The following is a 65017-nucleotide window of genomic DNA, read 5'->3' as shown; positions in this document are numbered from 1 at the left end:
GACCTCTCATACCCCTACTGCTAACCTGTGGATCTATGCCTCTGCTAGTATGTCTGCTGGGATGGCCAATTCTGGGATGCTTTGGCAAGCATCGTCTATTACCTGTACCAGGTGTTGATTCTACAACACCACTTCATCACGCTACAAGCTCAATTGTTCCATATTGATTTTCTTCTCACTGAGGACTTGCAGTGTGCAACTCTCCCTAGCTTGCAACTCTGCAGTTATCCCATTCTACAAAACATATCAGGTCTCTCATGGGAGTGCAGCCATATTGAGATCGAGACCTTTGAGTGCGCTAACTGTAGGCCTATCGGTCTCATTTGATGTCACTAGTGCCCCTTCTGGCAGCACTATGGTATTCATCATCTGCATGCGCAACATCTATTCTACTGTTGTTGAACTGACTACGAGACTGGTCGAAAGGGTACCAGCTTGAGGGGGGCATACCTGTAATTCCTGCAACTGCGGTCTGACGGCCCCCAACACAATCTGGTTCTCCTACTTGAAATTTTGGAGGGCCTCAGAGGTTACATCGCCCACTATCTCGCCGATGTCGTGCAGATCACCCTTGGTTAGGTGATCAGGTCAATTGACAATTTCGATGCCTTGACCTTCTTATGCAACCCTTCCTGCTCGGCTGGGTGCTGGCGCTTCAACTATGTTGATGTGGTTCATGGGTCCACACCTTCCTCTTCTTCCTCTGCTTCTTGCCCATGAGAAAGTAATGGTTGGCCCTCGTAGGCCTTCGCGGCTGCCTCTTGCATTGTTGCTACTGCTGTTGTGGCATGTTCCTACTCAAGTGTTGTCTGTACAGTGTCCTGCGTCGCCTGCACCTCTGCTGCCACTGCTTCCTTCCTTCGCTTTTCGGCCAACTTTGTGATACATAGCTTGGCCTCCTCTTTCTTTATTTGTTCCTCCAACATCTCTATCTCCACGATGTCAGGGGTGTGCCACTCTGGCAGCCATGCCTCCAATACGTTAAAAATAACGTCGTTTGTGGCTACAAAGGGTAGCTTTATCCACTGTTTGGTTGGGTCCTTGCGTGCTCTGATATAAATGGTGTGGATTTCTACTTTGAATTCTGAAAAACTCTGCAGGTTGTTGTAGATAGTGGGCGATAACCACGACTTGCAGTTGATCCCTATTCTGAGGTTCATCTCCATGAACACCCAGAATATTTTACTATCGCGGATCATCTTGGCATCCTTTGTGGCCCAAAGCAAAGCATACTTCACAGCCTCTGGCAGGTCCCTGTCAATTATGGGGAATTGGCTATCCTCTAGTAATTCCCTAATTCCCCTGCCACGAGCACTATGGATAGTAGAACCCATGCATAGTGGAACATTTTTCCCTGTTCCTGAGCTTTGCAGAAATTCTCTAAAAACTCCATGCAAAGGAACTCGGACCAGTTAAACTGGACCCCCTCTGCACACTGCTCACCAAGAGCGACCACCGACGCGGGTACTTCATCTGCGCGGCACTTGCACATAAACTTACCAGCCAGTATTTGGGTTTCCACTTTTACTGCTTTATCAGTGATGTTGGATATGGTGTAGCCCCTTTTCTTCTTCACCAGCTTGTATTTTTCCTTCATGGCCTCCATGATGACCATGTCACTTCTCTTCCCCTCCGAGATGTTCACAGGGTCCTTTGCTTTGCATGGAAGTTGAGAGATATGGTGAATCAAGTCTACCGTGATGGGGATGGGCTCCTCCAACCATAAACACCCATCATGCACCAGGCAGAGCAGCTGCCTGATGATGAAAATGGTTATTGGGGCGTGGTGGAAATGTGGCACCCAGATTAGGTTCAGTAACCCAGCCTTTTCCACTTTGCGCAACCACTTTCGCGGCTCTAGTTATGTAACCCCCACTGTGGTGTTCTGCTTGGGATCCATGAGGTGCCTGGTCTCAAGGTGAGGGAACTGCACGTGGTTGGCGAGGTCCTAATCTCTGAATTTTATGCTCAGCACCCGTCCCAAGTGCGTGCCCTCAAACATAATGTTGTCTGGGAGGAGCGGGGTTTGGAGCGAGCTCTTGGTCTCGTCCAAGTCCTTGGGCACTTTAGCCTTCTCTTTTCACAAGGGGACATAGGTGGGCAACTTTTTCGGGGGTGTGTAGGTTGAGTTTCCTCCTCCATGCCTTCATCCTCACCTTCTACGACGATTAGGTCCTCCAGGTCTTCTTCTTCTTCATCGGTCTCTATGGTGATGGCTTTCCCCTTCTCCTCCATTGATAGCTTGGTGCACAGTGGGTTCCATAGGGACACACGTACGAGAACAATCACTTGTTTGTCCTTCTTGGGTCTTGGCATGCGCAGTGATTTCAAGATTTCTGCCACAATCCTGGCACCTTCTGGAGCACCCCCCATAGTTAGGGCTTGCATGGCCTCCTCGGTGGTCATTTCTGTTATCTCCATAACATCCTTAGCTATTTCCATCGTATCTATCCAGAAATATAGCACTTGCGAACTCAAGGGCTCAATCAACACTCGACACCCAACAATCAGGGGTCTACTCAATAGCTCAATTTGCAAATGACCAAGTGTTGTTTGTTGGGTAGCCCTTTGTAATTTATAGCACTTTTTAAATTTGAATTTGACCATTCCCCAAAATTCAATTCATTAATTATCCCTTAGCGGCAGATTTTCCCAAATCTTTCCCATAAATCGCATCTTAAATGCATGTCGCCCACTCCATTTGGTCTCAAGTCGAGCATCCCATCATGAATAGTGACTTCAACGATCACTTTCTGGTCATCCCATGCAGTAGTGCAGCCCCCCGTGCATGGCGTTGGACCTTGTGACTCTTTGCTTCTGCACATAGCTTCAACATCGTGCAGCTCCCGAGTAGAATAGTTTATAGTCCAGTGCTCCCTTTCAACTATCTGGAGCGTTAAGACTATTCTTCCTTCAGCTAGTCAGGTGGTCGCACCACCCGTGAAAATTTTCATCCTGTCATCCATCATGTTTCTTGGAGAATACCCACCTTTTATTGTTATGGTCGGCATCGTGCACTTTACCATCTGCAACGTGCTACCCTGGTCAATACGCTTAGAAATGTGCAGTCCAATCCAAGGCATCATACTAATCAATTCATGGCGATAGGCCTTAAACCTGTCATCAAAATCGTACGCATCCTACCTTATCACCCTGGTGTTTTTTCTAGAAATATTCCTTTATCTCATCCTCCAACTTCTTGACTTCTGCGTCCACCAGAGTGCTTTTCTTCCTTAATCGTATCCTTTCTTCTTCAAGTTCTTGGAGTCTGAGATTTCCCTGTTGGATTTCTTCTTACAAGATTCTGCGAACCATCGTATCTAGTGGTGCTATCATGTACAGTATAAGTTCTCTAAGTACTATAGGGCTTACTATGGTTGCTTCATACTCTAGCCTTGGTGGTGCCTACACGATCAGGTTTTTTCACGTGATCCTATAATCATAGAGAACTGTTGGTACACACAAGTCCCAGTCAGTCTGCTTCACATTGTGGACCTTGTTCAATGATTCACATACTTTGTTAAAAGCTTTTGCGTGGATATTCTTTTGCACACTTGGTCTTTCCATACTTCATGGTCCCAACTAGATGGGTCGTTCATGCCATTGCCTTACCCACACCTGCTTACTGATCATGTCTCCTATCGCAAGGACAGTGTGCATTCACACAGGTTTTTCACCATATGCTTGTACCCACCTGGATAGGTGGGTGTGCGGGCTGGTTCATCCGTCATACTTGTCTTTCAATCACATCTGAGGCTTCCTAAACTACATAAGCATCATCCTTCTGCATTCGCGCCAGTCCTCAAAACTCCTTTGGTGCATACCCCACCATCTTACGGGCGTAGCTCGTAGTACACATTTTAGAGCATCAAAACATTGTTGTTTCGATACTTCTCTTTCAAATTTGTTCAGGAAGTCATCCACCTTGCTCAAACCGTCATACGTAGGTAGATCTCTTACCTCTATTTCCACGTAGCACAGTGACCTTGTCATCATGTTACAGTTGAGCATGGTTACCTCATGTAACCGGTTCTACCATCGTTCTATCTCCTCATAAAAATCTGATGTGCAAGATCTTTCGCGCTCCCAAGAGATTCGGCCATTTGTAGTTGGATTTACCCAATCTTGCTCCCACACAATTATCTTGTAGATGCAGTCTAGATCGTTGTCATTGTCATAGTCGTGCACTGGCTCTGTGTAGCATGATCCTTCTACAGGGTCTAAAGGTACCACTACGCGCAGAGACTTTTTCTTAAAGATCATCTTGTGCTTCCTTAGATTTATCAGTCCATTCATGTCAGTGCCTCAATCTATTCCCAGTAGCATGGGGTAGGGATTGTTGTCATCAACAATTTCTATCACTTCAAAATCTGCTAACGTGCTTGCTCCTTCGATGTCTACTGTGATTCCATGCAATCTCCCCATAGGTAGGATCTTTTGTTGGTTCACCATTCACAATTGGATAGGAGACCATTGCAGCATAGATCAGCCCATGTGCTCCCATTTCTGCTTTGGCAAGACGTTCGCATCTGATCCTAGGTCCAGAATCACTTGGTCCATCCATATTCCCCAATCTGTGTGGTCAATCTCATCTCCCTTCCTGTTCACGTTGTGTGCTTCCCAAGCTTCTAGACTATGCGTGGTTCTCCTGGCGCGGTCCCAGCACATCTAGTTATGAGTTCTTGCAACCCCTTTACATCCTTACTTCCGTGCAGTAGTTTCATGCATGTCTCCAAGAACGTAGTGAGCATTGATGTATCCATTTATGGCTCCAGTCTGTCTTTACTTCCTGAAGTGGAGGCATCAGCGAAGCTCCTCTTAGCTTCCATGAAGGTCTCCTTAGCGTGCTCCAAATAAAATTCTGATTCCTTCGTTGGAGCCTTGCGAGCCCAAGTTCTTTCTTCAGGTTGCTTGCCTTTGTCATCCCCCATCGTAATACCACTCTGAAGCATGATATTTACATTAGGGTCTTCCTCACACGGCTCAGACCTCATCATTTGTAGGTTCTGAGTCAGGAGAGGTTGGAGTGCTCCTTTATCACGCAACCTCATTATCAGTGTTGGATAGTCCTCTATCTCATGATCAAACAACATAAAATACAAGCATGATGGTCGCCTTGGATTTGTACAATCGCAGGCATAATGCCCTGGCCCTACGGAATTGTAACATATCAGCTGTTTGTGACCTCTTCCTAGTCCCACTCCACCTCGGCCTCATCCACAGGGAAAATTTTAAGAACCCCCCCTAAATTTACATGTATAATAAATGGGTGAATCTCCATGGTATATAGGAAAAATGGAAGGAGATTTTATCAATAATATGATATGTATATATAATTTTTTGGCGAATCTCTCACCAGGCATGGCAAATATTTTACTCAATTATAAAATCTTATGTTTATTGAATACACAAATGAAATCATTGCATTTCTTTAAAATATCTTTTGAAATCAAAATTACCTAAATTACATATCAATAACCTAGTGGGTGTAGGATAAAATTCACCCATGCCATTCACAGAAAGCATGAGAAAAAACCTAATACTATATATAAAACCAAGAAAAATTCAAATTCATCACTTCTAAGGACCTCATAACCACCCTGCCAATACACAAGTATGTTCCTGTTTGCAATTAGAAAAATTACCCAAATTAAAATCTGTTTACTCCAACATATGTTGGAAAGTTATAGAAGGATGACTAGTGCAATCAATCCATTCCTTTTAGCCCTAGATTTGTTTCAGTTTAAAACAGAAGTATACAAATATACTTGTCCAATGTCTATGCTTTAACCATTCACCTTAAGATGTTTTTACAATATAATTTCCTAAGTCTATTAATATCTTCATTATCATAAAAACCAACCTATATCCATCTTAACTCCACATCTACCACTCTTAGGAGGATGAAATCTATTTATCCCTCTGAGCACTTGGTAGACCCAGAATTAAGATGGATCTAAGATGATAGAATTTCCCCTTTAAATAGTCTATGCTCACATGAATACCATGGTATTACCATGGGTTATCATAAACCTAGAGCTTAGAAATTACTATTAGTAATTTATAAAAATTAATAAAATTAATAGTTGATTTTTATTTTATTTTTTATTTTAACCAAGCTAAAATGTTTAACATACATTAAATTACAACATCCATTTTTACTCTTCATCGGATCAAATATTTTTTCACTCTATGCTAGTTTGCATATCACGATATTTGATACCTCTCGGGGGTAGTAGATCCAGAGTAAAGATGGATCTATGCTGGTTTAATTCCCCCATTTAAATAGGCTACATTCCAGGTGAATACCATGGGTCAATACCATGTGCCATTTTGGTGAATACCATGGGTCAATACCATGTGCCATTTTTATTTTTATTAATACTAATATTAGGGTTAATAATGTTTTTTTGCATGGTATTGTCCCATAGTATTTTTCCCATAGGTTTCACCTAAATATAACGCATTTTTTAAGTGTTCGTAAATATAAGGTGACTTATGGAATAAATATAAAAAAAAAAATTAATTTTTTACCATACCTCTCATTTATTTATATTTTTATTAATTTACCATACCTCTTTTACAAATATGGTATTTGGCCCATAGGATTCACTTAAATAAAACCTCTTTCTTGAGCCTTCATAAATAGAAGGAGGGTTATGGACTAAATATAAAAAGAGGTTTTATTTATTTACCATGCATCTAGTATATTTATATTTTTATTTATTTACCATAGCTTTTGAGTAAGTATAAAAAGACGTTTTATTTATTTACCATACCTCCACTTTACTTATATTTTTATTTGTTTACACCCTTGCATGTATATAAGGTGACTTATGAATTAAATATAAAAAATGTTTTATTTATTTACCATACCTCTCATTTATTTATATTTTTATTAATTTACCATACCTCTTTTATAAATATGGTATTTGGGCCTTTGGCCCATAGGATTCACTTAAATAAAACATATTCTTGAAAATGGGCGAATGGAAGGTTGTAACTCCTAATTTCAAGGGTTAAATTTACCTTTTTTACCCTCTCCCTTAAAATAAGGTGGGATATTTGAGGTGATTGGTAAAAATGTACTATGATACAAAATATTCGCCCACTAAAAATTTAAAACCCCTTAATTTCGCCAAAGGGTGAACATTCGCCCCTAAAATGTTCTATGCTCATCCGCACCCCTGAAATCCAGTGCACACAATTCATGTGTTTTGATTGAGGGCCTGTGTTTCAGCCTAAACTCTGTAGGTAAGAGTTCGATCCATCATCAGTTCATAACTTCTACAGGTGCACTCATCATGTCCTACTGACCTGCAGAAATTACAGAACAAGTGTTGTGAATTTTGCATATATTTTTGTAATAGATGGCAGTTATCTATAGCATGCTTTCCTCCTATCTGACAAATCGCGCACCATAATGCAAGCACCACACTTGGTCCTACTTGTGCCTCTGGTCTTAGTGACATTGGCCCTCCTCCCGCAAGATAATTCACGAACATCGGACAGTGGTCCTTGTCATGCCCCTGGCCCTTGCGTTTTACGCACCATAAAAAATTGCGCACTTCTAGGTGAACCGTTCTATCTTGTTTCAAACTCTGCATCTCAAGGCACAAGTTTTTCAACTGCACGTGAATCTATTGAACTCCCAGGTTAGGATCTTGTATCGGAGTCTCGTGCAATCTCATCATGGCCTCCAAAGTCTCAGCCTAAGTGGTTAGCACTTGTTGCGATAGTGCTTTCCGTAGATGTTGTGTTAATGATGCTACAAACCATTCGTGGTGTTGCACATCTATTAATGTCATGTTCGCTTCGTGAATTGTGCACTTCAGTATTTGATCCAACTCCCACGGGGTTTCACCTGGTAGCATTGTGATTTCCTTGAATCCAATGATCGACTGTGCCTTTGTTTTTGGCCTACTAAATTATTTGTTTAGCGTAGCTGGGATATCCGTTATCCCTACATTCGGATTGTCATTGAAATGCTTAATGTACTAGGTCAATGCGTGATCCTGCAGAGTACTGACCAATGTCGCTTTCTTTATATTGTCATATGTGACACCCTGTGCTTCCCATACAACTTTTATCATGAACCAAAACTAGTCTAGATCTTCATTCCCTACTCCCTTGAACACTTGTAGCTTTATTCCAATGGCCATACTACTTTGGGGTGGTGGCAGAGGTGGTATGGGCAAAGTTGGGGCTGAAGACAGTGAAACTGGTGGTGGTGTGGGTGGGGGTGGTATGCGCGGAATTCTTTTCCTTAATAGATTGATCGCACTTCTTTGAAAAACCTTCGTGAGCTCTTTTTTGCCCCCTCGTGGAGGTGAAATCAAGGGGCTAGTTTCTAGTTCCGTGCTACCTTCGTTTTTGTATATTCTCCCACTCCGCGTAGCCTCAAACATCAATTTTTTCGCATATTTAACCCACTTTTCACACAGTAGCATTTTAATCCAAGTGTTCAAATATTTAAAGTACTTACCTCGTGGTCCCTTGAGGAAGCGTCATTCTACCTCACTATAGCTGACTAAATTATCTACCATGAATTTAGTGATGAATCCTCCTATGATTCAATCAAGCCGATGATCAGCAGTGCATGCAATATTATCTTCCGATGCTTCCAGTCTACACACCAATTCTAAAGTCCACACAATAGGTTTGTCGAGTTTACACCTTCCTTGGCTATCTGATAGCTTCGCGATCCACTCGTACAACTCAATAGGGAAGGATGCAAAGAATATTTCATGGATCTCCATATACAAGTAGTAATCTAACCACTCTTCCTTTGATAGTCGTGGATTCCTATTTTCCTATGCTGCGAACTCGTGAATCTTTTTGTCCAACCACTCTTCAATTCCTTTCTTTGTCGGATTCCAGTGATATGACATCAAACATCTCTATGCAGATCCCAGTCCTAGCAACAAAACCATTTGTTGGCTTGTTGGGGCCTGACCCAGGTTCGAAGTTAATTAGCCAAACAAATACCTGAACTACTGGCCCTTTCGGCAATATTCTGCAGAGCATGGACTAAGGTCTCACCTAAAGTAGTATGGGAGGGTGCTAGAACCAAGTTTCTTCACCCTTGAGATGTCTGAGAGGTTCGACTGGTCCTTTGTTTGTTCCTGCACACAGGTGGCTTCGCGCACCTTCCATTCCTCGCAGCCTGATACCCTGCCTTCGCGCAGCCCTAACAAACGGTTGTACCGTGCTTTGTGTTGTTACCCAAGATCTTATTTATCTTCCAGTATTAATTAAGCACCTTTACCTACTTAAATGTCTTATGTTATACTTAACAATATAAAACATTCATACAAGTTCAGGCAGTAAATAAACAATATACTTTCAAATTATATCCAATCATGCATTAAACCAGGAAAAGATACACAAAATTATTGCAAAACTTCTCTTTATTAATTCTTCCAACGGTAATAGACTCGACACGCCCTACGCACTCAGCTATAGGGGTCCGCGTACTCAGCTGCGGACTACTAGGCCTTTGTGCACTCAACTGCAGAGCCTTCTCCTACTCTACGACCCACAGACACACTTTACACTTTGACTCAATCACTTAGACTTCTCAAGCTTCTATTATCTTCATTTATTAGTTATATTTTACACTTAGAGCCTTGCTCTATTTATACAATCCCATGGTCCACTAACCATGGTTAGGTTTATATAGCTGAGATTACATTACAAAAACTAGGGTGGACAACCCTATGACTTTATTTTACTTTTGCGCCCTGCGCCCGCCAGCCCTAACCAACGGTTGTGCCATGCTTTATGCTGTTACCCAAGATCTTATTTATCTTCCAGTATTAATTAAGCACCTTTGCCTACTTAAATGTCTTAAGTTATACTTAACAATATAAAACATTCATACAAGTTCGTGCAATAAATAAACAGTATACTTTCAAATTATATCCAATCATGCATTAAACCAGGAAAAGATACAGAAAATTATTGAAAAACATCTCTTTATTAATTCTTCCAATGGTTACAGACTCGACCCACCCTGCGCACTCAACTACAGGGGTCTGCGTACTCAGCTGCAGACTACTAGGTCTTTGTGCACTCAACTGCAGAGCCTTCTCCTACTCTACGACCCACAGACACACTTTACACTTCGACTCAATCACATATACTTCTCATGCTTCTATTATCTTCATTTATTAGTTATATTTTACACTTAGAGCCTTTCTCTATTTATACAATCCCATGGTCCACTGACCATGGTTAGGTCTATCTAGCTAAAATTACATTACAAAAACTAGGGCGGACAACCCTATGACTTTATTATACTTTCGCGCCCCGCGCCCGCAATTCGCAGAGCTTTTACAACAAGATTAGGTCAAAACTTGGGTTTTAAGCCCCAAAACATGCCTTGGGGGGGTTCCATGCCCAACATTCTCTTTCCCTTTTTCCTTCTCCTAATCTCTTGACAAAATTATATAAGGTCCTTTTCCTAATAATTTCAACCTGATAAACTACTTTTGCAACAAGCATGAAAACAGGAGGATGTCGGGAGATAACAGGAGCCATGTTTGAGAGAAGAGTACAAGTACTCACCCTTCCACTTATATGTTGATTTAAAGCTACTACAATACTCTGTCGAATGTCTGATTCCATAGATGCCTAAAGAATATGAGGATTGTCAAGAATATGTCTAGTGATGGTTAATGCAGCACTATCAAACCCTTAAAATAGGAAACTAGTAGGCAAGCTCAGCAAAACCATCAATCCACCCATATCAAGGAAATGCAATGCTATGGCTTGCACCCTTGTAGGCCTTTCTCATAACTTTAGAAGATCTTGTACTGAAGTTTAGGGAAGATTATTCTAAATGAAGTTATAGACAATATCAATAGATTTGTTTTCCTACTCTCGATAGTTATGCACCCATTGGGAATATTCAACATGTGCTATATATGATTTTATTGATTAGATTCTAAGTTCTCAAGATTCTAACAATCATAATCTTTTTCCTTGGACTGCTTAGAATTTAGAATAGTAGAATAATTCTTTTTTTATTGGCTTCAACTATATCAAATTATCATCTAGTAGCATGGGTGTCAGATACTTCAAATCTAGAAGGCTCCTACTTTTTTATGCCTGCAGGAAAAAGCTAGACAAGATATCCAACAAAACACTAACAAGATCATTGTCAACAACAACTTCACAAGATATATTTCTTTCATGTAAAATTAGAGGAAAAACATGAGATGTCAAGGACAGTATGCTATTATCCTTTCCAAGATCCAAATTACAATGTTTCATATGCTCTACAAGAAATAAGAACATTGTGCTTTTGGAGGGGCTCTATCAGAGTGAGAAGACTGTGCTTGACGAGCATAGGCTTGTCATCCATGGACAAAGGAATCAGTTTTCAACCTTCATTGAAGCCATGCACGGTGACAAATATCTTAAATTAAATCTATGAGATCAAAAATTTGAGGTTTAACATTCCAAATAGATGACTACCTAGGATGATTCAAAAAAATATTCACATAATGCAACAGAGGTTGGCAATGATCATCATTGTCACTTGCACGCACATCTAAATTAGTTTTGACACTGTTAGAAAAAATTTCATCTTTTTTATCCACTGCTTTTGAATCCTTCTTAAGTAAAACTTACCATAGAATTTCTTGATGTATCATCCTAATATCTAGAAGCACATCCTTGCTATCATTTCCAATCTCTGCCATTAATGTTTTCAACCATATATCTCTCTAGTAGAATCGTCTAGAAAGGCAAAAAAATATTGTACCACAAACAAGAACCAAAATACGTGCTTCAATCCATTTTCTATAGCTTATAAATTTGTACCTGCAATAGGATCCAAAACATTTGATGTAGTCTATAGATTCTCTTTCAGACAAGCACAAAATACCTATGCAAAGGAAGTTTTATTTTGTTGTGTGAATTCCTTGCAAACTGCAATCATGTACATAACTACAACCATCCCTTCTGAAGAGAGCGGAATAATTGGAAGAGTCAAGAACCTCATAAGGGATTCTATGCCCTTTTATACATCTTAGGTAGTTTCCATAGGGCTTGTGGTCAAGTAATCCTATAATGTTATCTATATCCTTAAGTGCTATGATTTCCTTTAGATCCTTAATATTTTTTCCCTATTTCAAAATATTTTTGGAATGCTTCTTTTTCCTTTTTACTTTCCTTTGATTCTTTGGGTCCATGCTCTATGGTAGAGAACATAATGTTCATTTCAAACACCTTAAACACTAAGAAACACATGCCAAATTGTAATATCCTTGGTGAAAATTGCATGCAATTAATGTAAATAAAGGCAAAATAATAACCATGAAAGATGGGACATTTATTCCACGTTGAATGTTGTGAAAAATCCTAGTGATGGGGATCACTTGTGATTGATTATGGCTAAGGAAATTGGAAAATGCAATGGATAAAGCTTTGGAAAGGAAAAATGGCATTTTGGCACATTTATTTATGAAAATAATGGAAATTAGGAGAAAAGGGAGGTGAAAGGTCATAGGTTGCATGTGAGGAAGAAATTGAAGGAAAATATTGGAAAATGAAGAAAATAGAGGCTTCATTCATAAAAAAGGATTATAAGGATCAGTTGGTAACCTTTTGTAAGCTCAGTTTTGGAGCTCTCTCATTATTCTCTCTCTCTCTCTCTCTCTCTCTCTCTCTCTCTCTCTCTCTCTCTCTCTCTCTCATACTCTTGGAGACTTAGAGTTTTCTTGGAGCACTCTTGGCTGGTCTGGCATACTTGGATTCTTGGAGCAAGAAGGAAAAAGAAGAGCAAGAAAGTGTGAGAAGGCATTGGGATCAGCAGCTACATCAGATTTTCTTGTAGGTACAAAATTTCATGTATGTTTCCTTCAATATTTTTGGCATGCATGGAATATGCATGTGGATTTTTAGTTGTGATCTGTCATTGGCATGGAGGATGGTTGGGATTGACAGTGGATTGCCTAGCCTTGCCATTTCCTAGATAGCCATGGTGATTGTGGGTTTATTTTCATTGTTGTGTTTTTGGTTGGTTCTCATGTTTCCTTAGCTTGGGTTGAGTTACTAGTCCTGGAGCCTTGGTTGGACAAATTCTCTGGAGCCCTAGAACAACTTGGGTTGAGTTACTAGTCCTAGAACCTTGGTTGGAAAAATACTCTAGAGCCTTTGGTGGGTTGAGTTACTAGTCCTAGAGCCTTGGTTGAACAAATGCTCTGGAGCCCAATAAAATTTTTGGGTTAAGTTACTATTCCTGGATCCTTGGTTGGAAAAAAGCTCTAGAGCTCTCGAAGGCTTGGATAGAGACGATCTGATGATTTTTTTTTTATGTCCGACAGTGAGACGAAATCACTATTTGATGGGTTGAGGTGGATGGCCTCTGGAAGCCCTGGATGGTTTTTGATTGATGTGTTCTATGAGATCCCACATTCATGCTTGGAATATGGAATGTGGGTGAATGGATGAAGAGAGATTTGGCTCATCCATTCTACTATTGGGTGGAATGTGGAAGTCCCACCCCGGGTTTGGATTTTGAATCCTTAATGAAAGGTTATTTCTTGTTGTATTTCTATGACAATTTTAATGGATTATATTTGATGTATATGGTTGTGATTTCATGGATAATTATGTCCCTATTATGCTGGTTATGTATGTGTTTTATGATAGTAGCCATGTGTGGCTCTCATCATGTTTTTACTTGTAATTTAAGGATCAATGTATCTATGACCTAATGGATGCAGTGGTAGTTGACATGTTGAGGCATCAATGGTTCTTAATGATTCTTAGCTAAGTATGAGACCCCTATGTTCAGAATTGTTAATTATACCTTAGATTACACATTTGCAATATGTTTGACGAAATGTTTGTCATGGCTAGTAGGGGTCCAGTCAACGTCTTGAAGAAGTATTTGCTTTAGTATTGTCATTTCCATGTTATTTTTCTAAAATGAAGAGATAGTTCAATTCTGGGAAATGACCTGGGCTCTGGGCTTGAAAAAGTGGCTCAAATCTTGAAGTTGCTAGCATAGCACTAACAATTTTGGTCTCTAGTTGTTGGCAGGAAAGTCTGTGAGAGTGACTTTAGGTTGCTGGTCACACTCATGCCTATAGCATGTGAGCAACTGAGCCTTAAAGTGTCCAAAAGCTCAGTGGGACCCCAAGGCAAGTTGTCTAAAGTATTGGACTGGTTCCTTAGGGTCCTGTAGTTGATGATTAATGTACATATTGTGTGTTTCCATCCGTTCCACTTCCTTAACGTGACATAGGAGGTCTAATCATATCATAGTTCCCTCTCATCGCATGTTTACCCCGGTTGGTTGGTTGCTTGGGTAGATGTGGGAGGAGGGTGTTACAGAGTGGTATCAGAGCATGGTTCACCCCTCAGACTAGATGGGTTATGTGTTGGTCATGCATGCATGTCAGTTACATGTGTGTCTCTTAACCTTGCATTACATGTGCTTGTTGTATTTGCATGATGTTTTCATGGTTGTAGTGATGTCATCATGTGAAATTTGAGGTGTTATTGTGGAATGCATCGTTGTGAGTGTATGACTGGTTACATGTTGATTTATGTCACTTACATGTATCGTTGTAGTATGCTTGGTTACATTCTTGCATGTTTGGTTACATTCTTGTATGCTTGGTTGCATGTATCATTCTTACAGGTTTGATTTCAAGTATTGTTCATTCATGCTTGGTCATATGTGTTTATGAATATGTGTGAATGGTTATGCATCGCTTATGCATGTTCATGTTTGCATGTGGTCAAGTGTATAGTGATGTAATGATGGTGGTTTTCATGCATGAGGTCATAGTGTGCATTATTGTTGAGGTCATGCATTGATGACTGGACCCTAGTTAGAATGATAGCTGCATGGTTGTATGCTTATGTTTTATGTTTCTATATGTTTTTATGATTATGTTATACATGTATCATGTTAATTTTTTGATATTGTAGACAATTTATCCTCCCCGATCTATAATGAGGTACGTTGGTTTATTGTGATTTGGTTTAGCTGACATGATATACCTTGCAGGAAGAAATATCAAATGGCTAGAAAGATGGTTAGCTACAAAGACTCTCCCTATGAATCAGAAGAGCAGTATGGTGTTGGAAAGTCTTCAGAATTGGTAGTGACACTAATAAGTTTAAAGGAAGAAATAATGAGTTGTAAGGCAAATAATGAAAGAATCATACAGGCACAAGAAACGTTAGTATAGGTAAATGCAGTCATACTTCAGAGCTTGTTAGATTTGCAGCAACAGGGACCGCTTCAGATCATCGATGAGAAGGAGGATACAACTAATGGGGCATATGGTAGTAGATCACATGGTGTTCACTGATCAGATAGATATGACACAATCATATATGGAATGTTTTGGACACTCCAAATAGGATAAGGGATAGACATAGGTATGATTCTAGTTCTAATTTAGATAAGCACTATGATCATCATCGGTATCATCCTTATAGGAGGAGTGATAAAGGGTATTTTCCAGAAGAGTTTAAGAAAGAAAATCCATTTACTTTTTATGGAGAGGTAAACAAATCACAAGATGCATATGCATGGTTGCTAGGCATGAAGAATTTCTTCAGATTGCATGACTATTCAGATAACAGGAAAGCTAGAGTGGCTACATTTAGTCTCAAAGGAAAAGCAGACATTTGGTGCGAAGACGTGAAGAATGTCAGAGGTATAAATGAGGAATATTTGACTTGGAGTAAGTTTGAGCGATTATTCAAGAAGAATTATTTGTCAAAAAGATATTTTGATGACAGGGAAAAATAATTCTATGAGCTAAAGATTAGATCCATGACAAATGATGAGTACACTAGTAGATTCTTGGATTTTCTTAGGTATATGCCTTACCTCAAGGAGGAGAAGGCTAAGATTCATAGATTCATTAGTGGGTTACCGGTTGCATTCAAAGATAGGATTGAGTTCAACGAGCCTAGATTGTTGGAGGAGGCGATCTGAAAACTGAAGCATTGCTATGAATAATTAAAGCACGGAATTGAGACTAAGCCAGACTAGAGAGGAAGTTGAGTATATAGATGTGTTGATAAGGTACCTAGTTTTACAGCAATCCAAGGATGTATTTCCTAAGGACATTACAGGGTTGCCACCTCATAGGGAGGTAGAATTTTCTATTGACTTAGTGTTAGGGGCAGCTCTGGCATCAAAAGCACCTTACAAAATGAGCACACCTGAGTTGGTTGAGTTAAAGTTGCAGCTGAAGGAAATGTTGGACAAGGGATACATTAGAGTGAGTGTATCACCTTCGGGCACGCTAGTATTGTTCGTAAATAAGAAAGATGGAACACTCAAATTATGCATTGACTACAAGAAGTTGAAAAAAGTGACTATCAAAAACAGGTACCCTTTTCCGAGGATTGGTGAATTGTTCAATCAACTGAAGGGAGTAGCGGTGTCGTGAAGATTGATCTGAGATCCAGATACCATCAGGTATGCATTAAAGAGGAAGACATTTACAAGACTACATTCCAGACCAAGTATGGGCATTATGAGTTCGTTGTTGTTCCATTTGGCTTAACTAATGATCTGGCTACACTTATGTGTTTGATGAATAACGTGTTGCATCCATATTTGGATAAGTTTGTTATTGTGTTCATTGATGATATACTGGTATATTCTAAAAATGATGAAGAGCATGCCGAGCATTCAACAGCAGTGTTGAGGTTATTGAGAGGGCATCAATTGTATGCTACGCTGAATAAGTGTAGTTTCTTTTAGGCTGAGGTACACTACTTGGGGCATGTGGTCTCCAAGGAGGGCATTTCAGTTGATCCAGAGAAGATAAGGGCCATCGTGGAGTGGGTAGCTCATAAGAATGTGGATGAGGTGATATCTTTCATGGCTTTGGTAGGCTACTATATTAGGTTCATCAGGAATTCATGGATTTCTTATCCAATCACATCATTGCAAAGGAAAGGTAAGAAGTTCAAATGGACATAGGATTGTGAGACTAGCTTTGAACATGCACCGATACTACAAATTATTGATCCGGACAAAGTATTTGTAGTATGCACAGATGCTTGTAAGAGAGGACTTGGTTGAGTCCTTATGAAGGATGGATGGGTGGTACGTTATGAATCCCGGAAACTAAAAAAGCATGAGAAAAACTACCCGACACATCATCTTCAGTTTGCAGTGATCATACATGCATTGATGATGTGGAGACACTATCTTCTTGGCAAGAGGTTTGTACTTATGAGTGATCATATTGGCTTGAGGTATTTGTTTGACCAGCTGAATCAGAATTCCATGAGGCTAGATGGTTGGCCATGATCAGTGAGTTTGATTTTGAGATCAGGTACATCAAAGGTAAAGAGAACAGGGTGGTAGATGCTCTCAGCAGATGGGTATAGGTAAATCACTTAGTAGCTATGAGCTCCTATGGGACAGACTTACAGGATAGGATCTTGCAGGCAGGTGAGTAGGATGCCAGGTATATGGAGATTGTGCACAGGTTATAGTAGGATGCTGGTACAGGTATAGGTGCAGGTACAGGTGGAAGTATAGGTACAAGTACATGTACAGGTGCATAGGGTATGGATTATTGTCTTACAGCAAATGGGCTGGTCAGGTTCTGAGATAGGATATATGTACCATATAATAGTGAGATCAAGAAGGTGATATTGAGGGAGTTTCATGCAAAACCTTATTTAGGTAACTAAAGTTACCAAAAGACACAAACAACAATGAATATATTTTATTATTGGTCGAATTGGAAGAGAGATGTAGTAGAGTTCGTGGCTAGATGTTTTGATTGTCAGCGAGTGAAAGCCAAATGTAAGCATCCAGTTGGATTGTTACAGGCGATCATGATTCCAGAGTGGAAATGGGAAGTCATTTCCATGGACTTCATTATAGGTTTTCCAAAGACAGTGAAGTAGCATGATTCCATCATGGTCATTATGGATAGGTTAACAAATGTTGCACACTTCAATTCAGTGAAGTCTACATTCTTAGCTAGCGATGTAGTACAGGTATTCATCAAATATATGGTCAGACAGGGATGCGAAGTTCACTTCCAAGTTTTGAAAGTGGTTATTTGCAAGTTTGGGTGCAAAGTTGGCCTTCAGCATGGCTTATCATCCACAGACAGATGGAAATGCAAAGAGGGTCAACAGGATTTTGGAGGACATGTTGAGAATGTATGTGATGCATCAACATCGAATGTGGGAAGAGTATCTTCCACTAGTAGAGTTCACCTACAACAATGGTTATCATGAATCATTGAGGATGAGTCCTTTTGAGGAATTGTATGGGCAGAGTTGCAACACTCCCATCAGTTGGAGTGATCTAGTTAGAAAGGTGTTTATTGGACCAGATATGTTGGTAGACATGGAAGAAGAAATGCAAGTAATCAAAAAGAATCTAAAGATAGCATAGGATAGGAAGAAGAGTTATGCATATCAGAATAGGTTGTTCAAGAAGTTCCAGGTTGGGGAACAAGCGTACTTACACATCAAACCAAAGAAGAGCTCCTGTAGATTGGATCTTGTGTCAAGCTAGCACCATGATTTTGTGGACCCTTCAGTATCATTGAGAGGATAGGACCAATAGCCTATCGACTTGCACTACCTCCGATAGTGAAATTCCACGATATATCCCATGTATCTTTGCTTAAGAAGTATGTTAAGGATGTTGATCATGCGATTGACTGGTCTGTATTGAAGGTGGAACCAGGTGGAGAATTCTAGCTGGAGCCTTAGTGTATATTGCAAAAAAGGGTTCTCATGCTCCAAAACCAAGCAATCGAGCAAGTTAAGGTGCAGTAGAAGCACTTTGGGCCTGATGAAGCTATATGGGAGATGGCAGATCAGATGTAGGTTATGTATCCTCCCTTTTTTTCGGTTGAGGAAAAGTAGTTTTGTCTTGGTGTTTTGGTGTGATTTTGGTATATGTTTTGATGATGTTGGTTTATTTACATATGTATATGGATTTAAATACTGACACGAGTTGTGTTATAAAGCTCCACTATGCGATATGTTGTTATGATGTCATGTTATTATGCTATTATGTTGGTTACTTCTCATCAGGTTGATCATTATAAATATTGCATCGAGCTAAGTTATAAAGATCCATTGGAAGTATATTTTTCTTACAGCAGTTTTGTGTTTATAGGTGTTGTTGAACACTGAGGATGTTGTTTCCCCAAGGGGGAGGGATCTGTAATAGCCCTGGTGAAAATTCCATGTAATAAAAGTAAATAAAGGAAAAATAATAACCATGGATGATGGGACACTTATTCCAAGTTGAATGTTGGGCAAAATCCTAGTGATGGGGATCACTTGTGATTGTTTATGGCTAAGGAAATTGGCAAAGGAAATGGCTAAGGATTTAGAAAGGAAAAATGGCATTTTGGCACATTTATTTATGAAAATAACGGAAATTAGGAGAAAATGGAGGTGAAAGGTGACAGGCTGCATGTGAGGAGGAAATTGAAGGAAATAATGGAAAATGAAGAAAACAGAGGCCTCATTCATTAAAAGGCTTCTAAGGATCAATTGGTAGCCCTTTTTTAGTTCAGTTTTGGAGCTCTCTCATTATTCTCTCTCTATCTCATACACTTGGAGACTTAGAGTTTTATTGGAGAACTCTTGGAGGGTGTGGCGTACTTGGATTCTTAGAGAAAGAAGGCAAAGGAAGAGCGGGAAAGTACAAGAAGGCATCGAGATTAGTAGTTACATCATATTTTCTTATAGGTATTGAGTTGCATGAATGTTTCCTTCACTAGTTTTGTCATGCATGCCATATGCATGTGGATTTTTTGTTGTGATTTGTCATTGGCATGGAGGATGGTTGGGATTGATAGCGGATTGCCTCGCCTTTCCATTTCCTAGATAGCCATGGTGATTATGGGTTTATTTTCATTGTTGTGTTTTTGGTTGGTTCTCATATTTCCTTAGCTTGGGTTGAGTTACTTGTCTTGGAACCTTGGTTGAACAAATGATTTGAAGCCCTTGAACAACTTGGGTTGAGTTACTAGTCCTAGAGCCTTGGTTGGAAAAATGCCTTGGAACCCTTGGTGTGTTGAGTTACTAGTCCTAGAGTCTTGGTTGGAAAAACTCTCTCGAACCTGGTAAAAGTTGTGGGTTGAGTTACTAGTCCTATAGCCTTAGTTAAAAAAATTCTCTAGAGATCTTGAAGGCTTGGATATTGACCGATCTGATCATGGTTTTGTGATGTTTGACCGTGAGGTGGAATCACTATTTGATGGGTTGAGGTGGATGGCCTCTGGAAGCCCTAGATGATTTTTTATTTATGTGTTCTATGAGATCCCACATTCATGCTTGCAATATGGCATGGGGGTGAATGGACGAAGAGAGATTTGGCTCAGCCATTCTACTATCAGGTGGAATGTCGAAGTCGCATCCTAGGTTTAGATTTTTCATCATTAATGAAAGGTTATTTCTTCTTGTATTTCTATGAGAATTTTGATGGATTATATATGGTGTATATGGTTGTGATTTCATGGATAATTTTGTCTGTATATGTTGGTTATGTATGTGTTTTATGACAACAACCATGTGTGGCTCTCATCATGTTTTTACTTGTAATTGAGTGATCAATGTATTTATGACCTAATGGATGGAGTGGCAGTTGATGTATTGTGGCATCAATTGCTCTTAGTGATTCTTAGCTAAGTATGAGACACCTATGTTTAAAACTATTAATTACACCTGTAGATTACACATTTTCAATATGTTTGACGAAATGCATTTCATGGCTAGTAGGGGTCCATTCAAGGTCTTGAAGAAGTATTTTCTTTAGTACTATTGTTTTCATGTTATTTTACTGATCTGGAGAGAGGATTCAATTCTGGGTAGTGACATGGGCTCTGGGCCTGAAAAAGTGGCTCAAATCCCAGAGTCGTTGGCATAGCAATGATAGTTTGGTCTCTAGTCACTGGAAGGAAAGTGTGTGAGAGAAACTTTGGGTTGTTGGTCACACTCATGTTTATAACATGGGAGCGACTAAGCCTTAAATTGACCAAAATACCAGTGGGGACCCAAGGCAAGTTGTCTAAAGTATTGGATTGGTTCATGAGAATCCTATAGCTAATGATTAATGTCTATATGGTGTGTTTCTATCAATTCCACTTCCTTAACATGACTTAGGAAGTCAAATCATATCATTGTGGTCTCTCGTTGCATGTTTACCCCGGCCAGTCGATTTCTCTGATAGCTGTTGGAGGAGGGTGTTATACAAACACATAGGAAGCATTTCACCTGGAATGTCATGATTTAAAAATGAGAGGTGAAACTCCCTGTGACATTTTGGGCATCCTTCATATCATAAAGCGAGTTTTGGATATAAAAATAAACACTTGCACTCACCCAAACAACTAAAATTGTTATTAAACCTTTGATAGTGTTGCTTGAACATCGATTTGACTTTGATGACATAATAAAAAATAAAATTTATTTGACCAGTGCTGACTTCTAACCTACACTGTAGAAATTTTTTTCTTATATTCTTACTATCACCAAGGATGATTCTAAGGCTCACTTTATTTTAGACCTATTGTTCACTGAGTGACTCTATCTCCCATCCATGGCATTTGAGATGTTTCAGCCTTCTTCCACAGGGAATTTTGTGTTCAAATATATGTTTGAAATCACTCAAACTAGTAATGTGGTACAATCACTATTGAGTTTTTTCTAAGCTTAGTTGGCTTCCCAAATTTGATTTTTGGAAATAATATTTATTTTGCCTCTTACTTTTGGGTTTTTGACAAGAAATATCAAGACATTGTAGGCATATGCGTTCTCTTACATCATTTTACTTAGTTTGAAAGTATGAACATAATTATTTTGAAGCCTATATTCATAATCTGCATAAGGTACATGGATCAATGACATTAGGTCCACAGAAAGCTGCTATATTTTCATAATTTAAAACTAGTGTATGTTTGGTACAAGAGATTTTATTTATATCAAATTGTGCTTTATGCTAATCCCTAATTTCCTGCAGAGGAAGCCATAGACAAACAATGGGGAGAGTTGGGGAAATTGGAGAATTGATGACGAAATCGAGGACACTATCATGACCATATCATTTAGATTTTCAAGATATTCTACTTGATTTAAGCCTAGCAGATAGGTCATCCTGGCCTATCTTAGGAGTGGGATTTTGGTTTACAAATATAATTTCACTTTTCAAGGATGGAGAAACTTGCACGAACAAGAATGAAACAAGTGAATTTGTTTCATCTAATAATTTAAATCTCCATACATCAATAACATATGTTTGATGCATATTTTGGTTGGAATGGCTCCATTTGTGATGCAATTATGTTTAATTATTTGACCATCTCGTTATACAATATTTTCAACATCCCTATTAGCATGTTTTGAATATCACCTTATTCGTGGTTTGAAATTTTACCAATCTTCTTGAAAAATGAAAAGAACGATTTAAAAACCGATTGGATCATTCATCATCATTTACATTCTTCATAATTTGTATCTTCTTAGAAAAACTTTATATTCCCTGGTTATTAGTCATTGTACAACATTCAAAAATGTGAAAACAAATGTTTGAAACATGTTACGATTTATTGTTAAGTAGATTATTAGTAAAAATTCAAATAACTTTCACATTTATCACCTTTTGACACACCTAATTCCCCACTTTGCAACATTTTCATAAAGCTGCTAAGTTTTTTTCCACTCAGATTGTGATTGTTTCAGTTTTCTTCAAGTTTTTTTCTCTACATGACACACATTATCCAATGTACATCATTTAGACATGTAATAACTCAAATATATTACTTTAATGTTAAAAATCAAAATAACTTGCCATGTTTTCTTATTGGGATGTGCTTCCCTCACTCTTGATTTTATAATTTTATCCTCTAATCATTTATCAATAAAGGGTCTACATAATAAACTACACAAATCATGAAATATATTTTACAAGCATGTAAAGTATTTGAAGCTAAAAAAAAATTTGGATTAGGAAGCGCATATAATTCAGTAACATGCACCGACATGCCTAATATAGTTTTATGCGATGGTGAATTATCACTATATAATGTGCAATACTAAACTCATTTTTTTCGTAATTCCAAATTTTGTGTTTTATATAAAAACACACCATTGTGTGTTTACATAGATTATGCATTATGAACTACAAAATAATTTTAAAAGATAATAATTGAATATGTAATACATGGAGTAGTCAAATCTTCCCAAAAAGCACATATTTGTTGAAATAGAACAACAACTCCAAAACTTCAAGAGCTAATAAGGAAAATTTCACAACTTTGACCTAAAAACCAAAACAAAGGATCTGAAACTCTTCAAATACTCAACATAACTACATCAATCTTCAAATAAAAATGGAGTTAACTACACAAGCACTTTGATACCATAATGAGAAATCACATGTGGGCTACTCACAGGTGAACACCACGAAGGAATAACTCAAACTGACAAAAACTGAGACACCAATATTTATGTGGTAAAACCCTCAAAGAGGGAAACACCCACAAAGAAACATCAAATTTGTATCATTACTCATGAAATGAAATATGAACACACGAAGATATCCTTTGTTTTGTATTTGTTATCTAGATTATATTCCAAAACTAGGTCAAATCCTTACATTTATATATACTAGCTTGTGTAGCTAAGGTGGACCTAACCATTAGGCAAACCTTGGGTCCACTTGAGGCTATCTACAAATCTATGGTTGTGCCCATATGAAGTGGTATGTCTCCTAATAATGTAAAATACAAGTGAGCCTTGAGGGCCCCAACATAAGCAAAATACCAAGCATTGAAATTTGATTGTAATACGTGGAGTGGTTAGATCTTCCAAAAATACACAAGTTTGTTGAAATAGAACAACCACCCTAGTTCTTCGAGACTTAATAATTTGAGCTCCATAGGTCTAACCTCAAAACCAAAATAAGGGATCTGAAGCTCTTCAAATACCCAATATAACTAACTCAGTCTTTGAATGAGGAGGAGTGAATCTCATAAGAACTTTGATACCGTATTAGGAAATCACAAGTGGGTTACTCACAAGGATGGATACCACTTACGAATAACTCATGTTGACCATAAACTAAGACAATGAGATTTACATGGTAAAACCCTCAAAATGAGACATCCATGAAGCAATAGAAAAGTTGTACTACTACATAAGAAATGGAGGGCTATATCCATTACAATAATCTAATCTTAATTATGGAAGAGAAGTGACCATCCATGATCTTTAAATAGAGATCATGGACCAATTAGGTGATAAAACATATATCAATTGTCATAAATACCTAGAACATGAGCACCATCGGATCATCTATGCATGAGATAGAACAGTGACCAGTAGATAACCAAACCACACATGACTATAGTACATTAGACCAAGTTGGTCTTAAGAAACTCCTAAGGTCTAATATCCTAATATCCCCCCTTAAAAACAACTTGGTATTAGACAAAGAATTTATAAAATGACATGGGACAAGAGGGAGGCATTATGCTTGAACCCACTTGAGAGAGGGAAGGAGGCATAACAAATTTACAACTAATCCTAGATAGAGGAAAAGAACATTCTTTTTCTCCTTTAGGATTTATGAAAAAGAAAATAACCAATAAAGATTCAAAAAAAAATCCAAAATTTGCATAAGCCAAAAACTAATTCCAATCTCTGTGAAAATATTTTATGGTTAAGGTTGCTGGCCTAGAACACAATTTTGGCCACACCTTTAGTGTAGATATTCAAAAAAAAAATTGCACAATCCTTTCAAAATTCCCAAAAAAAATTGTCCAAGAAATTAGATCCTTCACGTGGATTAAAAGTCCACAAAACAAAATTGAATTGTGATGCGTTTTGATGGATAATCCTCTCTATAAATTCCTCTGCCCGAAAGAAAAAATAAGTCTAAAACCCTTGAAGAAATGTTGTACATTTTTTAAAGGAATTTTTCAATCTATAGGCTATTGACTGAGTGCATGATGTTGAACTTGGTCGAACCTTGAAATTCTTAGTGAGTCTTTCAGGAATAGACCAAACCCTACACAAACTCGCCTAGTAATGAAGAGTTTGAAATTTTGATGAGATTAACCATGTCCTCCCCTTGTTTTTCTTCTGACTTGAGTAACTTTCAAGTTACCAGGAGACTCGGTGAGTCTTGTTCCAGTGGTTACCTTGAAACTCTAGAAAATTAACCCCCGTCCAATCTTTACAAAGATCTAGTTCAATCTATACTCCTGATGGACTTCTATATTTCTTCTAAAACATTTTCTAGCCAAAGGTGCACAAGTAGGTTTGGAAGCCTTGATCACAGTGGGATGGAAGAGGGATAAAAGATGCTAGAAAAATATTAGGGAACCAAAGATGAAAAAATATCTTGTACTTCCCTAAATCCAAGGGCCTTCCTCAATAACTTTTAACATATTTGCAACAAATACAAATTTTAATGGAAAAAAATAAAATAAAATAAATAAAAAATAAATCTTAAAATGAGGTATTAAGTGAAAGAATTGTTTAACAAACCCATTTATTCTTTCTTGGTTAGAAGAAAAAGGCTTCATGATTTAGCAAACAAGCCTACAAATAGAACATTTCTCAGTTAGCAAGATAGTCTTCTAATGCTTTCTCTCTAGACACTTTGCATGAAGAAGCCAGAGTTTCTTGACACATATTTTGAGCCTCTCCAAGGTAGTCAACAATTATCCACCAATTACACCCTAAAATGGACCCCATCTCAATAGCATCAAGCTACACATTTGAATTCCCCTCCACTAGTTGTTGTTTATGGGAACTTTGTAATGCTTCCTTAAATCCTTTAAAGGATTACAAACACCAGCCAACAACCTTCAAACTTACCAAATTGGTTGTGTCAAGTTGCAGCCAAAAGCACAAACCACTGCTTTCAGCAATTTGAAATTTAATTCTCTCGTGTACACCTTACATCTAGTGGTATATTCTATCCTCTTTCCAATGATACATTGAGTGATCATTACTTTAGTAAACTTTATTCAATTCAGATATGTATACATCTTGAAAAATAGGATATAATGTAGGGGTTAATACAGTCAAATTTCCTCTCAATTCAACATGGTTTGATGGATTCTATTACATACTTAGCTTGACATTTGATACCTTTTTTCAATATGGATATGGAATTACAAGAAACAATTGAGTTAAAAAATTTGATTTGATGAATATCCATTTCTATCATGTTATGAGATGACTTGGTGAATGGGTATGCAGGAAATTGACCTAACTCGAATGTTCATTTGCAGAAAATGAACCCATTTGTGGCTGAGATATTTTCCCTCATGTCCAAAGATGAATCTCACCATGAAGGGTATTTTATGTTACTTTGTACTTGTGGTTTATCAGATCAAATTTGTAGTTGTTTTCTGCAAAAATGGCTCCCCTTTCACATCTCCCTACATCTGTTGGCCCTGTTGTTTACTAGATTGGATATATTTCCATTTGAAAATTAATTTGGATAAATTATTTATCTATAATATATTTTTTTTCCACTATAATTTCATTTTATGTTGTAATCTATCTATTGACTTTCTCAACTCAGTCTTTGACACATTGAGTTATAGGTTTTTGAACAAGGGTTTATCAAATTTCAATCTTGCACTGGACCTTGATTTCCTAGCTAAAGCATGCAACTATACTTTATTCAAGCCTAAGTTCATATTTTATGTAACTTACTTATCTGAGAAGATCAGTTACTAGAGATATATTACTATCTATAGGCACCTGAGAGAAAACCCTGAGTATCAAGTGCATCCTATATTCAAGTACTTTGAGAACTGGTGCCAGGATGAGAATAGGCACAGTGATTTTTTCTTAGCTTTATTGAAAGCACAACCATAATTTTTGAATGACTGGAAGGCCAATATTTGGTCAAGGTTTTTTTGTCTCTTGGTGAGTTAATCTTGAATTACATCTAATATATCCTAAAGATATAGGCAATATGATGTTTGTTATTTTCAGTCAATATTTATTGGATGCTTTACTCTTTCTTATTCCGTGTGAATGATTTCTTTTGTGTACACTTGCTTTCATTTTGCAAGTATATGTGACAATGTACCTAAATGATTGCTAGAGTACAACATTTTATGAAGGCATTGGACTGAACACAAAGGAGTTCGAAATGCATGTTATCACTAAGGTGTGTTAGAAGTTTCATATAGATTGCAATACTTAGAATCCATTTTGTGTCTAAAATTGATTTGTAGTGATTTTTGTGTGTGATGGATGTTAGCAATGTATTTTTATGACTGATGCAGACAAACTGACCTACATCAAGGATTTTTCCCATTGTCTTGGATGTTGAGAATCCAAAATTCAAAAAGAAACTTGACATGATGGTAGACATCAACCAGAAGATAATAGCAATTGGAGAAAGCCAAGCTCTTGGCTTTGTGAAGAATATCCAAAGAATTACTTTTATATTTGCTTTGGTGACAGAATTAATAACAGCTTATTTGATGTCACCTGTGTATTACGTTAATTTTGAGCCACAATTTGTGTACTAGATGAATTTCATACATGCAAAACTACATTGTTGCACTATATCGTCAAGAATGGAGCTCTGTGACACTATGCCTTTCTTTGTGTTGTTTTAATTTTGAGATGTCCTACCCTTTTCTAGAAAAGCATTCATATTATGTCATAAGATTGTCTTTACATATGCACATGCTATATGCAATGTTGGATTTTTTTGATCTAAAGTTCTCAGTAATAGAAAGTCTCTATGTCTTGTTAGTAAACAAAATATTTAAACTCAATAGGTGTTTTTATGCCATGATTTGTGCAAACATTAATCTCTCATAACTTGATAGAAGTGGTAGAGAAAATATTAATCTCTCCTACCTTGACTGAAGTGGTGGTCAATATCAACACATACAAGAACTTTGTAGTGAAATATTATCAAAACTAATAGTGGGATATGCAAGAGTGTACATTAAGAACCTTGAAAAACACGCCCACTAAAGCTTGCAACATTGTTTGTAGGAAAAGGAAATAATGTTTCTTTTTTCTAAACATATAAGTTAGTATATTAAATTTTAATGTATGTTTTCTTATTATTTTATATGGTTTCATACTTTAACACAAAAGGTCACCAAGACTTCACAATTTGTTATTATATAGTGAAAGATTTTCCAAGATCTTACAAGATTGTATAATTTAGTGAAAGATTCGCCATGATTTACAAGATAATATAATCTGGTGACAGATTCCCCAAAAAAATTATATATACATATCATATTATTGATAAAATTTCCTTCCATTTTTCCTATGTATCATGGGGATTTGCCCATTTATTATACATATAAATTTACGGGGGTTCTTAAAATGGGGTTTTTGAATGCCCATATATATATATATATATATATATATATATATATATATATATATATATATATATATATATATATATATATATATATATATATATATATATATATATATATATATATATATATATATATATATATATATATATATATATATATATATATATATATATATATATATATATATATATATATATATATATATATATATATATATCTATATCTATATCTATATCTATATATATATCTATATCTATATCTATATCTATATATATATATATATATATATATATATATATATATATATATATATATATATATAATGCATAAAAAACTAATTTTTTAATATGCATAACTTACCTGTCTTTGTGTAGATCATACTAATATATATGTTTTTTTTTAAATACAAATTTTAGACTAAGTTATGCTACATGAACACACACATACCTCTTAAGATGTGCGAAAAATTTCAAGGACAAGAATTTTGTTTAAAGGAAAATTGATAGATTATACAACACTAAACTTTTTTGCGAAAAATATCATTAGGACAACAACATAATTCTCCACAAATTTTATTTTTACTCCAAATCAAAATTCACAATGATTATAAGAATTTTAAAGGCTTCAATTCAATAAAAGAGTACAATTTGAAATTTCATCACCACATTTGGCCCAAAAGTGTAACCCCATATTCATGCATTCACCCTTGATTTCATCATAGTCAAATTTTCATTGCGCAACTCTAGGTTCCCTGCTACTCTAACTTCCCTCCTAGAATTAGAATAGAACACAAAGATTTTTTTATACATTATACGAAATGTGGAGGTGCCCATTCTTACATGGTCCATATTTATACCTTTTACTGAATATAGTTAATAGTTAAAAGGAGAATTCATTTGATATTAGATACTAAGGCTGCAATGCAAAAGCAAATTCAACATTTTCTTTGCACGAAGTGTGATGAGCCTCATAAATGGGTAATTATATGGGCTCATTTTACCTCCTAACCTAGTCAAATAAACCATTCTCTTAGCTTATTACATGATTTTCTGATTATATTTATGCTTATAGAGTGAGTTGATTTAGTTATGATGCCATGAGGTCTAATATGTGTTTAATGCAGATTATTGATGATTTTTGTGGTCAAAGTCAAGGATACAGTGGACAAATCGCAACAATAACTCAAAGTGGACAAAGGAGAGGACTTATAAGAGGGAATCCCCCTCATTTATTACTCCCCACTTTGAATTCCCCTTCATTCAGCTTGGAGTACAGGCAACCAAGTCATGCATTAGCTAGCAGCCGAGCAAGTGGAGGATAACTGTGTTGGAAATAATACTGAGAGGGGGGGTGAATCAGTATTATCAAGTCAAATATTCCCTTTTAAAATCCAGATAATATACACTACTTCAGTTAATTAAACCTGCGTATATACGCAACTACGTAGAAGGAAACCCACGTATACAATGCAAACTTATAATTTACTTTATCTTTCAGATGTTGATTGTTAATCTGTGTATTAGAATTAAATAACCAGTAACCAGAAACAGTAAAACAGAGCAGAAGACAATCACACACAAGAACACAAGATATAAGGTGGAAACCCAATGTGGGTGAAAACCACCTGTTGCATTTCGTCTCTATCTTCTTTTAATTAGAAACTTCTTTTTACAATGTACTGGTGCAGTCCTTTACCAGTACGCAGGCTGTAACCTGCAGAGAGCTACAACCCTCTCTCGTTCTCCAACTTCTCCTGGAAGGGAGCTACAACCCCCTTAGCTCTTGCACTAGCCAAGATACTATTACGCAGGTGTTGGCCTACAGAAGGCTACAACCTTCTCTTTCTTCCAGGGACCACGTTTCATAAATTTTCAAACTGGATCCATGAACATCAATCAATCATCAAGAATTTCTACATTAAACAATCTCCTTTTCACCAACTAGAACTAAATCAAGTAGATACTTTTCTGAGAGGTGTACCCAAAACACAGTAACAGTAATAGCATGCCAAATTCTGAACCCTGACCACTGCAGCAATAAAAAGAAGCAGCTAGAACATAAATTAAGAGATGTACGCTACTTCATTGTTCAGAAACCTATGTGTGTACGCTTCTGTGTCGAAGCCAACCTGTGTATACGCTCCTTTCCCTTACCAAAATGGCGTGTATACGCGCCTCCGCTTCACTAAACCTGCGTATAGATCTATAAAGGATAATTCACTCTTTCAAAAATTCAGACACTGATTAGCCCAGAGTATCAGGTTATAGATCAAGCATGCGCCACATATAACATATCAAAATCATACAAAGATACTATCATTCAAGCCTTAAGACTATGACCCATTAATAGAACTTATCTTTCTCTTTGCGCTAAGGTTCCTCCTTCATTCAGATCCAAATCTACACCATAACCCCAATCACCAATATTTTAGATCTAGCACATATTAGATATTCAATTAATTTAGATTATTCTTTGCCAAATGATCTCCTTCCTCTTTTATAGTCTTAGGCCTTTCACAATACCATGGTCCAAAACCATAATAAACAATACCAAGGACCCAATACTTGGGATCAACACTTCTGACGAGATACCATGGTCCAAAACCATAATAAACAATACCAAGGACCCAATACTTGGGATCAACACTTCTGACGAGATACCATGGTCCAAAACCATAGGTTCAAATACCAAGGACTAACTACCATGGACCAAAAGTAAATTCTCCAACATATACGCGCTTTTACTTGCGTGAAAGTGCGTGTATATGCATACGCGCCTTTGTAACGTATAACCCGCGTGTATACGCGACTTCATCTAGGTGAACCTGCATATATGTCTTTTTCTTCATTTTGAGAGCCTGTACTGAGATCCTGTCACCAAAGAGAGTTGCCATCAAGGACAACATCTGTTCCATAGCTCCAATTCTGTGCCATAATTCCAACAATCTCCCCCTTTGGACTTGATGGCAATCCCAAGATCCTCAAAGTCATTCTCCCCCTTTGTCATCAAGGGCAAAGGGTTGTGCTCCCCCTGAGTACATGCTGAAATTTTTGCCTGTTGTGCTGACCATGCTCCCCCTGACTGTAGGCAAGATCTGCAAAAGGATGTTCTTCAATAAGAACCATGACTTATACATCATAAAAGACCTTCCTATCACCAAAAGACTCAATACATACATCCATCACCCAACCAAGTGGGGATCATCCACCTGAAACCAACAACAGCTGTGAACTAGAACCAAAAGCTTCTAAGATAATGCCAACAATGCATTATTAGAAGATTATCTGCTCCCCCTGAACCTGTGCTGGATGGTCTCTGCCAGACCCATATCAGAATATCTTCAACCAACACCAGTCCCTACTGATATCCATCAAGCCTCAATATACGTGACTATCTCTGCCCAACCCAGCGTTTGTACACGGATCCTCCTCAGGCAACTCGCGTACACCCATTTTTCTCTAAAAAAAACAAGTTTTAACAGTAAGATGATGCATCAACTACTCCCAGATTCTGCCTGAGGTATTTAAAAGTTTCCCTGGGCAGTGGTTTGGTGAGAATATCAGCAACTTGTTCCTTAGAAGGAACATACTCCAATTTGACCTTTTGTTCCAACACTTGTTCCCAGAGAAAGTGATACTTGATCGGTATGTGCTTGGTCTTTGAATGCATGACTGGGTTCTTTGAAATTCTGATTGCACTTGTATTATCACATAAGATGGAGATAGGTGGTGTATAAGTGATTTGAAAATCCTGCAAGGTTTGCATCATCCAAAGGAGTTGAGTGCAGCAAGATGCAGTAGCCACATATTTCGCTTCAACTGTAGATAAAGCTATCGAACTCTGTTTCTTGCTGAACCAAGATACTAATCTGGAACCCATAAAGAATGCACCACCACTTGTGCTCTTCCTGTCATCCACGCTTCTGGCCCAATCTGCATCTGTATAAGCATGAAGTGTGAGATCTGTATCTCTAGGATACCATAAGCCATAGTTTTGAGTTCCTTGAAGGTACTTGAAGATTCTCTTGACTGCCTGAAGATGATTTTCCTTAGGATTACATCATTATTACTTTTAAAAAAAGTATGATGTAAGCATCATCATGTCTTCTCATTAATCCTACTTTATTAATATGTGTTATTAAATTGAAAATGGAAAGGAATGAAGGATCGAAATACCATAATATTTTTAATTTCAACCATCCAAGAATTTAAACCCTTAAATTAAGTTTCGTTTGATTTTAACCACTTGTATTAAAATCAATCAACTATCCATCTTCATTATTTTTCATGATGAATGAGACATAAAATTGGCATATGAATCTCTTTTGTTTGTGGGACAAAACCTCTAAATTGAGAATGGTATAGAATTCAAGGATTGGGTAACAATATATTAATTTGTGTTTGTTTGTTAGGTAATGTGAGACTTGAGATGACTTGTAATGCTAACCTATGGCTTGAGTAACCACAACCTTGAGGCATCTAAGTCGTCAAAATCACTTGGGGATCGCCCCTGGCCTAGGCCACTCCAGCCCTTAGGATGACTATATTTTTTCCCAATATATTTCGAACCAATTACCTTTTCACCAAGAAGTCCCTTAGCAGATCACCTTGCCACCATCTATTTTATGCCCCGTGGGCAGATGACAATATAATGTTATTTGGTGTGTTACTTTTTAATTTCAACTATCCAAAAGTTTTAATCTTGTTCAATCACATTTTGTTTAATCTTTAACTATTTCTATGAAAACCAACCATTTATCTATATTTATGACTTAGTCATTATTAATTAGACACCAAGTCCACATATAAAACAACCATTTCACACATTAATTTAATAACTAAAATTTATACAAATTATATATTCTATTTATTTTATATATTTTAATGTATGCAATTGAGTGTATCCCAGTGGTTGGGAGGGTTTAATGATAAATTCCTCACCCTAGGTTCAAGTCTCATTGTGATATGAAGCTTTAGTGGGAGTCACCTTTGTACTAGTATGTTGATTATGTAACTCTTCCTTGATCATTAATCTAACTAGGACAACCATCTTTAGCTACTATCCATGGATGCAATTTCCTTAAGTCTAAGGAAAATTAGTTGGTTCAAGTCTCATTGTGATATGATGCTCTAGTGGGAGACACCTTTCTACTAGTATGTTGATTATGTAACTCTTCCTTGATCATTAATCTAACTAGGGAAATCATCTCTAGCTACTATCCGCGAATGCAATTTCCTTATTTCTAAGGAAAACTAGCTTTTAGCCAAACAAAAATTGTTGTAAGGCATACTACATACCAATATATAATGTTACCTTACATTAAAGTTGAGTTCACACATATAATGGTACTTTACATTAAAGTTGAATTCACACTATATGTGAATTTATTTATATAAAATCAATAAAAAATAACCAAAAAATATAAAAGGAAAAAACCTAAAAATGGCATTAGTATCGCTGCAACCCTTTGTTATGTTTGAATTATCAGAGGAACCATTTGGCAAGTTTTTAGGAGGGCACAAAGTTCCTACATCTGATATCTCAGCTTTCTGATTCCATGATTCCATGGTAGAAACTGTTTGGGGTGAGCATAAACACTTCGTTCCTGATCCTTATCCTCCAATATTCAGTCACGCCTTGATTTTTAGCTGTAAACTTCGACAATGAACGTGTGTTACTTTTTCTATTGATTGCAGGTAAACCAAAAGTGTTCTCCCAAGAATGAAAAGGCTTGAAATTATCAGACAACTTCTCCATGTTTATCTTAGTCTTTCCAATCTTTATTGAAAATTTTGTTCATTTAACAATGCATTATGATCGGTCTATTAGGATTAATATAAATTTCAACATTGGTACTGAAACTTATTCTATATTAGGGCTATTTGATTTTGTTTATATTCTCTTCATTTCATAGTAATATGCATAATATGCATAATTTTTGGCATTGTTTTATTTGTTCTATATTTCTAAACCTTTCAAACTTGTTTGAAAATCCTAAACCTTTCTGAATCTCCCTCATCCATAACGTTTTCAAGCCTAGAAACCATGGCTGCAAATTTTGGAAGAGAGACCTTGGCCAAATTTTAGAGGATGAACATTCTATTGTACAACAATTTGGATCCCCTTTACATGAATATTTTTATGACTTGTTCCATCTTGTTTATATCCAAGATATGAATAACAAGGGTTAAAGAGGAACAATCAAAGTAGAACAGGTCATAAACATCAGAGGACAAAAAAATAAAAGTGGAACAATTGGTTTCTTATTCTCTGACATCTTCTAGAATGCCATTTGGAAATCAAGAATTTGAATGTTTCCAAACCTTGTCAATTAACCCATATCATACCATCTCATCTTTTAGATCAAGGGAGAATACTTGGGCGCTTAATCATTTTTGGCACATCTTACTTTGAGAGGCTAATAGGTAGTATACTTCTAAATGGCTTCCAATTGATCCATTCATTTAGTAGATAGAATTAAGAGTTATCTTTGTTTAGCTCTCCTTCGAAAAGAAAATTGTCGTGAATCTTCTTCACAATGCTAGTTTCGAGAATTATTTTTCTATTTTGTTTACATGAATATTTTTATGACTTGTTCCATCTTGTTTATATCCAAGATATGAATAACAAGGGTTAAAGAGGAACTATCAAAGTAGAACAAGTCATAAACATCAGAGGACAAAAAAATAAAAGTGGAACAATTGGTTTCTTATTCTCTGACATCTTCTAGAATGCCATTTGGAAATCAAGAATTTGAATGTTTCCAAACCTTGTCAATTGACCCATATCATACCATCTCATCTTTTAGATCAAGGGAGAATACTTGGGCGCTTAATCATTTTTGGCACATCTTACTTTGAGAGGCTAATTGGTAGTAGACTTCTAAATGGCTTCCAGTTGATCCATTCATTTAGTAGATAGAATTAAGAGTTATCTTTGTTTAGCTCTCCTTCGAAAAGAAAATTATCGTGAATCTTCTTCACAGTGCTAGTTTCGAGGAGGCTATCCACTCATAGTAGGACAATATCCTCTACATACATAGATTCAACGCCATTCTTGACATTAAAAGTGATATTAAGGCTCACGATTATTTTTCTATTTTGTTTAAATCTCTTCCCAGAGCTTGTGCCATAGTTTAGGATATTATGTAGACTTGGGACAAAGGACAAATTTCATTTAAGGCTACTTAGGCTTCAAAAGATAAAGGATTCCATTTACTAAATTGCAATCCAAAAGAAGGGAATAAATGCTCAAGCCTAACCAATCTATACCTGATTGATGGTGAAATTTGTTGGAGTAATAAACTTGAATAAATAAATGTTAGTAATAAACTCTTGTTTAAATGTTGTTTGGAACAGTCTTGTGCAGTCATACAGAAGTCTGTATATTCGTATATACAATAATATATGGATCCACACAACAGTGGTGTCCATTCACTGTATAGTTTGTATGGTAGGGTAGTATAGCAATAACTCTTGTTTTTTTCTTTTTTGTAGTTGTACCTCTCAAATAGCCTGTAAAAGCTCAAGTTCGAGGTGATTTTGGTAAATTTGTAGTGTTGTTTTTTGGGTAGCACGTGGATGTTTCCTTATAGCTTTTTTGAAGGAATGAAAAGATGATTTGAAGGAGTAATTACTGCATGTGTGAGAAGAAGCTTGGCTAGTTGCAAGGGATGCCATTTTTGTGTTTATTATCGCTTTCTTGCTTTTAACCTCATTGAGAGATTCAATAGCCAAGTTGGCTTGGTGTTTAATATCCTTGTCAACAACCTTGCAAATCCCAATTTTATGGTTTGGAATTTGGGAAAATATGGTATTTAAATCTGTGCATGTTGCCACTACAAGAAATATGGCAAAATTTATTTCTAAGCTTCTTTGTTCCTAGAAACTTTTTACAGTAAATCCAATAAAAGTGCTTTTCTCTTGGCATTTTCATTACTCAAGAAGGTTGCGGGAAGAAGCTGATGTTTGGGAGGAACAATGGAAAAAACAAATCTATGTTGTTAACATCCTTGAAAGTTGAACTTGAAAAAACAAAATTAGGGAAAAAAATCCTAAACAACAATCAAACCACCTCCCTCCCCCCGTTAGAAAAGAAAAAGAAAAAAAATAGAAAAACCCTAAAGACAATGACTACTTAGTAGTCAACTCTAAATACTTAACGAAAGAAAAGAAAAATGGAAAAAAGAGTGTAGAAGTACCTTTGAGGGTCAAAAAACTTTGTAACAATCCTTTGTAACTGGTATGAAGTCAGCTAAGTTAAAAACCATACCCTTTTGATGTCTAAGTTTACCCAAATGTATTGTTGGATGCCTAGTAAGTGTTGTTGGGGGACCTAGATGTAATAATGTGAGCTCCTTCGTCTGTTTCACACAAGAAAGTTGGCCAATAGAGGAGAAATCATAAAAGTATGTAGCAGAGGTAAAAATGACCAAAATTATGTTGGACGAGGGTTTTCATAGGCCTGTCAGATGAGGGTTAACTCAATCAAGATGAGGTGGAATTTTTCAAGCAAGTCATACATGAAATTTTGGGTCAAACTTATGTTGAGAAAGTTAAACGTAGTCAAATAAGTGATTTTGATACATACGACCTGGAGAAAACCATTTCACTTGCCACGCATTTCAAACTCAAAAACATTATGGTTTTAAGTAACGATCCTAGTAAACTTGGCATCTACTAATAACAATATTAAGTAAATCCATAAGTAAAAACATTGCATTCAATCATCTAATTCAAAACAACAGATACCTATGAAGTATTCTACATAAATATAGAGTCTATAAATTCAGGATGACAAGCACAGTCTCGAACAGAATATCACATCACTCTATTATTAAAGGAAATACAACAACAACTAATCAGTGTTATCGTAACTAGACTGGAATTGGTGTAATAGGCTGGTTTGACTGCTTTGATGCCTGAAACTATTCAGTAGGTGGCACAAAACTAGAAAAGGTTGGTTTGGTACCAAACTGGGTTTTTTTCACTAAACCTGAATGCAACCAAGGACCCTCTGAATGCAAATAAAAAAAATAATGTGTGAGGCAGTCAGATACTTTGTTTACTTAAATTTTTAATTGTTTTAGGATGTTTGAGGGTGGTTTCAATCTCATTGAATCTAATTTATTAAAACTTTCAATGACCTGACCAATGTCCACATACCTTACATTGTCCATAGGCTTATAAATCTCTTCACATCTATCTTCTACAAATTCATACACATCTCCTAAGGTGCCATTGATCCTTTTTGTTAGCGATGTTGAGGTCCCCACATTTAATGAGCTCACATCATTCGTTGAGCTCCCTGATTGATGTAAAGTTGATGAGCTTTCATCAATAGATAAGGAATTGCCAACATGACTTGAGAAAGAGGCAATAGAAATATAATTAGGTTCTTCAGTACACACTGTAAAGGCAATGGAGGAGGTACATGTTGGGCTAGAGGTAGTGGATGCAACACAGTGTTATCACTCAAGTTGTTCCCTGCCTCCTGAAGGGAATACGGCCGAGGTAACCACTAACCAATCTTTTAGCTGGAGGTCCTAGCCTACCTGCAACCAGAAAGGACTCTCTCTTTACAATTTAGCTTTGTTTTTGGAGTATTTTAGGCTAGTTATTATGCACAAGTTTTTGTTTTGAGTTTGTTGGAAGGTAATTTCAGGTGGAACAGGGATGCAAGTAGGAAATAGTTTCTTCCATTGGGTAGATAGAGTCAGAGTGAGTGAACTGGTGAACTGTTCATTTGGTAAAAGGAGTTTGCTACAGAGCAGGGTAGTCAATTTAGGAGTAATTTTGATATCTGAAATGGTGGAATGAAGTCAGTGAATGAAAGGTAATCAAGAATCTTTCATTATGCTGGCAGAGGGAAAGTGCATGAAGATTACTAAGGAGCAATGAAGAATTCCTAAGCAATATGCAGAGTGAAAGAACTAATTCAAATAGGAGCAATTAAGAATTCCTATTTATGACTAATTCTGAAGAAAACATATACAGTAGCTGAGATTGAACACAGAGTGCTTTTAGGAAAATTCTGTGATATTCTTCTTCTCTGCTACCAAGTTTATGGAACATACATGAAATTGCATATATAGAAGACATAAAAAACACAGAGAAGAGAGACTTATTGATCCATAAACGACGCAAAAATTATGTAGCATTTCCCAGAGCGTCAATTCCACATTCAGATGGTTCATCACAGTGAAATTCCAACAGCCTTTGTATTATATAGCCTCAATAACTTACAGCGCGGTTCAGAGATGAAACTGCCAACCCCCAATACATTCTATGGGAAGGTATTTATACAAAAATGAGATACAAAATATCTGATGGATGAGTCTTCATACAATAAGTTCCCTCACCAACTATTCAAGGAAGTAAATGAAAGAAATAAATGTTGTAGTAATTGTTGGTGTGCTAGCTGTCCACTTTGTCAGGGAAATTTGACTTTTTTGGACCAACAAAGTCAGTTGTGGCTGTGTCTTTAATATGCGGTTGCTGGGTTTTGCTGTCCTACTGTCTTTACTGTGTCACCACTTTGCTGTCCTTCTCTTCGGCATGTATACTTCGCATTTTTATAAAATTGTTGTAGTCATATTTTGACTTCTTTTGCTTGTTGTCTTCATGCTTTAATCGGTGGTCTGTGCACCCAGTTTCACTGACCTATAGTTGACCAAAATCTGAAGCTGATCAAAAGAGGGAAAAGGAATCAAATTACCTTGGCAAAACCTCCAACATTGCTTACCACCAATCTTTTGTAGGCAATTGATGCCTTTGTATCTTTATTAATGTCTCATCTGCCTCAGTTTATCTGTAAAAATTGGGCGGGACCTCAAACAAGTGATTAATCTCATTCTCAATGTAAAATAAGTTTTCCAGCTTGTCATAAAGGCTCTGTCCAGATGGAGGTCCTGTTTCTTCTGAGGTACTTGAAGATGCTGTAATCTGATTTGAAACATAATTATTTACCCTGGTGGCATATTGTTCACAGTCAGCAGTCTTCCAGTGCTGGTCAAGAGGCTGGGTAATCCTCTGCTCTGCAATGCTACAAGCTTTAGCTTGAAATCATCTACTTCTGCCTGCATTTCCTGACACTTTCTTTCTAGACTTTGCACAAAATTTCTTAGGGTCAGCACCTTCTTTGCTGTCAGAACAGTATTTGTCCTGTTACTGATGTATAATGCTGCTAACTCCTCTTTGGTATGAGTGTTCAGAAATGAATCATTTTACTGGCCTGCTCAGGCATATTTCCCAATGCTACTCTAGCCCTTTGAGTCTCAAATTGGGATAGGCCTATCAATTCTATCTGTTCATGTTGTTAATGCATGGTTTGGATCGATTTCCATTGGTCAGTGATTAATTGGCCAATTTTTGCTCACAAAATCCTCTTTATTTCAGCTAGAGTCTTGTCCAAAGTCAGCTCCTTCTCTAAGGCTTTTATTTTGTCATTCAAGGCCTTAATTTCCCTTGTTTTTTCAGCTACTATCATCTTGGACTTATCATAGCTTACTTCCAATTTGGCCAACTTTTCTTTGGCCTCTTTCACCTCTGTCACCTGACCTTCTAGCTCTTTGACAGCTTTCATCATTTCATCCATGCTCATGCTAGATTCAGGTGCTGTTGTTGTTGCTGCTGTAGCATTTGTAGTTGTTGTAGTTGCTGGGATAATAGGCGAGATCACCGCTGCTTGTGTAGGAGGAATAGTAGCAACAGTTGGAGTTGTTTGAGGTGGCTGGTAGGTCGACTCACCCTGCTTGCCTTGCAGTGCTCTCTCCAACTCTCCCTCCATCTGAATTATTCTCTGGTTCATTTGCATCAGCAGCTCCATTGTATCCTCAGCTTCTTTCTCTTGCACAAGTTCTGTTGTTTGTGGATGCATAGTTGAGGACAGCCTCAATTGTTTTTTCAATGCAGAAATATCATCCTCTTTCTTCCTTATGAGGGCTTGAATGGCTTTGGCATCCTTCTTAGGATCATGCCCTAGATCTACAATAATTTCCTCCAATGTTTTTATTCTGTTATCTTTAGCAGAGGAAGATATTCTTTCCAAATCCAATTGAGTGTTTGTGTTTTTCAATGATTCCTTCAGTTGATGAGCCAGTGTGGCCTTGTCTGCTAGGGTGGCATAGACCATCTCACCCGTTTGTTTGTGTAGCTCTATCTGATCCATCGGATGTATGTCCTTAGAGAGGACCTCTAAGCTTGTCTTGACATAGTCTGCAGTTGTCTGGGGCTGTGGGATCTTTGGCTTGAAATGACTTAGTATCATTTTCTCCTCTTTAAAATCATAGGCTGCCATCAATCTTTGCTATTTGGAGGGTGTTGCCTTAAGAAACTGATCATATAATTGTACTCTTAACAGTTCATTCTGAGCTTTGATCTCCATAAAAGTTGATTTGATGCTAGGTTGTTGTTTGGTTTGCTGCCTTGAGGAAGAGACCTCCATACCATGTTGCCTCTCTTACTCTTGCTTAAATGAGTTGGTAGCTATTTGCTGGCTTGTTTCTCTTCTCGGGCTTTTTATGACTTCTTCAACAATTTCTTCCTCAACTTGAGGATCAACTCTTTGTCTTTCGGCTTCTGGTTGTTGTGTTGAGCCACTAGCTTCTTACATCTTTCTTCATTGGCAGGAGTTTGCAATGCTGGAATTTGTGGTGGCTTAGTCTGCTGTGGAGGGGCTTGCCCTTGACTCTGCTCCTTTGAGGTAGCAGGCTGTTCTATTACTGTTTCTTGTTCTGCATCCATTGGCTCCTTGCCTTTTGTTGTACTTGTTGCTGGTGTAGACCATTGTTGGGAAGCTTGTGAAGCTACAGCTGTAGATGGGCCTTCTCCAATTTGTTGTGGCAGTTTGAAAGTTACCTGGTCAAAAGAATATAAGTCAAGAGTTTTTTCTAAATCTTTGACATTTTGCTCCATAATTTCTTCTTGGGTAAATTCCTCAACTAGTGTCCCTGCCACCCACTCATCTTAGTTGGCATATTGTTCAATTTGTGGGATTCTACAATGCTCATAGGCTGTCAGCCTATATTTTACCTTTCTGGCACTGATAAAGCCATCTGGGTCATAAGGAACCCACCAGAAACTCCTTTTCAACTTGAGCTTCTGCCCCAATATTTGATCAGCATCTTGCCAACCTTCTTTCTTGTTCATGAGAAAGGGGCCTAGTTGGTCTCTGAATTTCAGGCGAGCCTTCTTTTTGGCACTATGAAAATGAGTTAAGTCTGAGTTGATGAGTTGCCTATAATACTCCAAGGCAAAGAGTCTCATTGGGACATACCTTGGGAGCCTGTAGGGACAAAGCTCACAGCCATACATCCTAATGACAGTGTGATTCTGGTAGAGATACAAATCACCTATTTTATAGTTCTTGGACAGCTGCAATATCTTCTGCATATCATAAGATAATCTGGGAGGAGGAGTTCTTTTCAAGAGACAGGAGACTGGGTAAACAAATTGGTCAATGAACTCACAGTAGGAATGTGGAGAGTTTTGAACCTCATGAAAAACTGATGACCAATAACTCACAGCCTCAATAACTTACAGCATGATTCAGAGATGAAACTACCAACCCCCAATACATTCTATGGGAAGGTATTTATACAAAAATGAGATACAAAATATCTGATGGATGAGTCTTCATACAATAAGTTCCCTCACCAACTATTCAAGGAAGTAAATGAAAGAAATAAATGCTTTAGTAATTGTTGGTGTGCTAGCTGTCCACTTTGTCAGGGAAATTTGACTTTTTTGGACCAACAAAGTTGGTTGTGGCTGTGTCTTTAATATGCAGTTGCTGGGTTTTGCTGTCCTGCTGTCTTTACTGTGTCACCACTTTGTTGTCCTGCTCTTCGGCATGCATACTTGGCCTTTTTATAAAATTGTTGTAGTCATATTTTGACTTCTTTTTCTTACTGTCTTCATGATTTAATCGGTGGTCTGTGCACCTAGTTTCGCTAACCTGTAGTTGACCAAAATCTGAAGCTGATCAAAAGAGGGAAAAGGAATGAAATTACCTTGGCAAAACCTCCAGCATTGCTTGCCACCAATCTTCTGTAGGCAATTGATGCCTTTGTATCTTTATTAATGTCTCATTTGCCTCGGTGAATTTGTAAAAATTGGGCGGGACCTCAAACAAGTGATTGATCTCATGCTCAATGTAAATAAGTTTTCCAGCTTGTCATAAAGGCTCTGTCCAGATGGCGGTCCTGTTTCTTCTGAGGTACTTAAAGATGTTGTAATCTGATTTGAAACATAATTATTTACCCTAGTGGCATATTGTTCATGAGTCAGCAGTCTTCCAGCGCTGATCAATAGGCTGGGTAATCCTCTACTCTGCAATGTTGCAAGCTTTAGCTTGAAATCATCTACTTCTGCCTGCATTTCCTGACACTTTCTTTCTAGACTTTGCACAAAATTTCTTAGAGTCAGCACCTTCTTTGCTGTCAGAACAGTATCTGTCCTGTTACTGATGTCTAATGCTACTAACTCCTCTTTGGTATGAGTGTTCAGGAAATGAATCATTTTACTAGCCTGCTCAGGCATATTTCCCAATGCTACTCTAGCCCTTTGAGTCTCAAATTGGGCTAGGCCTATCAATTCTATCTGTTCATTCTGTTCATGAATGGTTTGGATTGATTTCCATTGGTCAGTGATTGATTGGCCAATTTTGGCCCACAAAATCTTCTTTATTTCAGCTAGAGTCTTGTCCAAAGTCAGCGCCTTCTCTAAGGCTTTCATTTTGTCATTCAAGGCCTTAATTTCCCTTGTTTTTTCAGCTACTATCATCTTGGACTTATCATAGCTTACTTCCAGTTTGGCCAACTTTTATTTAGCCTCTTTCACCTCTGTCACCTGACCTTCTAGCTCTTTGACAGCTTTCATCATTTCATCCATGCTCATGCTAGATTCAGGTGCTGTTGTTGTTGCTGCTGTAGCATCTGTAGTTGTTGTAGTTGTTGGGATAATAGGAGGGATCACCATTGCTTGTGTAGGAGGAATAGTAACAACAGTTGGAGTTGTTTGAGGTGGCTGGGAGGTCGACTCACCCTGCTTTCCTTTGCAGTGCTCTCTCCAACTCTCCCTCCATCTGAATTATTCTCTGGTTCATTTGCATCAGCAGATCCATTGTATCCTCAGCTTCTTTCTCTTGCACAAGTTCTTCTGTTTGTGGATGCATAGTTGAGGACAGCCTCAATTGTTTTTTCAGTGCAGCAATATCATCCTCTTTCTTCCTTATGAGGGCTTGAATGGCTTTGGCATCCTTCTTAGGATCATGCCCTAGATCTACAATAATTTCCTCCAATGTTTTTATTCTGTTATCTTTAGCAGAGGAAGATATTCTTTCCAAATCCAATTGAGTGTTTGTGTTTTTCAATTATTCCTTCAATTGATGAGCCAGTGTGGCCTTGTCTGCTAGGGTGGCATAGACCATCTCACCCGTTTTTTTGTGCAGCTCTATTTGATCCATCGGATGTATGTCCTTAGAGAGGACCTCTAAGCTTGTCTTGACATAGTCTGCAGCTGTCTGGGGCTGTGGGATCTTTGGCTTGAAATGACTTAGTATCATTTTCTCCTCTTTAAAATCATAGGATACCATCAATATTTGCTGTTTAGAGGGTGTTGCCTTAAGAAACTAATCATATAACTGTACTCTTAATAGTTCATTCTAAGCTTTGATCTCCATAAAATTTGATTTGATGCTAGGTTGTTGTTTGGTTTGCTGCCTTGAGGAAGAGACCTCCATACCATGCTGCCTCTCTTGCTCTTGCTAAAATGAGCTGGTAGCTGTTTGCTGGTTTGTTTCTCTTCTCGGGCTTTCTATGACTTCTTCAACAATTTCTTCCTCGACTTGATGATCAACTTGAGCTTCTGCCCCAATATTTGATCAGCATCTTGCCAACCTTCTTTCTTGTTCATGAGAAAGGGGCCTAGTTGGTCTCTGAATTTCAGGCGACCCTTATTTTTGGCACTATGAAAATGAGTTAAGTCTGAGTTGATGAGTTGCCTATAATACTCCAAGGCAAAGAGTCTCATTGGGACATACCTTGGGAGCCTGTAGGGACAAAGCTCACAGCCATACATCCTAATGATAGTGTGATTCTGGTAGAGATACAAATCACCTATTTTATAGTTCTTGGACAGCTGCAATATCTTCTGCATATCATAAGATAATCTGGGAGGAGGAGTTCTTTTCAAGAGACAGGAGACTGGGTAAACAAATTGGTCAATGAACTCACAGTAGGAATATGGAGAGTTTTGAACCTCATGAAAGACTGATGACCAAAAGATAACAGACCTTCTTTCACCCTTTGAATCCAACTTCTTGATGGGACATTGGAAGAAATCTGACTGATAATACATGAACAAATGATAGATATAGGATGAATATTTGAAGACTCCCTCCCTATCCAGCTTCACTAGTTGGTCATGCATTTTGTTGGAGATGAATTTAGCATAGTTGTACTTAACAGCAGGAGGTTGTCCTGGGCTATATGCAGACAATAGGACCAACACTGTTTCATCAATGTGCTCACTTGTTTTGAAACCTAGGACAGAGGATATCATATCTACAAGCAGCTTGCCCACTTCATTAAAATTGACATATAAGAAAGGAGGTGGCTCTGTAGGCTGGCGGTCTGCTCTCATGAATGTCTTGGCAATTCTGGCAATCTCAGAGCTGGAGAGTTTGGGGCCTTCATCCAGCAGGTATTTCATAGAAAAAGGGACCAAAAGCTGAGTCTGCTTGAAATTTAGCATTTGGTTAATGGAATCAGGAGTGATATGGAAGAGTATGCTCCCAGATGGAGACTTGATAGCTCTTTGAGTTGGGTCATAGTTCTCAGCACAAAGATGAATTATCTCAGGGAAAATGTTGACAGAAGGGAGGAAGTAAATGGGCAAATTTGATTCCCATATCCCATACATATCACAGTTGCTCAAATAACTATTTCTCAGCTGACAGAAGGTCTGCAAGTGATTTCTGTCCCCAACCAAATCCTGAATGAGGTAATCCTTATCAGCTAAAGGCATTGCTTCAAGCTCTTTGTTAGGTGTATTTAAAGGAGCAATGTTCAGGGCTGCTGGAGTGGCCATTTTGAAGTTTTTCTGTGTTTATACTTGGAACCAGGATTAGTGCAACAACAGACTGATGAAAATTGCTTCTGAGGATTTGTAAGGGAGCTGTAGAATGAGTTTAAATATGGCAGTGGCCTTCACTGTCCATAGTTATGACAAAACAAGCAAATTTACAGAGTTCAGACAGGCTTTTCTCTATTTAATGAATTCACTGGATTGATAGGCTATGTGGGCAAACTGCAGAGCGGATGGGGATGTTTTTTGAGCTAGATGGGTGAAATTTTGCAGAGGAATTTGGCAAAGGGAGTGAGTGCACGGGCAATATGTAGATTCTGCCAGCAAAACGAACTTAAAAATTATTTTTAACAGTGAATTTGCAAAGGAGCGCAAATTCGCAGGGTTTCTTTTGAACGGGGGATCGACCAGTGAATTTATAGGCGAATTTGAGGTGCAGGAGTGCTTTTCGGTGGGAATTTGCAGGTGTTTAAGCAACTGAAATGGAGAAATGGTGAGAAAAGGGCTAATAGGTGAAATGTGGGAAAATACCTGGTTTTTGTGGCGCCGAGGGCGGCTCAGGAGGTTCAATGGTGAACTGTGGAGTTGAATTTGCAGGCGGCACTAGCATAGTTGATAAAATTTGGCTTTGGATGGTAAATCGTTGTAAAACAGCATGCACGTCACTCCCAAATTAACCAATAGAAATGAACAAAAAGAGTCGTTTTCACGTATTTTTATAAAATTTGGGACTTTTGGCGCTTTTGGCGCTTTTTGGCGGTGACGTCATCATGACGTCATTTGGCGGGTAGCAGGTACAGTATGGTGACATGGATGTTTACTCAGATGATGACGTGGCAGAGGACACGTTGGTGGGGTGGTGACGTGAGGGGTTGATGTGGCAACGGCGGGCCAACGCGGATGCCATGTCGGAGGTGACGGGGAGCTGACGTCAGGGGTCGGAGGGCGGTTTGTGGTTTTCTCCCGCACCACCTTTGGCCCCGGGCGGTATTGGGGAGGGGGGCTCCGATCATACCGGGAGAACGACGCGTGGCGGGGGTATGGCAGTAAAACTGCCCATCCCCCGGACGCTAATCTCCGGCAGATCGAGGTTTCGAAAAAGACCGCCCACCGCTGGATTTGAAACACGGGACATCGGACGGCGGACGGGGCGTTGATGAGTGGCGAACGGTTTGGAGCGGGACCCGCCTTTTATTTAACATTATAACATGTGTGCCAAGGTTTAAGCTTTGGTTTATATGAGTTAATGTGGTATGCGCCGGAGGTAGTTTATTTGTTTAATCAAATATTTAAAACAAAAACCCAAAAATATGAGCGCGGAGGGTAAAATAGTAAGGTTTATGAGTGGGGGTGGGAATGGTTATTAACTTAACCAAATGCTAAGCTAATTCCAAGGGCTGGGATGCGGAAAGGCTAATATTAGTCCCAAATGGACTAAATATTTCCCAAGGCTGTATTATATGGCTATAGTGCCATGGGGTTGGATATTTTAATATTTTTTTGGGGGTTTTATATAATTTTTTGTAGAACTAGGGGTAGGGAAAATGATTTAGGGAGCTATATAATAGGGTTAAGTGTTAATATGACCTTGTGAATTGAGATTGTATGGATGAATGCCAAGTTTATAAAGTGAAACTTAGACACAGGGAAGATGAAAGGAGTATAGAGCAATGATTTTTACACAAGAAATGTGGCTTCTTTTCACTAAGTGGAGTCAAAATTTAACTCAGCATCTAGCATGAAATGAAGTGAAACAGGCCCCTTGGGCAGATCCCAAGCTCCTTGAGGGGATGTTAGTAAATGATTTATGGGGGAATGAAGGGGAATTAGACATGCTTCCATTGTTATGCAACCAAACAACTGGCATAGTACCAATGTCATTGATGAGATGAATCTTCTTTAACAAGACAAAAAATGATCATAACCTTGCTTCTGCAACCTCAAACTACCTACCCAGCCTAATACACCTAACATGTTTTCTTCATTTTGATTGGGTGCACTTGAACTAGCAAACCCTGATTCTCCTCTTTTCTTTTGACTGCCCTCCTATCTAAATCTACCCTTATCTCTTCCAAGGGCCCAGATTAAGCAGTTGGGCTCCTTTACTTTCTCTATCTGGCTACTAAATATGGAACCTTTGTAGCATGAAAAGATGAACATATTTGGCACTTCCACTGTCAATCATGAAAAATGAAACCTATTGGTATAGGAACCTAACACACTGGAAGCTACAACAATTCCTATTAAAGTTTGAGGTAACGAAGATTGTTATGAGGAAGCTTTGCATCGAATGTACACTCATGGTTTCTGGAGATGTTAGGAGTTTTGCAAAGATGTGTCCCAATAGTGAAAACAAAAGATGATTTACTCTTTGTGGGCTAGTTCATATTTTAAGCATATAAGCATTTTGAAGAAGATTTTTTAAGCATATAATATTTAAAGCATATAAGCATATAAGCATATAAGGTTTCATATTAATGAGACATACCTGAAATTTATCTTTTCATTTTTATTGTTTTATTTTAATTTCCCTTGTAACTTTGGATTTGATACTGAAATTTTCACCAACTCCTTAATACAATTGGGATGAGATGGTTATAAATAACTATTGACTCCAAAATTGATAAATGATACTTGTCAGATTTGGTTGGACTGGGTACAGGTTCAGTTTCAGACTTGGCTCAAGTCTAGATCCCAAACCCTTTTAGCCAGTTGAATCTCTAAAACTTTCTTTAAAAAAGCTCAGGGAAAAATCCTAAATAGCTTGATTTAAAGGCGAAGAAAGACTACTTTATATGTCCTATATGTTCTAGCCTACTTTAACCCCACTTTATTCTCTATCCTCTAAACTTGAAAAATGTTAATGTTATTTGGATTTATGTATATCTCCTCTTTGAATTGGTAATTTTTGTGTATTTTTCTGTGATTATTTGAGTTTCTAAGTATGTTTATAATGTTAAGAAAAATTTTATAACTTTCATATTTCCAAAACCTTCCCTTGATCTTCATATATTTATTTCAAATCCTGGTATATTTGGAGTCATTTTAGATTTCTAATACTACCCATTGGATGCCTATGGGGTAAACCATCAGTACCTAAGTTCCCAACCACCTAAATTTTGAGGGGACTAATAGAGTTGAACCTGTGATCTCCCCAACTTGGGGAGAGATCTTGTCTTTGGCTTGTAACCACTTGAGCTAACCTTTGGGGCTTAGCAAATCCTTATTTACTTGCACGCCCTTTTTTTTGCAACTTCTTGATGCCTATTTGTCATTTTAGAGTTCTAGTATTGCCCAGTGGATGCCTATTACTCTATAGTATATGTGCACTGGCTATAAGACATGTGGCATTGGGATGTTTTTTTTAATATAGATAGAAGTTTAATCAAATTCCATACTTTAGTGAACAATAACTTGAATCATATGAGGTCATTACATTTAATTTTTTACGTTTTTTCCAACTTAAAAATCCCAAGAGACCTCTCTGGAATGTTGACATTAATATTATCTTTTTTGAACCTAGTTGGTTTATATGGTGCTCACATTTTTACCTTAGCAGTTTAGAGACTATGTTTTGATTCATGTTTGTTCTTTATAGAACAACTTATAAAAGATTTTGTATTAGAAAATTCAAAACAATGATATTATGATTTGGGGAGTGGAGGTTAACATTTCAATCAATTTTAATGGAGATTACATTTCAATCAATTTTTTCAACAAACCCATATGTACTTACATGCCTTTTGTCTTTCAGCTTCATAATGAATTACAGAGGGATCAATGGCCAGTAGGAGCTAATAGAAGAGTTACGCGTTGTAATGGCATGGCTTTGAGTGTTGCAACAGGTTTACTGGTGCTTGTGTATTGGGAACTGGAGCTCAGATTCTAGCTCTTGTTGGTGGTCCATGTACAGAGGGTCTAGGGATGCTAAGATAATTTCATAGAATATTTTATCTAACCTATTGTGCAGCTTATATATGGCACCATACCTTGTGTTTTCTTGATTTTTGTGTAAACAAGTGTTTTAATCTTTTATCAAGCATGTCTACTTTGGCACTTTAGTAATGTATTCTTTTCAATATCTTGTGAACAACGTAGATGATTTCAAGAGTTTATTATATTCAGTGGATTTCTATCGGGATATATAATTTTTTTAAACTGACAAAATAACTACGAACATTGTCTTTATTGAATCTAACCATTGAAGCTTTTTTTCCCCAGGAAATTCTAGCAAATAAACCTAAGGAATGCTTCCCCACATCTGTGGATTGTATCCCTAGTAAATCTGACTAGATTGGTGTGACTAACCCAGAGGATTTGAAATGGGCATCTACTACCATGAAACTAGTCAAATTCCCAACAACATTAGCAACGATCATTTGAGCTAACCACATAGGCTAGCCAATGAAATTATTTATCAAAGAATTAGCAAATATAAAAGTGTACAAGGCAACTAAAATTTTGTTGGGAACATCTAAGATGTTGCAAGACATGGAAAATTTTGTAAGAAAAAATATCAAAGATATTAACAGGAACCATGAATCTGTGTTACAATGGATTGAGGTGGATATTTCAGTCTTAGACTTGATTATGAGAAGGAATAAGGGGATAGGCTAAACTGGCCACCATAAAGGAGTTGTCATAAACAACATATGTAATACTTTGGGTCTTGATTTAACATTGTGTGTGTGTGTCTGTGTGTCTGTGTGTGTTTGTCTTTGTGATCATTTGGTGTGTGCATGCTCCTTTTCGCTGTTTCCAAAAATTTGAAAGTGCCATTTTCAAAATCTGTATTGTTTCCAATTTTGTTGTATATAGACAAGTACAAATAATATATATATCTTGAATGTCAAAGAATACAATAACGTTTGTTCATATCAGTTTGATTGTTTTTCTGACTTTTTGTGGCCTATTGTTTTCTCTTTTGTGGCAATATATTTCTGAGACATGCAATTGGTTGCAGATTGTGTCCAAAGATCTATCTGAGCATGTTCGTTCCCTCAAAAACCTAGATAATGATGCATCTCCACATTATCACAAAGTTATCAAATTTTATGACATCCTTGCAAAAAAACTTGTCAGATGGGGTCATGCCCTAGATCTTTTTGCTTGTGCATTGACCAGGTTCATAGTGTCACATTTTGTAAGTTCCTTTACACTTCATTTCAATTCAAAATGAAGCTTGTTCATGATTATGATCTAGTTTTCTGTATGTGTTTTTTCCTCTATTTGATTGTAATTTTGAACATGCTTTTAAACATTGAAACCTTTTTTGTTTTTATAGTATTGAAATATACCATGGTTCATGAATTGAAGTTTCATGTGAATAAATGACATATTGTTACAATAATAGTTTTTTTTTAGAACATTTTAGCAAGGAGAATAACTCTAGATGGGCTTTGAAGGCCGAACTTTTTGGCTCAAAGTTAAATGCCCAGAAACCCCAATAAGCATGGGACTTTAGTAGGGTTTTATGCAAGCTAATGTAGGTAGGGGAACCCTGGTAATAGGCTCTGGAGGGTTCAAGAAATCAGTTCATGAAAGTTTGAGCTTCTAGCCCTATACGTTGTGGATTGTTTGGTAAAAACCCCCTCAAAGCTGATAAGAAAGATAAGGATCTATAGGTGAATTCACAGAATTCAGCTCATTATGACCATTTATTTTTAAATATCAAAAATCTGTATAAGGCATGCATAGCTACTTTTATATGACAGGTTTTGATTCATTACTTGTGGTTCAACCTTAAAAAACCAACAAGACCTGTAAAGTTACTTTCCTCAAAAAACTTACAAGGCCTGCACACCTATTTTGGTATGATAGTGTTTGATTTATTTATTTTTGGAAAAGTTTTGTAATATTTCGTCACTATTCAGTGGATTTAGATGGAATGTGATCCAATCATCTCCAAGAGCTAGATTCCAACTTTGCAACAACTTTAAGACATTTCATTCTAATAAATTGAACTAACCCCCCAAAAAATCCTAATAACCTAGTGATCTAAACCCCAAATTTTTTGCTTTATGTTTAGAAAAGAATGCTACCATGAGTGAAGATCATAAAACAAGTCCAAGAAAATAAGCATATTCTTGAGTAATAAATATGAAGTAGATGCTAAGGATTTTCTTATAGAAGTAATCTTCATGCAATAGAAACTCATCAAATAAAGTATACATCATATTTCATTGTGAATAACAGAGAATTGGTAAATAATAATTTACTCAAGTCGCAGATATATCTTACCGGGAGCAATATAACCATAGGAGACAGCAAGAATAGTCATTGACTTCGGATATGGAAGGTTGATCATCTTGGCTAGTCCAAAATCTCCCACATGAGCTTCAAAATTTTCATTAAGTATAATATTATTGGGCATTATATCTCGGTGAATATTTCATGGTATGTGATCATGATGTAAGTATGATAGCCCCTACGTTGATCCTAGGGAAATTTTGTAATGAGCATCCCAATCTAATATAAATGAACTTCTATGAAGCAGCTCACCTAAGCTTCTATTTGGTATATACTCATACAAAAGAAGCTTTGATCCATTGTCATAGCAGAAGCCATAGAGCTTCACGATATTAAAATGCCTTATTTCACCAATAGTGGATATCTCATAATTGAATCTCTTTCATTTCCTTCTAGTTGAGACACCATATTTTTGACAACAATAAGTTCTCTCAAATGCAGGGTGGCCTTATAAATTGTTCCACATGCTCCTCTTCTAATGATAGTTATCTCTGAGAAATTATCTGTGGCTTCTACTATGTCTTGAAAAGTGAAGCTATGTATTGGGAAAAAATAAACCATTGGCTTGATGGATTGTTGGTATTTAGCATCAAAAAATAGGTAATGACCACCATTATAATCAATGAAGACCCCCAAAACACTTTAGCAATTATGGCCACAATCTTTGATGTTTTGGGTCTCCACCTCCTGCCAAAAATGGGGAAAGGTGAATTTCCCTACACTTGAGGGTTGACATGCATTTGGCATTGGTCATCCACAAAGCCCTAATCTTTAATGAAACAACCAACATACATGTCGTGAAAAATTGTTATGTTAGGAAGAGGCCCAGTAAGTTTATTATATGAAACATTACACGCCATCAAACTCTGAATATTTGCAAATGAAGGAGGAAGTTGGCCAATAAATTGATAATTTGAGATAGATGGATTCTAACAAACTCAAGTTGCCCAGTTAAGCTGGTAATAATCCTGAAATCCTATTCCAACTCAGATTTAGAGTAATCTGCAAGCCTTTAAGTTGACCAAGTTCTGATGGGATAGGTCCTGAAAAGTTGTTCCCACCTAGTTGCAGTTTCGTGAAACAAGAAATCCTTCCAAGAATACCAAGCATTTTTCCTAACAGATTGTTATCATAATGCTTCATTGATTCTAAAAAATCGAGATTGCCCAGCTCATTTGGGACACTGCTAGTAAAAGCATTCATGCTCATGTCAAGTCGTGCAAGGTTTAACAAATTGGAAATTTGCAGAGGAATGCTTCCTATAAGCTTATTTGATGAGATATTTAAACTTATCATTTCCAAAATATTTCCAAGTTTATGGGGGTGGAAACCCAACAAATAATTATCAAAAAAGGGATGCTTCTCTAGACTTTCCAAGTTCCCTACTTCTGGTGGAATCAATCCACTGAAATTTTTCTATTCTAATTCAAGAGTAGTCAAACTAACAAGTTATAGACAATGCACCAGTAAGATAATTGTTATAAACAAAAATATCCTCAAGAAATGAGAGATTACCATGTTATTGTGGCATATTTCCAACAATGTGATTATTAGACAATTCAAGTTTTCTCAAGGATGAAAACTTGCATAACTGCAGAGGGATTTGACCTTGTAGACTATTGCTACTCACATTAAGAATATGTAGATAGAATTAGTCCCCAAGCTCAAGCGGTATTTTACCTGATAGGATGTTTTTTGAAACATTAATAACTCTCAGAGAAGTCAAATTTGAAATTGCGGGAGACAATCTTCCTATCAAATGCATGCCACTGAGATCAAGTGACCATACTCTAGGATCACCAGTATTGTTTATACACTTTACACCCTCCCAATTATAAGGATTCTCATCGGTGGACATCTAACTTTTAAATTTACCAAACTGATCATGAATATTTCTCTTAAACTCAAGAAGACATTGCCCAGTTTCATTAAGCGCATCAAGTTGAACCACCAAAAGGGTAACCACAAGTACCCTCAATGAAAAACTCTATGATTTTTTAGGTACCCTCATGTTGTGTGACCAATGGTTGTATTGAAGGTAGCCTCTATGTGTGTCAGAATGTTTAGGAAGAGTTATACATACTTTAAAAATGGCCATAATTTTATGGAGTGAAAATCAATGTGGGTAAATCCCATGAAATAGTACAACCACCCAAAAATTCAAATAAATCATAAAGTGGGCATACACCCGAATTAGGCCATTTGGCTTTGTTATGTAAACTTTGGCTAGGGTGGTTTTTACCATTGCAGATCTAGCTATCTATTCACTATTGTTGTGTTGTTGGCTCTGCTATGTATTTCTTTATGTCTGTTTGAGGCATTAGTTGCTTATTTTTGAAGTTTTACATGATATCAAAGCCAATGTGAGTTTAATCTCTTTCTCAATGGACATTCATGGATTTCATTTGCGGGTCATGCCTGTGCCCGTGGAAATCACCATCAAGAAGGTCATCATTCTAGCTTTGTGATAGTATGAGAGAGATAGTAGGTGAATGGAGAATACATGTTTGTCCCAATAATTGTGTTCAAGCATAGATATGGTGAGCAGAGTGCAGTGTAAAACTAAATAAATAATTTTGGGGTTTTCTTGGGTTGTTGTCTATGCATTCTAATATTGTTCGTGGCAATAAAAATGCTTGTATGGTGATTTCAAAATGGTGTATAATGCATGTAAACAGTTGTTGATAGGTAAATTCTGACTCCTTTTGAGTTGTTGTAAGGTTGCAACATGGTACATAGTGCATGGTTTGTGTTGCTAGTTGCAAGAATAACACAAAGTGGAGATCATGGTTATTGTTGGTTGTAATTTACTCCTTTTTGACTCCTATTTTTTTTCTCGTTATTGTGTGTGTGTGATCTATACTTTATTGGTGATATTATATATGAATGTTCAAAATATTTACATCTTAATATTTTCTTTCTCTAATTTTAATGCACACACTTGCACACAATCTGAATGGGCTTAACGGTTAATAACATGTTATCTTTTGAGGTTACATGTTTGAATCTAGACGAGGGTAGGGTGTGTAGTGTGTACACCTCCATAGGCTAAACAGTCAAATTACTTCAGAGGGGGTTCCTTGTCCCACAAACAAGGTGATCTTATATGTAAATTTGATGTCGAGTTGTGGACTTAGATTATGATTATACAATATTATATTCTCATTGATTATTACTATACATTATTATTTTCTCTTTGTCCTATTTTTTGGGGTCTACATGTCATTGGTGGACACTCTAATCCTCATGCCCCTGTTTCAGGTGACTCCAAAATTACCTTCTTCGCCATGAGGTCAAATATATCCAAATGCATGAGAGAAATTCCTTTCCCTACCATTAGTCCCCTCAAATTGTGGATCAAAACCTATATCTTTACCTTATTTTGAATTTTTCTTTAGAAAGTAAATCAAAATGTCAGTAGATATGAAAACCAGGTTCATGCACAAATTCATGCCAAGAAATCCCACATGAAATTTAGTAGAATATATACAGTACACAATTGTAATCAACAATGCTAGATGTTCATGATTCATAGAAAAAGCAATACATGTTGCTATAGTCTATAAGCCAGTCATATAAAAGCTACCATGTATACATAGAACAACCATACCAATAAAAATCATTGTCAAAACTGAAGTTGTGTAGCTAAAAATAAATTTTACAAACTACGTACACCCTGAATCAATAAATCTGAAGCTCAAAAAAACATTGAAAATATCTACCATTGCGGTGAAGCTAAGAAAGTTGCACTAAATAACCATAAAAGAGGATGATGTTCTAAAACGAAGAAATGAGTCTATGCCTATGAGACAACAGTCCAACCATAATATGGAAGTAGTAGGAATAACCTCCCCAAATGCAATAGCCATGTGCAAAATATGGGCCATGTATTCCAAATCCTATGAAAAATAAAGTATATTTTCTGTAAAATAGTTGTAATGAATGTCATTAATACAAGATTATGTTTTTGGATCCATTCTCAAACTTGTTTAAACAGAGTAGATGCATGTGAAAATTTACTCATTCCCATTCCCTTCTAGTTGTTGGCAAATGACATGCATCCCATTCTCCATGCCTTCTTGCATCTCAAATTACTGAGTATTGGTGGCTCGAGTAGGGAAATTTATGTCTCTATTGCAGCTTTGAGTGTTCATCGACCTTTCCTCATACTCCCTTGCCTCACTGACATTAGTTCCATCACCATCTCCAACAGTTATTTTCCCTCCATTTTCTTTAGATGTACTTACTTATTTTTAATTAGTAGAATTTATTTTTGTACTTGATTGTTGTCTGGATAGGGAAGTCTTGCCTTAGAAATTTTGGGTTTTGTAGGTGTTTCACCATATTTACGATCTCCTAAATCTTTGGACCTCTGTGATTTGTTCCTATAAACATTTCTATAATTTTCTGGGCAATCAATATTTTGAGCATTCTCAACATTTTTTCCATATCCCTTGTGTATGACTGAAGTTACAAACCTTTAACCCATTTTTCTTGAGGGAATACCAGTTGAATTTGAAGAGGCAACATTGTTCACTAATCCATTATTTTCAAACACCTTTGTGGCCATGAAACCAAAATCTACAAGCCTTCTGATCAGTCTCGTGCTAACTCCAATATGAATGATTCACCACCATAGATTTCCACAAAGGCAATAAATACACATTTATGTTTAATATTTTCTTTGGTACAATGGAACTAGAGTCTCAACATGGGGAGAGTTAAATGGATTTCAAACCTTGTTGGAAATTGTTTTTCCACTACATGCTTCTGCTAGGACCAGCTGGAGAAAAAGCAAAGTCAAATGTATTCAGTAAGTCATTCGATATCCAAAGGAACCACTTAAAAATGGCACCAACTAGGCATCGAATATGTCCTTCATCATTCATTAAATGAAACTTAGTCTACACTGGAGATGTTGTAGTTTGTGACTTTTTGGTTCAGCTAATTCTCATCTACTACTTAGAAATAAGAACTTTTTCGAAAACATGAAACTCTGAGTACTTGTAAGTTGATGGATCTGTTGTTGTTATTGAGTACATGAACTTGGGTACCTGAAATCAAATAATATCATTAAACACACACAAAGGTGAACTTAAGACATTGCATGCCAGTGCCATGGATTTCTAAAAAGGATGGTTGTAGACCTTGTTAGGACCAAAGAAATGTGTTATGCATGTCACCAGCCATGGTAATTTCTTTTTGTTACTTTAAGATGTTAAATATTGTTCAAGTTTTTGTTGTTGAATCTCTAGATGAAACCTTACCACAGGGATAGTATAATCTGATATATTCTCCACAAGGATGTAATTATCCTACAGTCTACCCTAATCATTATAAGGCCTCAACAAAAATTAGAGGCTAAGACTTTCCAGCGGGTCTACACATAAAAATCTAAGTGACAAGCCTATAGATACTTGGGGAATCCAATCATTGTCCTAGCTTCAAGGTTTCTTTGGATATAACTTATCCATACCACCATATTCTTTTCATCTTCAAATAAAAGTATAAAATAAAGCATTCATCATTACCATGCTCAAGATTCATGGACATTTCTGATCTGAAACTATCAGCCTACTTGGGCTAAGAGAGTCCTTTTCCAGAAATAGTGTGCAACTTAACAATGTTGATCTCATGTTTCCTCTAGATTCTAGCAGCATTTAAGACACTAAATTGACCCCTACTCAATATATTTCTAATCAAGGATTGCTTCATCTGAAACACTTCTATATTCAAATGTTATTATTTTGTTTCTTGTTGAAGTAGTAGTTATGGAGTACAGACATTCTACCTCTGCCTATCAAATTGTCCAGAGGAAACGACTACATCTTAAATGGTTGGTTATCCTTCCCTTTTTAATCAAGAGCGCCAACATTGAGTCTTCTAAGCTTAGATATTATTCACTCTTTTACTGTGGGTGATGTATTCCAAGTCATCCAAGGGTTTTGTATACTCTCCTTCTAGTGCATATAGAACATCAAACAGGTCTACTACTCTTCCTATAGTGTAAGAAACAAGCTTCAACAAAATTTACAACCATTGATGATGTCAATTCTTATTCTATCAAGACTGGTTGAGTCCAGAATAGTATTCAAAAGGATTAATATGTTTGCACCCCAAACCTCTGTATTGGGTAGTCAGGGATCGACCTACCTATATATGCACCTATAATTTTTTATAAGTATCATTCTTACAATCATCAATATGGATCAAATCTTCAAAGTGACAATGATTATCATTCTTACTGAAAATATCGCAAGGATTAATTTAGGATCGCCACTCATGTTGACATATTTTGCTTCTATTTCCTGTAAGTCATGGTTCCAATTACTTGGGAGCATAAATAACATATCGATTGAATTCTCAATTTGAAAGGTATCGAATGTTGTGAATGGTTGGAATGTCAAATCATCTACCCTTAAATTTACAAGACCCTTTTGTTTACAAACACTCAGAGTTTCATGTTATCCAAAAAGTCATTAATGCTCGTCTACTACTCAGAAATAAGAACTTGCAGTAATGATAGGTTAGTTTAATCATTGTTCAGTTGGTTTGGTGGGAAAAACCCTGGGTCAACCTTTATACCATTACACCAAAGACGTAAAGTATCGGTTGCTGCAAATAAAATTATTAGCCAATTTCTCTAGGTTATTCAAGTTGACTGAGGGTGGAGATTCTCCATCTCTGGAGTCACTCGTTGGATAAAAGGGTGAGGCCTCATGCTACCCTAGATTAGTTTCCTTGCCATTTCCTTGTTGAGTGCTCATAGTTGGAATACTCTATATTCCCAGCATTGGGTGGAGTTGTTGAGAAACCTTAGGGTGGAGGAAAATCTCTAGAACCCCTGAGATGAGGGTGGATATTTTTATCTTTGGAATCCCTTACTGGTTGATGGGTGGAGATTTTTATCTATGGAATCCCTTACTCACTGATGGGTGGTTATTTTTATCTCTGGAGTCCCTTGTTGGCTGATGGTTGGAGCAAAAACGACCTCTGGAACCCATGTATAAGACTTCAATTAAACAACAATATGCAGGGTGGGGATGGGACAAACCTCTGGAATCCCCAGTCTAATCATTGGGATAGGTTTTACAAGCTAGTGGGTGGAAGCTACATGATTGGAAATTGTTAATGGTTGGGAGGAAAATCATGAAGCCAATCCATATTTCCATTCGGAGGTATCCTACTAACTATGATGCTCAGAATTCATCTAGATAGTTCACCACATATCATGGTTACAAAATTGCAAGTACTTCTTAAATTGCACGATACTTCATACTTACTTTGAAGCCATATATAGGCATGGACGATTTTAGTCATGGACAATGTTTTCCATTTAGGTACTATGGTTGATTTTGTATTCGTGGACACTATTATACAATTAGTCACCATGGCTACCCCATATGATAAATGTATTTCCCCAACCGAGATATTTTACATGACCTCTGGGTCGATATTGTTCATAGGGAACATTAAACCTAAGACAAGGTCTACAAAGGTCTTAAGATTCATTAAGAATGGGCAGTTTAACAAAGCTTATGATATTTTGGTGGAATATTCCTTATGTCATCGATTGCAACTCGTGGGGCTCATAGGAAAATAGCCCAATGTTCTAAGGACATATTGAGTGACATTACTTATTTATGCACAAAATTGGGCATATTAATGGTGGCTTGCTATAACTTTGTTCCTCATGTAGCATTTATTGAAGGTGACTTATGATAACTTTGTCACTATTAGTTCCTTGTATAAAATTAGTTGTTATTACTACTTTTCCTAGCATTCATTTTATGTGACCTCTCTAACAACTACATAGCTATTAGTATTCGTATACATATGTATAAAATCAAGAAGAGGAGCTCTTACTATATTAGTCATTATAATTTTACTAGACTTCCTTCATAGACAATAAAGAAACTTGGGATTGTATGATATTGTTGTAACTTTTTAATTGTGTATCCATCAAGTGAAATGGTTATGCATTAATCTATTACAAGCATTGTTATAGATAGATGATAGATAAAATAGGCTATCCTTGTGTAATCACGGTTGGGCATGAATTCAAAGTGATGTCATGGTGTATTTCTCATTGTCTATGATGTCATAAGTAATAGAAACATATTGTTGTCAGATGTGGTGTCCTTTATGTTTAAGCATGATGTTATGATTTACATTATTATAGGGTATAAAGTGACGTTACCAAACCTATGTAGTCGTGTTTTGTTACTGCGCAGAATGTCTTTCTATAGGAGCAAGGAAATGGTCATCGTTGAACTGCCCATCTAGTGGATCAACACTATTATTGTCACCAACATGTTTCCCATTGATAACCAAACTACTAGACCATCCAAACTTTGCATGTTCGTGTTAATCCACTGAAATTAGATGTGCATTATGCTTACAAATTTTGTAAAAGACAGTTGAGTCATGGAATATTTTAAACTGTAATAATAGCTTCATACTAATTTGGACATTTTGTGTAATTTCATATGGATAGGTTGATATTTGTATGAGATATATCCATCACTTAAGTGTGTAACCATGCTAAGCACCAGTACATAGACAATCAATTCTTGATATGGTATATGTACCATTAGGAACTTAGAATGTTAACTGATGGTTCAATTTCAATAATGCATATGGATTATAACATATACCAATATAGGTATATATACTATCTATATTTTCACGGGCCAAGTGGTACAACCATACTTAATATAGATTCTTTGTGCACTTATTTGAACTACGTGTATCACATATTATCCTTAATGTTGGGCTCAGGTTCCTTAGAGATTGATTTCTAAAGGTTACTATGATGGTTTCTGCCTTAAAGGTTTTGTGTATAACACCTACATAACATCCTGGTCTATCACTTCAAGCTTATAGCAGGGTGAAAATTTCCCTAGTCGCTTTAAGTGCTAGCATGTGGAGCTCTGGAATATGGAAAGTATATTTAACTATTTCTTAAATATGCAAACAAAACCTAGGTTTTCATCGCAAGCACCATTATTTATTTCCATATATTCATATATGTGAAGAGAATTTATTCATCATGATACCTTATTAGTAATAGGCTCAATATCATGAATTGCACATTTGGAAATCTGGTGGATTAGACATAAATCTATGTACATACAGATAGAATTATTCCCTGATTACAATTAATTATTCTAACTAGCACATGAGTCTACAAGTTAAAACCATTCTACAGTTAGCACATGTACAACCAACATACAGGTTGAAATTGCAGGGTTTATTTGGGCCTGTAGCAGCCATTGCATCAATGTTATAGTTTCTCCTTATGCCATATGAGTCGTAAAAACGGGAGGCCCACAACATGAAGCCATAAAGGGGTTGTGCCCTTAATAAAACTAGGTGATTAACATTTGTAATGGAAATAAAATCACACTCTAAATATCCATATGGTTGTATAAAATATGTTCACACCAAAAACAAATTAAAATTCACTTAGGTTATAGAGTACACCTCATGAAATCATATGGATTACATTGTAAGCTTTGAGAACCTCTCTATTACAAATGTGTATGAGGGTTGTTAGTATGTGATACACCCTCTATGTATTTAACATAGTCATCACCATATGACTTACAACATCAGTAGTTATGGAGTAGGGAGTCATCTCCATAATTTACACATCTAATCCTTCAAGGAATGGTGTTACAAAATGAGTAACCCAAGTGTAAAAGAAAACCTACTCAAATTAGAACTATGCCATGACCATGATATAGCCTCACCAATGCTAAACTTAAACCAATAATAATAATAATAATTTAGGAGGGGGTGTTACATGTATGGTACAAGATATTCAGTAATTGTTTCTGTTGTTACCTTATGATATCTCTGTGGTGGAGTTATCATAATATTCACAAACCATTTTTAAATAGTTTTGTACTCTGCAATTATGGTATAACCTTTCATATGTGGCATGGTCTAAGATTTAGCATGTTGACCTCTTTAATGTAGGGCTTTCCTATTGCATTGTTGGTGACCTGCATTTCCATGGACATCTTTTCTTGAATATCCTATAGCTTCTCTAGGCTAAGATTTTTGTATCGTGTAATCTAGCTTCTCTAGGCTAACACTGTTGTATCATGTAATCTATTATATCAGGTAAGATAGTTGAGACCGATGATAACATGAATAAGTTACCAATTGCAGGGTTAATTTGGGCCTGTAACATCCATTGCATCAATGTTATAGTTTCTCCTGATGCCATGAGTCGTAAAAACGGGAGCCCACAACATGAAGCCATAAAGGGGTTGTGCTCTTAATAAAACTAGGTGATTAACATTTGTAATGGAAATAAAATCACAGTCGAAATATCCATATGGTTTTATAAAATATGTTCACACCAAAAACAAATTAAAATTCACTTAGGTTATAGAGTACACCTCATGAAATTATATGGATTACATTGTAAGCTTTGAGAAACTCTCTATTACAAATATGTATGATGGTTATTAGTATGTGATACACCCTCTATGTATTTAGCATAGTCACCACCATATGACTTACAACATCTGTAGTTATGGATTAGGGAGTCATCTCCATAATTTACACATCTAATCCTTCAAGGAATGGTGTTACAAAATGAGTAACCCAAGTGTAAAAGAAAACCTACTCGAATTAGAACTATGCCATGACCATGATATAGCCTCACCAATGCTAAACTTAGACCAATAATAATAATAATAATTTAGGAGGGGGTGTTACAGGTATGGTACAAGATATTCAGTAATTGTTTCTGTTGTTATCTTCTGATATCTCTGTGATGGAGTTATGATAATATTCACAAACCATTTTTAAATAGTTTTGTACTCTGCAATTATGATATACCCTTTCATATGTGGCATGGTCTAAGATTTAGCATGTTGACCTCTTTAATGTAGGGTTTTCCTATTGCATTGTTGGTGACCTGCATTTCCATGGACATCTTTTCTTGAATATCCTACAACTTCTCTAGGCTAAGATTGTTGTATCGTGTAATCTAGCTTCTCTAGGCTAACACTGTTGTATCATGTAATCTATTATATCAGGTAAGATAGTTGAGACCGATGATAACATGAATTAGTTACCAATTTATTGTAGAAGTTGAGGTCGATTATTTTCCTTTCAAATTATGAATGGGATGATTGTTTTCATCTTGATTCTTAACCCAGTAATGATAACCTGAAGCATGGTGGTGAATTCTTGTTGTGAGTCCATTGTGCAGAATGTTCACAATTTGTGATTAAGAAGATTATGCACTTCCGAATTACAATTGTAATTTGAACTAAAGCTTCTAGTAACTTTTAATTTACCAATGGTGCATGGACATCATAAGAAACATTCACAATAGAATATGAAGAACAATTGGGTACCTACTTCATATGCATTAAAAATTTCTTCTACTACTTAATGTGAATTACAAGCATAATCTTAGTTGGATCTCCAATATATCTTAAACCAAATTTTCATTTTATTTTTAGTACTATTATATGTTATTGTATCCTACCTCATTTTACAGTTAGCATTGTAACTAAAATATGCATTTCTATATGGAATTAATACTAACATATAACATTGATTTTTTTTTCAAGAATGTTATAGGTAATGACCCAGAGATAATGATCCAGACTATGCTAAACATACATTAAATATAGGAGATGATGATGATGAGGATGGTGATAGCGTTGGTGATGATGATGATGATAGTTATAGCATTGGTGATGATGATGTGGATGAAACTGATCATGATGGTCAGGATGATGATCACGTTAATGATCATGAGGATGATCTTGGTGGTGCTAGCTAGTGATATCTTGATGATCTTGGAAATTCCTATTTTTAGATGGATGCTATGAATTTACCTTAGAATAATGGTATCTACAAAACATTTTGATTTGGTTACCATACATTGAATTTTCGTTGATTTGATTAAAGATGATGATGATATTAACATTATTATGTTGTTACTTTATGTATATATTTAAAATTATCAACATTACTTTGATGGAGAATTATTATGTATGATGATATTACTATCTTTGGATGGGTTTTGTGAATTTACCTTAGAATAATGATATTCATGAAATATTTTGATCTGGTAATCACACATTTGAATTTTAGTTGATTTGATTAAAGATGATGATGATATTATTAGTATTATCTTGTTACTTTATATATGTGTTGAAAATTGTCAATGTTTTCTGATGGAGAATCATTATGTATGATGATATTACTATTTTTGGATGAATGTTGTGAATTTACCTTGGAATAATGATATTTGTGATAGGTATTGATTTGGTAGTCATATATGTATATTGAAAATTGTTAATGATTTTTTGATGTAGAATTATTATATATGATGATATTGCTATTTTTTGGATGGATGTTGTCAGTTTCACTTAAATTTCTTTACAAACACTATGTTATCAATTTGAATTGTCATATTTTCTTTAATGATATTTAGAAACTATAATATATTTCACTATGTAATTGAAATTAGTAAAATGAACCCATAAGGGGGGTCATAAATGGAAAGAAAAGTACACTCTAAACAAGAAGCCAAATGTGGATGTAAATGTGGTGTAACCATGGATGCAAAATTGGGAGTAGAATTGGATGTTAAACTAGGCGTCAAAACAAGATGCAAACAAGGAAAAAAAAGGGTTTTAAAATAGAAGTAAAAAAGGGTGTAACACTAGACACAAATATGGCATACAAAAGGATACCAAATTGGATGAAAACAAGGACACAAAAATGGACACCAAAATAGATACAAAAAAGGATAAACAACTAGACGTAAAATTGGATGACAAAGACGATGCCAAGTTGGGTGCTAAAAATAAGCAAAAACATATGCAAATTTAGATGCCAAATGAGTATGCAATGAATGGTGTAAAATTTGGATGAAAAATTGGGCGCAAAAATGGATGTAAGAAAAGACACCAAAAAAAATGCAAAATTGGGATAAGAAATGGGTGAAACCAATGATACAATATTGGATGCCAAAAATAATGCATAACTAGAAGCAAATTTAGACTCAAAAATAGGCACAAAATGAGGTATAAAAAAGGATGCAAATTTGGATGCCAAAAAGGATGCAAAATTAGACAACAAAAATGATGCAAAAATGGATGTAAAAATTTGTGCAAAATTGGACACATAAGTAGACACAAAAAATGGTGCAAAAATGGGCATAAAAATGGCTCAAAATTGGATGAAAATTGAGATGCAATGTTGGATGCAAAATGAGGCGCAAAAAGCGATGCAAAACTTGGTACAAACATCAATGCAAAAGTAGACATAAATATG

General features: G+C 36.7%; 2 pseudogenes; one reads left to right on the top strand and one right to left on the bottom strand.

Moving 5' to 3' along the window:
* Positions 1 to 17934: 17934 nt before the first annotated feature.
* LOC149226793 (magnesium-protoporphyrin IX monomethyl ester [oxidative] cyclase, chloroplastic-like) lies at positions 17935 to 27542 on the top strand (annotated as a pseudogene).
* A 27415-nt stretch (positions 27543 to 54957) lies between these two features.
* LOC149226792 (uncharacterized) lies at positions 54958 to 56270 on the bottom strand (annotated as a pseudogene).
* Between the last annotated feature and the right edge of the window lie 8747 nt (positions 56271 to 65017).

The sequence above is a fragment of the Pinus tabuliformis genome, chromosome J (genome assembly GCF_031772625.1).
Source record: "Pinus tabuliformis cultivar Carrire ecotype Pingquan chromosome J, CPIR1, whole genome shotgun sequence".
NCBI lineage: Eukaryota > Viridiplantae > Streptophyta > Pinopsida > Pinales > Pinaceae > Pinus > Pinus tabuliformis.
Note: the sequence above shows the minus strand (reverse complement) of the source record. Positions and strands in the feature narration are given on the sequence as shown.